This window comes from Mirounga angustirostris, unplaced genomic scaffold (assembly GCF_029215605.1).
Source record: "Mirounga angustirostris isolate CCGP_5_RB_7025 unplaced genomic scaffold, mMirAng1.0.hap1 SCAF_2, whole genome shotgun sequence".
Classification (NCBI taxonomy): Eukaryota; Metazoa; Chordata; class Mammalia; order Carnivora; family Phocidae; genus Mirounga; species Mirounga angustirostris.
In genome coordinates, this window is record NW_026991710.1 from 20,360,266 (window position 1) to 20,426,006 (window position 65,741).

General features: G+C 39.6%; 1 protein-coding gene across 7 annotated transcripts; it reads left to right on the top strand.

Moving 5' to 3' along the window:
* Positions 1 to 26,410: 26,410 nt before the first annotated feature.
* Positions 26,411 to 59,202, top strand: PI4K2B (phosphatidylinositol 4-kinase type 2 beta). Of its 7 annotated transcripts, none has more exons than XR_010409324.1 (11): positions 26,411 to 26,915; positions 34,392 to 34,528; positions 36,160 to 36,360; positions 36,975 to 37,106; positions 38,734 to 38,887; positions 40,431 to 40,492; positions 42,061 to 42,160; positions 45,927 to 46,060; positions 46,627 to 46,686; positions 49,929 to 51,487; positions 53,139 to 53,275. XR_010409324.1 is itself a non-coding variant. In XM_054508981.2 (10 exons), the coding sequence occupies exons 1-10, from the start codon at positions 26,606 to 26,608 to the stop codon at positions 53,310 to 53,312; spliced, it is 1,449 nt and encodes a 482-aa protein (XP_054364956.1). In that variant the 5' UTR covers positions 26,411 to 26,605; the 3' UTR covers positions 53,313 to 55,568. The 7 variants fall into 7 exon arrangements, 4 of the variants coding, with proteins under 4 accessions (XP_054364956.1, XP_045737332.1, XP_045737333.1 ...); XR_006791849.3 differs by lacking the exon at positions 49,929 to 51,487 and adding an exon at positions 55,734 to 59,202 and having other exon boundaries at positions 26,412 to 26,915; positions 53,139 to 53,418; XR_010409323.1 differs by lacking the exon at positions 49,929 to 51,487 and adding an exon at positions 54,651 to 55,568 and having other exon boundaries at positions 26,412 to 26,915; positions 53,139 to 53,418.
* The last annotated feature ends 6,539 nt before the right edge of the window (positions 59,203 to 65,741 follow it).

The following is a 65,741-nucleotide window of genomic DNA, read 5'->3' on the forward strand; positions in this document are numbered from 1 at the left end:
TGGGAGGTAGACATGTATAAAAAAGGCGAGGCTTTGAGGAAGTCAAATTAAGGTGGTGGCTTACTTCCTTCCTTTGGTTAATCTCCCTGAATTCTCCTCCCCCGTATATTATCTAGGAAGAAAATTCTTTTTAGTCCCCATATTTCTAGGATGGAACAGATCCTAGGAAGCGTAGACTTGGGCTAATTCTAAAGTGCACCTTGCTTGCTTTCAATGCAGAATCTACTTTAAAACTGCTTTGGCTGTTGGTGGAAATATAAAGATGCAGCTGCTATGGAAAACAGTATGGTGGGTCCTCAAAAAATCAAGCATGGAATTATTATATGATGCAGCAATTCTACTTCTATGTATATATACCAAAGACCCAAAAGCGGGGTCTCAAAGAGGTGTCTGAATACCCACACTCATTAGCAACATTCTTCACAACAGTCAAAAGGTGGAAATAACCCAGGTGTCCACTGATGGATGAATGGATAAACAAATGTGCTACATACACATGACGGGAAATTATTCAGCTTTAAAAGGGAAGGAGATTCGGGCGCCTGGGTGGCTCAGTTGGTTAAGCGACTGCCTTCGGCTCAGGTCATGATCCTGGAGTCCCGGGATCGAGTCCCATATCGGGCTCCTTGCTCAGCAGGGGGTCTGCTTCTCCCTCTGACACTCCCCCCTCTCATGTGCTCTCTCATAACTCTCAAATAAATAAATAAAATCTTTAAAAAAAATAAATAAATAAAAGGGAAGGAGATTCTGACACATGCTACAACACGGATGAGCCTTAAGGCATTATGCTAAGTGAAATAAGCCAGTCACAAAAAGACAAATACCACTTAATTCCACTTATATGAGGTAGGTAGAGTATCAGATTAATAGAAACAGAGAGTAAAATGGTGGTTGCCAGAGGCCAGGGTGAGGGGTATATCGGGAATATGTTTAACACTACTGAACTGAACACTTAAAAGTGGTTAAAATGGCAAATTTTATGGGGCGCCTGGGTGGCTCCGTCAGTTAAGCATCCAACTCTTGACTTCAGCTCAGGTCATGATCTCAGGGTCATGAGATGGAGCCCCACATTGGGCTCTGCATTGAGTGTGGAGCCTGCTTGGGATTCTCTCTCTCTCCCTCCCTCTACCCCTCCCCCCAACATGCGTGTGCTCTCTCTCTCTCAAAAGAAAAAAAGCAAATTTTATGATATGTGTATTTTCCCACAATTAAAAAAAAAAAAAACCTGCTCCAGATTTTTTCCTGGGTGGAGGTTGGAGGCTCTGGATCTTGGAAAAACAGCTACTCTGCTGGTAATGCTAAATTCTCAGCGCTCCCAAAGATCAATTGTCTTCATTGTACAAAGAACTTAAAGGGGACTTGTTATTTATGGAACATTGTTCAGAAATTATACATTTTTACCTCCCAAGATTTAAAGAACGGACACTAGTAGGAAGCTTTTTTGTAATTTAAAGCTGATCTGTATATATGCTTATGTTTCAAAAAAGTGTTTATGTTATAGTACTAATTTCTAGTAGCTAATATTGAGCATGGCCCTGTGCCATGCTTCATCCGTTAGAATGGGTTAGGTTACACTCTGACTACAACCAATCCCAAAATAAGTGCAATTTTATTTAAAATTAATTAGAGTTTATTCCTCACTCATGGTACACAGGTTGGCCCAAGGACTGTGTTCCAGCATATCATCTTTATCCTAAGAGCCGGGCTGATAGAGCTGCCAACATCTGGAACATTGCCAGTGCCCTATCAAAAGAAAAAAAACAAAAGCATATACCCAGAGTTAACCAAACTGAAAAATTGGAGGGCACAGTCCCCAAGATTATCCTCACTTCTGATACCAACTGCAAGTTCAGAGGTTCCCCCAAATACCTTTAGGTTCAATAATTCACTACAAGGACACAGAGAACTCACTGAAAGCTTTTATGCTCACAGTTACAGTTTTCTATGGGGAGAGGATACTAATCAAAATCAGCTCAGGGAAGAGACACATAGGAGAGAACCTGAGAAGTTACCAGACACAAAGCTATGCAGTCTTCAGGATGCATTACCCTCCCAGCATCGATGTTCGATGATACACTCAGAATATTACCGACCAAGGCAGCTCATCCGAGATTCTGTGTCCAGAGTTGTTATTGAGGTTAGAGAGGTGTGATTAATTGAATGATTTAAGGATTGATTGAATCATTGACTCATAACATGTAACCCAAAGTCCCCATCCTAAATCACATGGTTGGTCTCTCTGGTATGGCCAAGCCCCGCCCTCACCAAAGACACTTCTATCAAGTAGGACATTGAGCACCTGCTTGAAGCTGAGGGCAAAGGCCAGTCCTTTCTTTGGGCAAGGCCAAATTCTGTGCTACACAGCATATGTCAAAACACACACTAGCCTTTAAAGCTTCCACTCAGAAGGAACATGTGTCACTTCCTCTCATATTTTTTTTTGCTAAATCAAGTCACAAGGCCAAGCCCCACAACTTCAAAGGAGATTGGGGAGATACATTCTTCCCCTAGATGATTAAGATATAGGTGATTAGAGATCCAGTCTATCAGGTAAGTATTTTTATGTGCATTATTCACTTAATTCTCTCAACAATTCCTATTATTATCTCCATTTTTCAAATAAAGAAACTGAGCCATAGTGAGGTTAAGTGACATGCCCCAAGTCACACAGCCAGTAATGCCAGGGCTAGAAATGCCTGGTTTTAAGCCCAGGCACTTCAGTTCCATAGCTCGTGCTCTTTAAGAAAACTACAGAGGGAAGGAGAAAGGTTCCTATTTAAGAAATCAGAATAAACCAGGGCACCTGGATGGCTCAGTCGGTTAAGCATCTGCCTTCAGCTCAGATCAAGATCCTGGAGTCCTGGGATCGAGTCCCGAGTCAGACTCCCTACTCAGTGGGGAGCCGGCTTCTCCCCTCTCCTCTCCGGCTCGTGCTATCTCTCACTATCTCTGTTGCTCCCTCTGTCTCTCTCAAATAGATAAATAAAATATTTAAAAATAAAAAAATTAAGGGGCGCCTGGGTGGCTCAGTTGGTTAAGCGACTGCCTTCGGCTCAGGTCATGATCCTGGAGTCCCAGGATCAAGTCCCGCATCGGGCTCCCTGCTCGGCAGGGAGCCTGCTTCTCCCTCTGCCCCTCCCCCCTCTCATGTGCTCTCTCTCTCTCATTCTCTCTGTCTCAAAAAAAAAAAAAAAAAATCTTAAAAATAAAAAAATTAAGAAATGAGAATAAACCTGAAGAAGGCAAATGCAGCTCACAGAGGATGAGACCAATTTCCTAGGCACCAACTGCAAGCGAAATTATCATCATGTCTATGCATACTCACAGCCTGCAATTTTTAGAAAAGCATGAATAGCGACAGAAGGAGGAATTGGCCACCAGGAGCATGGAGAGATACCAGCATACTGAGTATCTTATCTCTCTACTAAAAAAATTTAGTACTAGAAAGCTGAAGTGAAGTCTCATATCCTTAAAATTCATTACAGCCATAAAAAGCACCACCATATTTTCATGAGCTATTAAAACAAACAGTTAAAAATAAAGCCCAAAAAGAAAAAAAAAATAAAACCCATTTGGTATCCAATAGCCTTCACGTGATCATATTTTTTCATGTATTTGTGAAGCAACAAAATTTGGCTAACTGCACTACATCTCCTTGTAACTGATTTAGCTTTCCACATTCTCTTTTGCATCCTAAAATAATAAGCTACAATTTCCCTAGCCATATAATTTCTAAATTACATAGACTTATATCACCACATGAAATGCATCCCCTGCCTTTCTCCTCTTCACTTTTCTCAACCGATCTTTCGTTTTAACAGTTCTTTTTGAAATCCCCCACAAACATCGAGTGACATGGGCATAGGCATAAGAACAGCCTAAAGGGAGAGTATTAACATTTATTTGGCGCCTATTATTTGCCCATCACATCGCATGTTCTTTTATTTCACTTAATACTGGTCCGGACTTTAGAGCAGGTGTTACTGCCCCCATTTTTCTGATGGGCAAGCCTCAAAGACTGCAAGTCATTGACCCAAGTTTGAACAGATGTAAAATAGCTATAGCAGACATTGTTATTGCTCACCAACAGCTAGTTCCCTTTTTTTTTGCACGTTGAACATGCTTCTCGTTTAAAAAGTTGAAACTTCTGAATACACTTTATTTCAGAGTTCTTTCCTGCTAGGGCATGAATATATGACAATCTAGCCAATAGGGCCTGAAGGAGAGTCTGCTGGGGGTTTAGAGGAAAGTTTTCTCCCTTATTAAAGAATAAAATTCACAGGGGCGCCTGGGTGGTTCGGTCGGTTAGGCATCTGCCTTTAGCTCAGGCCATGATATCAGGGTCCTGGGATCAAGCCCCATGTTGGGCTCCCTGCTCAGCGGGGAGTCTGCTTCTCCCTCTGCCCCTACCCGCTCCCCTCCCCCCCCGCCCCGCTCATACTCTCTCTCTCAAATAAGTAAATAAAATCTTAAAAAATAAAATAAAATTCACAAAAATAAAAAATAATAAATAAAATTCATACACACAAGAAGCACCCTTCTTCTCCCTACTTGTTTGTGGATGAGATCTTGTAATGATGTGATACTGGAGCTGCAGCAGCCTTCTTGAGACTGAGGGTATAAACCCGTTGTTGAATACTCTAAAACCCTCTAAGGTGGTGAAAAGGAAGAGTGGTTTTTAATGACATCTTTGAAGCTCTTATTTAACTAACCCTGGCACCCCTCTACCTTAGGATTTAGAACAGTGCCTGATGCTGATTAGGCACTTAACAAAGCTCTATTGAATGAATAAATGAATGGTTTTAACTTTTCAAAATTTGTCTTCAAAGAAGATAAAAGAAATATCCACTCAAACTAAATCTTCATCTACTCTGTGACTCAGCAATTCTAGGTATGTATCCAAAAGAAATAAGTGTTATGTGTCTATAATAGACATGTGGAAAAGGGTTCATAACATCTTCACACTGGAAACAATTCAAATGTCCATCCACAGGAGAATGGATAAGTAAATGTTGGAATATTCATGCTTTGGGATACTATACAACAATATAAAAGAACAAACTATTAATACAATAGCATGGATGACTCTCACAGACATAATATTGAGCAAAAACCACTGTACACATGAGAGTACATATTACATGACTCAACTAAATAAAGTTGAAGAGCAGGAAAAACGAATCCATGGTGATAGAAGTCAGTGGTTACCTCTGGGAGGTGGGGATGGTTATTGAGGGGTACAGAGCATGAGAGAATCGCCTATGGTGATAAAAATGTTCTACATTTTGATCTGAATTGTGATTAGGTAGGTTTATACACACATAAAACATTGTCAAGCTATTTCACAGGTGTGCCCCTTACTGTATATGTTATGCCTCAATTTTTCCTAAGGCCAAAAAAAGTTTTGTTTTTCTTTTAAAGGAGGTACAGGAAACATTTTTTTAAAAGATTTTTTCTTAATTTATTCTTTTGAGAGACAGACAGACAGAGAGAGCACAAGCAGGGGGAGAGGCAGAAGCAGAACCCCCCCAATCTGGCTGAGCCGGGAGCCTGACGCAGAGCTCGATCCCAGGACCAAGAGATCACGACCCGAGCTGAAGGCAGACCCCCAACTGGCTGAGCCACCCAGGTGCCCCGAAACACTTTTTTACTCAGTATTTATTTAGGGAAGCTATTAAAGTGCCTTACAAAATAACCTCTAGTAACACTATCGAGTAGGCATTGCTATCTACATACTACAGATGCAGATATGAGACTCAGAGAGATTAAGTTACTTTCCAAGGTCACACAGCTAATCAATGTCAAAAATGGTATTTGAATACAAGTGTATCTGATCCCAAAGCCCATGATGCTTTCTCTGTGTTACTACAAAATGTACTCTCCCAGAATGTGGATTTTTCTATAGAAATTGCCTAAGTAGAACAGAAAAGTCTTTATGTACAAAGAGAGTCATTGCAGAATTTATAATAGTGAAAAACTGGAAACAACCTAATTATCCAACAGCATATAATTAAGCAAACGATAATACATATATTCAGTAGAATATTAGGCAGCCATTAGAAATTATACTCAAGAAAGCTTATGATGTAATTTTCAATGGGCTGAAATGGAATGAAATTGAATTTGGTTTAAGAATACTACCATGAGGGTGCCTGGGTGGCTCAGCTGGTTAAGCGACTGCCTTCGGCTCAGGTCATGATCCTGGAGTTCCAGGATCGAGTCCCGCATTGGGCTCCCTCCTCAGCGGGGAGTCTGCGTCTCCCTCTGACCCTCCTCCCTCTCATGTGCTCTCTCTCTCTCTCTCTCATTCTCTCTCTCAAATAAATAAATAAAATCTTAAAAAAAAAAAAGAATACAACCATGAAAAGCAAAAATTTTTTAACTTAGGCCTATAGAAAGAAAAAGCCTGAAAGTGTTTGCATTTAAAGAACATTAGCAATGTCTGCCTCTAAAGAATGTGATTTGGCGGGAGAGATGAACCATGAGAGACTATGGACTCTGAGAAACAAACAGGGTTTTAGAGGGGAGGGGGTGGGGGGATAGGTTAGCCCGGTGATGGGTATTAAGGAGGGCACGTACTGCATGGGGCACTGGATGTTATACGAAAACAATGGATCGTGGATCACTACATCAAAAACTAATGATGTATTGTATGGTGACTAACATAACATAATAAAATTAAAAAAAAAAAGAATGTGATTTGGCAAGGTGGTTGTTGGAGTTGGGTGGTTGGGGGTTAGGGGAGGACAGGGACTTTGTTTTTTTTTTTGCTTTATAAACCCTGCATTTGACTTTTCACAATGAATATGCATAATTTTATGATAAGATTGTAACTCATTAGAAAGAGCTGGCAGGAAATTTGTAAAATATTAACAATGGTTGTCTTTGGATAATGGGACCGGAGAGATTTTTAATGCCTTTTTTTTTTTCACTTTTCTATACTTTGTAAAATTCCTCTGATGAGCATATGTTTCCTTGTATCTGAAAAAAAAAATAAATTTATTTCAATGAGATGATGCATTTGAAAGCACTCTGTAATGTGTGAAGCAATTCAATTATGGGTGATTTTAGAACTACTGTAAAGCGTATGAAATGCTGGCGATGCCGTTTGTAAGAGCAGAGGGCAGGTCCCCTGTCCTACCGCCCAAGCACTCAAGCGTTGCCATAGCTGCCCCCTTCGAAGGTGCAGGGAGGCTGAGCAAACCAGCACCCGCCCCCGAGGCACAATTGTAATGTGCAAAACAACAGGCAGAAGTGAATGCAGAAGAACATCTCCTGGGGCTGTGCTTCCCGGCCCAGGCTGCGCAGTAGAACCACCTGGAAGTGATTTTTAACTGTTTTAAACATCCTATCCCCAGGGGCTGCAATGCAATTGCTTGGGGTGAGAAACCCAGGTACAGGTATTTTTAAGATGTATTCCAATTAATATTAATAAGCAGAGTGGAGAGTGATGCCTTCCAGAAATGCTGTGGATACGTTTTTCTCCTCAGGTGAAGGAAAGAGTTCCAAAACTCCTCTGGGAATGTTTAACGCTCTAACCAAAAAACCAGAAAAAACGTTGCTTTCTTCAAACCAACCTGAGTTTGATTTTTTTTAAGATTCTTAATCCCCACTACTACATTGACAGTTTATAAAGGGCATTCAAAGAATTAATCTCGTTTGATGATCTGATAACATATGTAAACTGCTAACAGGTGTAAGTAACTGCCTCAACAATCCTGGGAGGTGAGAGCGGCTGAAGCCATTATCTACCTTTTGCCCAGGAGGGAACTGAGTGGAAAGAGCTCAGAAGTTTCCCAAGATCTGGGTGCCTGGGTGGCTCGGTTGGTTGAGCGACTGCCTTTGGCTCAGGTCATGATCCTGGAGTCCCGGGATCGAGTCCCGCATCGGGCTCCCTGCTCAGTGGAGAGTCTGCTTCTCCCTCTGACCCTCCCCCCTCTCATGTGCTTGCTCTCTCTCATTCTCTCTCTCTCAAATAAATAAATAAAAATCTTTAAAAAAAAAAAAAAAGAAGTTTCCCAAGATCTAATAACAGACTTGGACCCAAGTACTCTTTCCTCCAACTACAACATGCTGGTTTTGAACCGCAGCACCATTTTACAGAGAAGGTAACTTGAGACTCCAAGAGGAACAGTAACATGCCTGAGGTAGCAGGACTTGTAAGAGACGGACATGGAAGAAAAGAGAACTAAGGACAGCCAACCTTGTGCTTTTTTTTTTTTTTTTTTAAGATTTTATTTATTTATTTGTCAGAGAGAGATCACAAGCAGGCTCCCCTCTGGAGCAGAGAGCCCAATGCGGGACTCAATCCCAGGACACTGGGATCATGACCTCTACCGAAGGCAGATGTTTAACCGACTGAGCCACACAGGCGTCCCCCAACCTTGTACTTTTACCCACTATACTCAATCACCAACTGGTTGTAGTTTTTAAACACCAAGCCCTAAAGATCACAGCTTTAAAGATAATTTAATGGCAACTCTACTCCAGATATTATACACAGATATTATAATAGGAGGAATATTAAATAGGAGTTGGCAGCAGTGATTTGCTATTATACTGTTTTATTGAAAACAATTTATTTTACTTAAGATTTACTTCCAGAATCCTTAGTCTGACTAATGACAATCTTCTGAAATGATTAAAAAAAAAATTTTTGCTTCCCGAAAAATTCACGTAATATAATATGTGACAGATCACCAGAGTCCGTATATTTATATCCACAATTACTAGATACAAATAAAAGAGAGCTGGAGAAAGGATTTCATATATGCTTTTAATCAGGAAAGAAAAGACCTTTCTAATCAACGTCTTGCAAACCCATTAGTCAAAATCCTAAACGGAAGCTCAAATAATTGAAAAATGAAATGATCCATCTACTCAGGACAAGGAGATTGAAGTCTTATAAAAAAAAAAGTTGAATGCATATATGGCTGAAAAGGACTGACACTGCCATTTGGTAATTGGCTAAATAACAGTCATAAACAAAGGGAAGAAATAACTAAGTTGAGAGCAGAAGTCAGAATTTTCCCGATCATTGTCAAGAGGCCACAACACATTCATCCAGAATTTTGATGCGGAATAAAATTGACAAGGCATTATAATTCATCCATCCATTGTCTATCTGTCCGTCCATTGAATCATCCATCCAATAGGTTTAACCACATTGAGTTGCCATTATTTGATCCTTTTTTTTTACTTAAAAAAGAGACAACTTTATGTGGTTCAATATAAAATATTCAATTAACACTTGTTGTATATAGTGTATATACTGTAATATAGTAATACTATTATTCAATGCACTACGCAAGGTTTGGGGAGTAACGGTTGAATGAGAAATACACTCCATCTCTGCAAAACCTCAGTGGGAGAAATACACACCAACTACTCTTTATAAGAGAGTTATGAATGTACAAAGTACTATGAGATTATACTGATATATATGCATAGGAAGAATATATAGCAAATTGTCAGTAGGAACATGGTTGGTGCGAGTTTATAAAATTATTTTTCCATTTTTTTATTTCTATTTTAAAACCTTTTATTCAATGAACATGCATTATTTTGTTCATTAAAAGTTCTTGAAAATGTACGATGAAGGTTGCAGAATTGATGGCTACTAATAAATATGTAAAAACTAAAGGATTTAAAAGTTAAAACAGATGAAGCACCCTAAGTAAAACAAATGGATGAGAGACTGAATATACAAACAGACAATGTCCAGACCATATATAAAAACAGACTCTGACCCACAATTTGCAGCAACCAGCCTGGGAAACCAACCTATTATCTATAGTAACTAGCCCAGGAAGCCAACCTTCTATCTATAAGTCAGATGACTATTTCTGTCAACCAGCCATTAGGCTAGACAACAGTCTCTGTAACAATTGACCCAAAACAGCCAGGACTTGATTAGTAAGTGAACTTCCCTATTTTTTAACTTTGGACTAGCCAAAGACAGCCCAATACATAGAATGCCCCCTTCTAGTTAGCCTACCTCCAGCTTCCCCATGCCAACAGCCTCCAATCAGGACATACCTGAAGCCTTCCCTTTGTTTCACTATGAAACTTTCCTGCTCCTCTGCCTGCCTTTCAGTCTCTGCCAAAGCGCAAATGGTGGTGGCTGACTCCTTTGCTATAGCAAGCTCTAAATAAAGACACCTTGCCTGTTCTCATTTGGTTTGTCTTCATTTATTCTGCAGAAGAGAAAGAAAAATAAACTCAGGAGAGAGCTTAGCACAGAATGCAAATAACAAAGGTGACAAAAGCATACATTTATGAGAAATGAGCATGATAGCAACTCTCCATACCCCACTGACCACAGAGACTAGCTGGGTTCTGATTAAGCCCCAAGAAGATGGAGTTATTTTACTTCTTTGTATTTCCTTCTTCACACCCTCTTTCAACATGGTTTACCCCCAACCCCTTAACCTGGAAAGGAAAACCCAAAGCCATGAAATGCTTCTGCTGTTGTTTGATCTTTGAAGGCTGAATCAGAATCAGAAAGACCTAGGAACCAAATTGAATCACTAAAATATCAACTCCATGAGGGAAGGGAGCATGTCTGTTCAGTTCAGTTGAATGATTGAAATAAACACATGGATGCATCCAGAGCATAAGCACCACATGGAACCTGCAAGAAGACAACTCACATGACTAGATCTTATCAAAAACCTATCTTACTTCCCTGAAGTCTCCAAACCAAGGCATAGTCAGAGAAAACCGATGATCCAACACACCAAATGTGGCCCAGACAGACCAGCCACACAGGAGCCAAAGATTGGGGTCATCACTCCCTAGTAATTTGCCCTATGATGCTCAGTGCTTTGTTGGATACAACTGCATTTCTAAACTCTTATTTTTCTCCCATGCTCACTGGATAGTAAACATGAATCGCTATTAATAATAATTTTCCACTGCACGTCCAGAATAATCCATCCAGAGAAAATTGGAACTTCTTCTTTGCTGAGGTCCAGTCCCATCAATCTGATGCTCATTTTATAGAAAGGCCATTGAGAAAAATTAATGTACCCAAACAAATAGAGTTTGTCCTTGTAACTGATTCAGAGTATGACAGGAAATAAAAGGCCTGCCTTAATGGCCTCCTCTGGGAAATTTATTTTCAGAACATTGAGTTATTTTCTTCTACTCTACCAGATTACATTAAAATCTTTATAAAAAAAAGAAAGGAAGAAAAATAAAATGTCATTGTCTGTTTTCATAGAAATCACTTTGAGATCTAGCTTCATTTAAATTCACTTGTTATTGTCCAAGTCAAATAATGTTATAATCTCAGGATTATTTTACTTCTTTCCATTTTCCATTTTTTCCCCATTTTCTTCACACTACCCCCAGCATGTTTTACTCCCAGCCTCTTAACCTGAAAAGGAAAATCTAAAGCCACCATGTGCCAGAAATGAGGCACCTGAGCCTCTTTAAAATACTACCATACCTTGCCATGAGATAATACTTTGGACCATTATCCGAAAATTCTGGCCATCTCTTTTCTGCTGTATTTGAAAGGTCAGTGAAGGTACCTGCCTCACTCTCGGTCACTGGAAAAGAAAAAAAAAATGCCCCCTTGCAGTCTCCAGAATGTTCTATGCCACGTGATATGCCTGCCTCCAGACCACCTCCACCACAACTGACTGGACCTAAAAGCAGCCCATTCATGGGCTAAACTTTGAAGTGATGAGGCATGAAAAACTCTATCCAAACAGGAAAGATAGTAACAAAGAAGCCAACCAGAGTGCCCTGTTGGAAATTAGATTTAGAAAACACAAAGAGAGAGTCAATTGGGTGGCAGGAAGAGACTCTGGAAACTTGTAAGGAGAAGGCATGAGTGAGCCCATAGTACTCATTTGCAGGGGCCACAAGGTCAGGAAAGCACGACCAGATGAGGAGTCGGCAGGTAGCAGGAAAAGAACAGATGAGATTGGACATCGCTGAATCAGCAGGATGGCAGGAATTGGTGACCCCTTGGTGCTGGGGGGCAGAGAGAGAAGCTACTTCCTAGCCAGGATTCCCTCAAGTTCAGCTAGACTGTAGTTTCTGTCACATGAGCTTCCTATCATCATGTATACACTTAAAAAACAAACAAATAAACAAACAAACAAACCCACAAAGCCCTATTGCAGGAACCTGAGTGTGAATCCCCTTTTTAATACAAAAGAACTAGACACACACACTCCTTTAAAAACTAAACCTTGTCACATCTGGTGGACCTTAACCTCCCTGCACAAATAGGAGGAGCAAAGGGGAAAGGAACCTGAAGTTATAGCCATGAGGTCTAATCAAGCTCGGCTACTGATTTTTTTTTTTTAAGATTTTATTTATTTATTTGAGAGAGAGAATGAGAGACAGCACAAGAGGGAAGAGGGTCAGAGGGAGAAGCAGACCCCCCCGCTGAGCAGGGAGCCCGATGCGGGACTCGATCCTGGGACTCCAGGATCATGACCTGAGCCGAAGGCAGTCGCTTAACCAACTGAGCCACCCAGGCACCCGCTCTGCTACTGATTTGTGGGGTAATCACGAGTAAGGTGTTTTTCATCTCAAAACCTGTTACTTTACCATAAAATGGTGTTGCACCGGATGTGTTCCCTTGGTAGCTATTTATTGAGCACCTGCTATGTGGCAAGTTCTGTACTAGCTGATGGGGGTAGGACAGAGAACTAAGCACAGTTTTTGCCCTTTAGGCTTATGTTCTAGTTGGTAATCAGACAAACAGCTTATTACAATATTGGATGATGTTAGTGCTAGTTAGAGAGTTTATTTGGATTGGGGAAGGAGGCCTGCAAAGAAGTCTTCCCTAGGAAATTGAGACCTGGAAGAGGGAGTGGGCATGTTCTGGCTAGACAGGAGGAGAAGAATGGTCAAGTGATGGTTACTTTTATGTGTCAACCTGGTTAAACTGCAGTGCCCAGTTATTTAATCAAATACTAGTCTAGGTGTGGCTATGAAGGTTTTTTGGAGATATGGGTCACATCTATAATCAATTCATTTTAAGTGAAAGAGATTACTCTCCATTATGTGGGTGGGTCTCATCCAATCAGTTGAAAGGCCTGAGAGCAAATGCTGAAGTTTCCCAGAAAGGAAATTCAAGACTACAGCATCAACTCCTATCTGAGTTTCTAGCCTGCCGGCCTGACCTACAAATTTTGAACTTGCCACCCCCACAATCACATGAGCCAGTTCTTCAAAATAAATATTTTCTATCCCTTTGGTTCTGTTTCTTTGGAGAACCCTGACTGATACAGTCCATGTGCAGGTACAGATGCAAGCCCTGAGAGAGGAAACCAGAAGGATGGGCTACAGGAAGTGGAGAGGGAAGTGTCCAGAGCTTGCAAAGCTTTGTCAACCCAAATAAGGTTTTTGGATTACATTCTTTTTTTTTTTTTTTTAAAGATTTTTTATTTATTTATTTGAGAGAGAGAATAAGAGAGAGAGCATGAGAGGGGGGAGGGTCAGAGGGAGAAGCAGACTCCCCGCTGAGCAGGGAGCCTGATGCGGGACTCGATCCCAGGACTCCAGGATCATGACCTGAGCCGAAGGCAGTCGCTTAACCAACTGAGCCACTCAGGCGCCCTTGGATTACATTCTAAGTATCAGGTGAAGCCACTGAAGCTTTAGGCAGAGGGGGAACATAATTACAAATGCAAATTGAGAAGAGAGACATGGAATGGAAGGTCTGGCTGACACTTCCTGTGGCTGGTATCTTTTCCTTCCTTACCTCTTACCTTTGCTCTGGTGTCCATCTCTTCAAGGTGACTCAGGAAAGTGGGGTCATATTCCCAACTTCAAGGATAAATTATGATTGTCCAAGTCAGTACCATGGTCTCATTCTCCTTGTCAGAGACTGGTTCCACTGTAGGCATGTGAACCAGTTCTTGGCAATGAGCTTTGAGGGGAGGTCAATCATGGGAGACTTACAGGAAAGGTATTTTCACTTGTAGGAATGCACTAGGGGACAGTCTCTTCCTGCTTCTGGATATGGCCATGTCTGGGTTTGAAGCTGCTTACAACAGCTGCATAGCCATTTTCACCCATAAGGGTGGCAAGCTGAGAGTAAAGCCAACAAACTAAGCATGAGCTAAAATGGTAAAGAACCCAGGTCTCTGGTGACAGTGATAAGTCCCTGAGTCAACCAGCTCCCAAACTTGCCCACTTGGTGGCCTTCCTCCTTTGCAAGATAATGAATTTCTTTTAAACCAGTTTGCTTTGGGATTTCTGTTTTTGCTTTCTATGACATCTTAACTATTTGGGGGGCTAGAGTAGAAGTAAGAGTCTAGTTAAGAAACTATTAGAGTGGTCAAGACAGAGATGATGATGGTTTGGACGGGGCTGGGAGTGATGAAGGGAAAGAGAAGTTGATGACTTAGGAGATATTTCAGGAGTAGAATCAACAGGGTGAAGGGTGGGTGGATGGAGGGATGGATAGATTAAATCATTAGGAAAGTGCCGTCCATGTTGACAATGACTGTCCTAGTCCATTTGGGCTGCTGTAACAGAAATATATGCTGGGTGGCTTATAAACAATAGAAATTGGGCACCTGGGTGGCTCAGTTGGTTGGGCGACTGCCTTCGGCTCAGGTCATGATCTTGGAGTCCCGGGATCGAGTCCCGCATCAGGCTCCCTGCTCGGCGGGGAGCCTGCTTCTCCCTCTGACCCTAACCCCTCTCATGTGCTCTCTCTCATTCTCTCTCTCTCAAATAAATAAATAAAAATCTTTAAAAAAAAAAAACAATAGAAATTTATTTCTCACACTTCAGGAGGCTGGGAAGTCCAATTAGTGGATTTGGCATGTGGTGAAAGCCCACTTCCTAATTCATAGGTGGCCATCTTTTTGTTTTGTCCTTATGTGGTGAAAGGGGCAATAGGCGGCCATCTTTTGTTGTGTCCTCATGTGGTGAAAGGGGATACCGGAGCTCTCAGGGATATTTTTTTTGTAAGAATACTAAATCCTTTCATGAGAGCTTCACCTTATGACCTAATTACCTCTCAAAGGCCGCACCTCCAAATCCCATCACATTAGGGTTTAGATACCACCATATGAATTTTGGCAGAACATATTTAGCCTATGCTAATTTCTTTTTTTTTTTTTAAGATTTTATTTATTCATTTGCGAGAGAGACAGAGAGAGAACAAGCAGGGGGAGAGGCAGAGGGAGAGGGAGAAGCAGACTCCCTGCTGAGCAAGGAGCCCAATGCGGGGCTCTATCCCAGGACCCTGGGATCATGACCTGAGCCAAAGGCAGACGCTTAACCATCTGAGCCACCCAGGCGCCCAGCCTATGCTAATTTCTTAATAGCTTAATATATCATTTGAAAATTTCTTGCGGGACACAAATGATTGCATTGTACTTCTGAGCTTCTTTTGCATCTAATTCAATGGCCAACAATACCAACTCTAAGGTCAAAGTTAAAAATAGTATCAGCACGTAATTTTCTTTGTTAATCGAAGTCAGTGTCCAGAAGAAGTCTAACTGGGAGCAGAAATGACTACGCAGCCACTCTCAAGGGTTTCCTCAGAGCTGAGAGTGACCATTTCCAAATGGCCAGAGCTTTCTCAAACAAATAAACTTGTCCTTTATTCTGAGGCCAGCTTAATGAGAAAGCCTAGCAGAGGAGCAGCTTCTAGAAGAGGGTGGCTGGAGGTCATTTAGCATAGGTGGGACATCTTCATGGATGGCTTGGACAGGTTTGGATATGTTTATGAGCATATGCATCCTGTTCCCTCCTTAGCCTTTGATTGCACCTGGATCCCAGCAGGTGGGCCTGTCACACACTCAGTGAGGGGGGTACTGTGTGAGGAAGCTCGGAGAGCATTCGAGATGTCCCAACAAATGAATGGAACCACATTCAGCTCGTAGTGTTTCGTAGGCAAATTTTCTGGCAGGTTTCCTTCAACAAAGAGCTTTCATTGTGAAGTTTAGAATCATGGTCTTTGCATCCAAGGAAAAAAACATAAATCTGGTCACATGCCGGAAGCAGTTTTGCTTTTGCTCGTTCTGTCTTGTGACTACTTTTTAGATTGGTTAATGTTTTCCTTTTTTGTAAAGCTGTACTAATACACATACCAAGGTTTGATGGGGGAAACTTCCATCCGATAACAGGTGCAAGTTACTGTGATGGCAGTTTATAGTGGATTCCATAGCTCCCCTCGACCCTCCCATCCCCAAAATTCATGTCCACTCAAAACCTCAGAATGTGACCTTATTTGGAAATAGGGTCTTTGCGGATATAATTAGTTAAGATAAGGTCATACTGGATTAGGCAAGGCCCTCAATCAAATGACTGGTATTCTTATAAGAAGAGGAGAAGACACACAAAGATACACAGAGAGAAGGCTGTGTGACTTTGGAGCAGAGATTGGAGTGATGGGTCTACAGGCCAAGGATGGTGGGAGCTCCTGGAAGATGCAAGAAGCAAGGAAGAGCCTTTGGAGGGAGCATGGCCCTACTGACACCTTGATTTCCAAGTTATGGCCCCCACTGTTGGAGAATAAATTTCTGTTGTTTAAACCACCCAGTTTGGGATAATTTGTAAGGACAGCCCCAGGAAATGAATACAGGCTTCAAAGGCTGAGCTGCAGACTCTCTGGAGGCCCGAACCTGTCACCTGTTTCTTTCTCTCTGTTCGGGACTTAAGGATTTGACCTATTTTCCTTTTCTTTCAGCACCTGTTGTCACCCACTCATCTGCTCTCCCCCAAGCCCAGCAGTGGGTGGTACCCAGTTTCCCCAGCTCCCCATTTTCCTGCTGACAAGTTCATAGCCCTCTCCTTGTTTTCAGTGGCTTTTTGTTGTTGTTGTTCTTTACCACAGACAAACAGGCAACAACAGAAATAAGGATCCTGGGGAAATGAGAAAGTTTATAAAACTTGTTAAACCATAGTGCAGCTCTCTGGCTCCTGGATTTATCTAGCGCCTGCAATTAAACTGGCACTTGGGGATTTTAGTTTTTTCTCTGCTGAAATGAAAAAACAAAATTTGAGTTGTCTACATCTATACGGTTATAAAATATTTTAAATTTTTCTTAATATAAGTTGCACAAACAGGAAGTACCAGTGCATTTTAATGAAGTACATGCATTTTTAACAACCACCACAGCTATGCATCCCATGAACCAATCCCCATCCCTATCCCAAACCAGGATTTTGGAAAAGCAAATCTGACAACTCTTTTCTTAACTCCCTTCTGAGTTTGTCCCTGAGGAACTAGGCTTGTGTCCTTTTTGTTCATTCGGGAGCTCGGGGCTGACCAACCCCCTCCCTCTTTTCTTGCTGAGCTGTATCCTTCCCTGCAGGAGCTCCTCTTCTCATTTGGTAGTTGTGATCATCTCTGAAAAGGTCATGATCGCCCTTAACTGACATCTGAGAACTTGGATTTTGGGAGAGTTCCAACCATTCCTGGTAAGAGTGATTCACTGTACCCAAACTGCTTGCGGAAACAATATGGTTTATGCTGAACACTTGCTTTGCTTCTAGGGATCTGGAGTTTTGATAGATGCTAGGCAGAGGGTGCCTATATGACCAGGCCCAATAAAAACCCTGGGTACTGAGTCTCTAATGAGGTTCCCTCAGAGACGATATTTCACAAATGTTGTCATGACTTATAGTTTGGAGGAGGTATGAGAGTCCTGTGTGATACCACAAGGAGAGAGCTCTTGGAAATGAGTGCCTGCTTTCCTCGGCACTTCATCCCATGTATCTTTTTCCTTTCTTGATTCTGCTTTGTATCCTTTCACTATAATAAGTCATGATGAGTATGATTATATACTGAGCCCTGTGAGTCCTCCTAGTGAATCATCAAACCTGGGGGTGCTCCTGGGAACCTCCAACACAAATTGTCTTGGTGATATTTGGAGAGCGGCTATCAATGCCACCAAAGAGGAGTTGGGGGTGATGGCTTCTACTACAAAATTCATTTACAGAATTCATTTAAATATAATTTTACTCATTCATTCATTTGTTTATTAATTTCCAAAACTTTTGTCAAGCACACACTATGTTCTAGTCACTCTCCTACTGGAAACTAGAGGAAGAGAGAGAACTATGGAGAAGAGAACAACGTATCTCTCTTTTCAAGGGGCTCATATCTTCATGGCACCTTTGAATAGGGAAATAATCCAACTTCAGTGGGAGAGGGCTCCATCAGAGGTCAGACCGAGGATTTGGGGAGAATACAAGGCAGAGACATGATGATCTCTGTTTAGGAAACTGGGGACAGTATTCCAAAGGAATTGACATTCAACTAGGATTTAGATGCCAGGTAGATGTGGATCAAGTGAAGAAGAGGGTAAGGATATCCTAACAGCAAGGATAGACACAGAGACATGAAATAACTGATTCTAGAAAGAGGGAGAAGTTCAGGATGGCTGTAGCTGGGATGAGGTAAAACATAAAGCTTATGTCAGAGATTAGAGAGAGCCCAGTCTTTGGGAGGAATTACATACCATAGTACATTGTTAGTTTGTTTTTGTGTTTGTGTTTTGACAAGCAACAGGATAGCATTAGAAATTAGTGACAGTGATCAGAATTATGATTTTGAAGGAACTTTCCACTGGCATCCTAAGTGAAGAGAGGCGGCATAATAGAGTGGCTTAAGAAGATGAAGCCAGACCCCTGTATTTGGTGTTAATTCTGTCACTTATGTCTGGGTGATCTGGGACAGATTACTTAAACTTTTTATGCCTTAGTTTTTCCACAGGTAGAGTGGGGATAATAAGAACCCCTGCCTCTATAAGTTGCTGTGAGGGTGCATATGCTAAAAATTAGAAGTACATGGAACAGTAGCTGATTTTCAATAAACTGTAGCCTTCATTAAAACTGTACTAAAGCAGCATTTGATTTGTACATAAGTTTTTGAGAACAGATCCTGCTTAAAGCAAGATCTAATATTAGTATAAGATAAACTTTGGAAATGACAGGAAACTGGGAGTTAAGTTTTTCTTAAATATATCTGTATTCAAATCACAACATACACATGTAAATATTGAAGTGAAGCAGAATACAGATTGAAGGGCTCATCTAGAAGATCTCTGTGTTTTCTCAACGTAATAATAGATTCCCTATGAAGCAAAAGTTCACTGCAGCTAGATCAACAAAGCCAAAACCAGATTATCAATCTAGTGGCTATTATCAGATTTACTTAAACAGTAGTGTTCTCTGTTTTCTGTACTTACTGATTGCACAGCAGTTGAACCACGACCTTTAAAATCACATCTAATTAAAACTTTCACCTCAGTCAAATAGGTCTTGTTTTTTTTCCCCCATTGCTATAAAAACTTTGTAATGCACTAAAATCATTTTGAATGTAATTTTTTTGGTTAAAAAAATTCAAATAGTGTGAAAAGGTATACAAAAGTAGAAGCTCCAGAATTTTTTCCTTTTTTTTTTTTTCTCAGAATTTTCATATAGAAAGAATTTAGTGTATTTGGAACATTCTCCCAGCTAACCTAATAGCTATCACTATCACACTCAATTCCATCAAGATTCTCCTGGAGTGCTTGACTACTGTACTTGTTTATTGTGGCTGTTGGCATTCCTTGGCTTCCCTGGCTTGTGGCCACATCACTCCAATCTGTGCCTCATCTTCACATCTGCTCCCATGTGTCTTCTCTCTCAAACCTCCCTCTGCCTTTCTTTTATAATACATTTGTCATTAGATTTAAAGCCAACCAAGATCATCTCACCCCAAGATTCTTAACTTAATCACATTTGTTGTGATGATCTCATCCTAAGATTCTTAACTTAATCACATTTGCAAAAACCCTTTTCCCAAATAAAATAATATTCACAGGTTCCAGGGATTTGATGTGGACATATCTTTTGGGGGAACCACCATTAAACCCACTACAACTACCTTATGTAAGATAGCACCTACCCATTCATACCACCATCATTCTGCATTCCCTTTCCTGCATTGTCCTTTTTCATAGCATGTGTTATCATTTCATATGCTAAATCCTCTTCGTTATTTGTTATTGTTTATCTCACCCATGAGAATGGGAGCTTCTTGAGACCAGAGATGGGTTCACTCCTCCCACTCTAGCACTAGAATAGCACCTGTCACACAGTAGGGGAATAAGTTTTTGCTGAATGAATGAATGGAGGAACTAGGATGTTTTGAATCTGCGTTTGCTTAGTAAGTATGGTTTTCTACTTAGATTGGGGTGCCTTGGAGTAAAGAAGGTTACTGATGGAGCCCAACCAGTAGCAACAAGCCCCCCATGGTCCTGTCACGTGTATAGAGAGAAAAGCAGATCTTCTGCCCGCCCCAAACTGTAATCTCACATTCCCTTTCCAGAGGCAACCATGGTTATCACTCTTCTGTGTATATTTCCAAAAACATTCAATGCATGTATATGTACTTAAGATTAATCTTCAACAGTATTTTAGAATTATGTGTTCTGTTCACTTATTAGAAAAATCAAACTTTTGTTTAAAATCCTTTAAGCTATACTTAAAATACCTTTAAGCAAAAGTTGTTATCCTTTTTGAGAGGGCTATGGACTCACTGGATTTCCAATTCAATCCAAGCTCTATTCAGACCCACAAAGCCCAGCTTCATAAATGCCCTAAGTCTCTAATCTCATCTTTTGTTATTCTCCACCTTGGGCTCTAGCCAGAGAGCGGAGGGGTGGTTAGGACCTTCAGCAAAAGGGTGAAAATGTTGGCATGAGACTTGTATTGAAAGGCAACACAATGAAGCCCTAGACTACCTTCTGAACCCAGTGTCATGCTTCTCTCTCTCACGACCACCACTCCTCCACTCTGTTCTCTTTTTTGGTGCCTAATGCACAACAGGCACTCCTCAGGGCCTTTGCTCAAGCTGCCTCTTATGCCAGGATTGCTCTTTCCCCCATTCTTTTCACAAACAGCTGTTTTTCAGCCCCCAAGTCTCCTTCTAAATGTCATCCGCCCTTGGGGCACCTGGGTGGCTCAATCGATTGGGCATCTGCCTTCAGCTCAGGTCATGAGCCCAGGGTCCTGGTATCGAGTCCCATATAGAGCTCAGTGGAGAGTCTGCTCCTCCCTCTGCCCCTCTCCCCCACTCATGCTCTCTCTCTCAAATAAATAAATAAAATCTTAAAAAAAAACCCAACAAAACTAAATATCATCTGCCCTGAGGGCTTCCCCTGTCATCTATTTGCCCAGCAAAAGGCAACAGTTGGATTGCTGAAAGAAATGTCAACAATTTCAGGTGGGATTTTACTCCAGCCAAGTCTCTCCACTACTCCTGGATTCTCTTTCTTAACCACCTTTCCTGATCTTTGGCCCTCTTACATGACTTCATAGTAGCCTCCACATGGCACTTAGCATACTATATTGTAACTGCCTGTTTCGTTGTAAGTTCCATGTCTTCATAATCTCCATGAGGGGAAGAACCTTGAGCCCTTTGCAGAGTTCTGTGTATTGTTCTACAAATTATAGAATCTGGGAGAGTCATAGGATCCCCCAAATTTGTAGACAGTTGGTCATAAATGCCTGAAATGTGGCTGGCATCTGAAGTGAGGGCAGTTTTGTGGGGGACTGACCCCTTATCTTGTGGAATCTGTGCTAACTGTGGATGGTTAGTGCCAGAATTGAACTGTGGTATACCAGTTGGTGTAGGAATGTCTATCCTGAATCATCCAAAGCCTCCTTGCTTCAGGGTATAAAAAACCTGAGGCTCCCAACAAAGATTAGATTTAAAATACAGGTTTTGGAAAAGCCTCCTTAAACAAAGGCCCCATAAGGTAGCAGCAATGCTTCCTGCATTTTCTTATTAAAGAAGCATCATTTTAAAGGTGATGGCAACATTAGACATGGTGCATTTAGGCCTGTGTTAGGATGTTCTGAATACATAGATATTGTAGAATGAGATTGTGGGAGTGGTGACAAATTTCATTTAAAGATCTTGCTTCTTCTAGACCTTATACTATCAAAAAATGCACCCCCCTAAGGGAATATGCCATGGAAACAAAGTAAATATCTGTGAGAAACACTGAAGGTAACAGAGTCTTCAAAACTGAGATATTGACACAGGGACATATTTTACCATATTCATGTGAATGAAAGTGGTGAAAGAAAGATCAAAGATTTGAGTGACATAGTTATTATAAAATGTTTCCCATATTCATCTATTAATTTGAACAGATTTTCTCAGCATTTATGTCTATAAAAACTAAAACTACAAATAGAACTGATGCTGAATCCTGCCTTATCAAGCAATAAGTAATAGTCCAGTACTAACATGTAAACTACTGACAAAAATATAGTACCATTTATTTCATTAAAGGATACATTTCCAATAAAATATGTCAAAGGAGGTTATATCAGACTAACCCCTTTATGGATAAAAATGCTAAACTTTGGGGAAAATAAAAAAACAATTATTTGAAGATACTGGAAAGCAGTCAAAATCAGGCAGGCAGTAATTGAAAGGATGGCCACTCTTCAAAGAATTGAAATACAACAAGTATGATTTATGCTTATACATCTTTTCATGTGGGGAGATTACTCAGTCTGTACTGTGGAAGGTACATGGAAGCCAATCAGAAAGCCACAGTCTTAATAGCTTAAGGATGGAGTCTGGCTATCAGAACAGCTAGAAACTGAAAAGGGAAATCCTGAAAAGGAAGGAGTAACTGAGGGAAAGAGCTCCAAAATCTACACATACACCCTACCCAAATTCTTGGTTGACTCCTGAACTCTGCATGAAGGAGACTCCAAGGAGCCCAGCAAAAGGGAACATCAGGATTGCTGAAAGAAATCATCAAAAATTTCAGGTGGAATTTGACTCTAGACTACTTAACTACATACTAGAATATATTAACACTCATCAGAGGAAAATTGAATCTAGAGGCTCTACAATATATCATCCACAAAATCCAATATACAATTTAAAAAATAACAAATATGTAAAGAAATGGGAAAATTTGACCCATAGTCAAGAAAAAAAATAATCAATAGAAATTGACTCTAAGATAACTCAGATGCAAGAATTAGCAAAGATTTTCAAACACTTTACATATATTCAAGGGCTTAAAACTATATACAGTCATAATAAATTAACAGATGGAAAATGTTAACAGATATATAGAAACTCTTAAAGAAGAGTCAAATGGAAATTCTAGTACTGAAAAGTACAAAATTTGAAATACACCCACCGGATGGGTTTAACAGTCAATTAGAAATGGCTGAAGGAGGGCGCCTGTGTGGCTCAGTCATTAAGCATCTGCCTTCGGTTTGGGTCATGATCCTAGGGTCCTGGGATCAAGCTCCACACTGGGTTCCCTGCTCAGTGGGAAGCCTGCTTCTCCCTTTCCCACTCCCCCTGCTTGTGTTCCTGCTCTTGCTATCTCTGTCTCTGTCAAATAAATAAATAAAATCTTAAAAAAAAAAAAAAAGAAATGGCTGAAGGGTTGGCAAATTTAAAACAGATTAAGAGAAATTATATAATCTGAAAAACAGAGATAAACCTATTGAAAAAAATTAACAGAGTCCTATTTACCTTTAGGACAATATTAAAAAGTCTAACATATATATAATAGGAATCCCAGAATGGGACAGGAAAAAGTTTGAAAAAATAATGGCTGAAATGTTTCCACATTTGTTGGAATACATACATTTACAGATCCAAGAAACCCAAGCAAAACTCAAGCAGGATATATATAAAGAAATTTATATCAAGAGCATCATGCTCAAGCTATTGAAAAAGCAAGGATAAAGAAAAAAATCTTAAAGGGAACTAGAGAAAATGACAGTGCAAACTGGGTGGGTGGGTGGAGGGACAGAATTCAGAAATAATGAAGGGTAGAGGACAATGAAATTACATGTTTAGACTTGAACTTGGAGGGGGAGCAGGGGGACAACATAATCCAGAATTCTATATCTAGAGAAAGTATATTTTTTTAAATGATGGTGAAATAAAGATAATTTCAGATAAATGAAAACTTAGAATTTATCACCAGCAGATCTCTATTACAAAAAATGCTTTAAAAAAATTCTTCAGAGGGAAGGGAAATTATACTAGTTGGAAACTCAGATCTTCGGAAAAGAATGAAGAGCGCTGGATGAAAAAAAGAGCACTGGAAATGGTAAATATGTGGGTAAATATAAAACACTATACATTGGTTTCTTAATTTCTTTATAAGACATGTAAATGTTTAAGACAAAAAATATTCACTTTATTTAAACATATGTGGACCTAATATATGTGACAATAATAACATAAAGTATGGGGGGTAAATAGAACAAAACTTTTGCAAGGTTCTTATATTTTACATCAGGTACAACAATATAAACTCTATGTACACTGAGATAATTTAAGGTTGTATACAGTAAGTGCTAGAATAAGCACTCAAAATTAATGTAAAGAGATTTAGCAGAAGGTCAATAGAGGATTTAAGATGAAATACGAAGAAATATTCATTAACCCAAAAGAAAACAAGAAAGGAGGAACAGAAGAACAAAAAAAGAATGAAACAAATATAAAATACGATTGCAAATGACAGTAAATCTAAATCCAACCACATTAGTATTACATTAAATGTAAGTAGACTAAAAACTCTAATTGAAAGGCAGAAATTATCAGACTAAATGTAAATAATAAAATCAAGAACAACTATAAGCTATTAGAGGAGATACATATTTACAAACATGCACACATAAAGACACAAACTGATTGAAAAGGATGGAAAAAGATTTATCAGGCAAACAGTAAGCCTAAGAAAAGTGGAGTGGTTATATTACTATCAGACTATATAGACTTCAAGGCAGGAGTATTAGGAGAGAGAAGGAGGGACCATTCATTATAAAAGGAAGGAAGGAAGGAAAGAAAGGACAGGGTCAAATCAAATCATCAGGTAGAAATTAAAACCCAACTGAAGACATAAAAATCCTGTGTATGCGCCTAATAACAACTTCAAAAATATATAAAGCAAAACTTTATGAAACTAAAAGAAGAAATAGACAAATCTACAATCATAAAGTGTAACCCTTATCACAGTCAGTGACAGAACAACTAAATGTAAAAATCCATAAGGATAGGGGCGCCTGGGTGGCTCAGTCAGTTAAGCATCTGACTCTTGATTTTGGCTCAGGTCATGATCTCAGAGTTCTGGGATTGAGCCCCACGTGGGGCTTGTGCTCAGCCTGGAGTCTGCCTGTCCCTCTCCCTCTGCTCCTCCCCCTTCTCTCCCTCTGTCTCTCTCAAATAAATAAATAAAATCTTTTTTAAAAAATCCATAAGGATATAGCTGATGGGTATGACACTATCAATACTGAATTGATATTTATAGAAACAATTGATAGTTATAGAACGACTCAGCCACAGAATACACATTCTTTTTAAAGAGCACATAGAATGTTCACTAATGTAGGTAATATGCTAGGTTATGAAATGTCTCAATAAATTTCGAAAAAAGTTTAAATCTTGGTGTATCTTCTCTGGTCACAACATAATTAAATTAGAAATAAATACTAATTTCTAGAATAGCCCGTAAATATTTGGAAATTACACACGCACTTCAAAGAAGTGAGTCTAAGAAGAAATCATAAGGGAAATAAAAAAGTATTTTGAAATGATGAAAACGAAAACACAATAGCAAAAATTGTGAATGCAGATAAAGCAGTGCTTAGAGGGCAAGGCATAGCCTTTTTTTTTTTTTTAAGATTTTATTTATTAATTTGATGGATAGAGACATGGCGAGAAAAGGAACACAAGCAGGGGGAGTGGGAGAGGGAGAAGCAGGCTTCCTGATGAGCAGGGAGCCCGATGTGGGGCTCAATCCCAGGACCCTGTGACCCCGACCTGAGCCAAAGGCAGACGCTTAATGACTGAGCCACCCAGGCAACCCAGCATAGCTTTAAATAGTTACATTTTTTAAAAATAGAAAGGTCCAAAATCAATAGTACACTCTTCTACTCTAAGCAGCTAGCAAAAGAAGAGGAAATCAAATAGAAATTAAGTAGCAAGAAGGAAATAATAAAACTCAAAAGTCAATGAACTAGAAAACAAAATCATTGGAACCAAAAGACAGCTTTTTGAAAAAAAAATTTTTAAATGATAAACTTCTCGCTAAATTAGTCGGGGGAAAAAAGAGTATACAACCAACCAATGTCCAGGATGTCTGAACAAAAGACAAGGTCTCTACTCTCGTGGGCTTATAGTGGGGGTAACAAATGTTAGTCACAGAAATAAATGTGTAGGTATGAATTGTGGTAAACTCCATGAAGGAATTCTGCGGTGGAGGGGAAACTGATTTAGATTGGACGGCGGCTCCTGGGCTGAGGTAAATTAACGCTAACGCAGGCGCTCCTCCTGGCCATCCACCCCGCCGCGCGTCTTCCCGCTCCCGCCGCCGCAGGTGACGGCCCCGCCCCGCGCCCCGCCCACCACCGCCCCCGCCCTTCCGCGCAGGCGCAGGGTTGGCGCGAGGTGGGGCGCGACTGGCGGCTGCGCGGGGACAACCGCCCGGCTGGCGCGGAGCGGGGTGGTACGCCTGTGAGGTGTCCTCGACCTGCCCCAGCGGCTGCGGTCCCCCGCGATGCCGAGGCCACAGGCGGGCAGCTCGCCTCTCTGAGCCGGTCTCAACGCCGAGGGCACAGAGGGAGGCAGGCCATGGCGGAGTCCTCCGAGCCCGGGCGGCTGGCGTCGGCGGACGGCGGCGGGAGCCTGGAAGAGGAGGACGACGAGGAGCGGGAACCGCTGCTGCCTCGGATCGCCTGGGCCCAGCCACCTAAGGGCGCCCCGGGGAGCGCCGTCAGGCTCGTGGAGGCTGCGGGCGAGGAGAGCGCGGCCTCCCCTCGCGAGGCTGGAGACAAGGAACTGCTGCTCCCGTCCTGGGACGCGCCCAGCGGGCCCTCCGGGAGCGTGAGTGGCCTCCGGAGCTCGCCCACCCGCCCGAAACGGAAACGCCCCCGAGGTGCAGGTGCGACCCGGCCCTTACCACCACCCCGCAGTCCAGCCCCTCCGGGGTCCCATCTCTGTCCCGCACCAGCACTTGCCTGGGAGGAAAGGCAGCCAGCCGGGCAACCCTCCCCTCCAGAGCACCGGCCAGGGGGCGCGTCGCCGGTCGAACCTCGGAGCCCTTGCCTTTCTCTCTGCTCCCCGGTTTCCTCGCACCTTTTCCAGGGGGCACTGGCCACGTCACCCAAGGCCTGTGGTTGTCACGGAACTGATCCTTGGGGCCTCCCCTAAGAGTAAGCCTAAACTGTTGAAATCAGACCCTGAGGAAAACTTAGCACGATAAAATGACGTCAGTTGTTTGCTCAAGTTTGGACTTGAGGTTTGGATTAAGAACCCTGAACTATCAGGAAAGTTCCCCGGGTTGTGAATTTGCAAGGCAGGTGGGTGACAGCAGAGAGATGCCCAGCAAGAGTATCTAGGTGCCATTGGGACGCGTTTTCAAAACTTTCTCTGGTTAGTGTTATTGTGACGTTAGCCAGAGGGGGCAGAGGCAGTTGAATTTCTCTAGCTGCCAACTGTTGCGAAGTTTTCTTTCTTGAGACATTTCTATTCTTATACTGTAAGAGGTGGACTGGTAGCCTCAGGTGGAAAAGAGGGTAACTGATACGATATGATGTTGAAAACTAGTAAAAGTGTAGGCATGCTCTTGCAAGCGTGGGTATTTGTTGATAAAGTAAGTTTTTTGGCAAGTTGAGTCGAGGTAGGCTACTTTGATAGTAAAATAGGGTGGAATTGTATGAATCCTAGCTGGAGATGAGACGGGCTAGTCTGTAAACTTAGGATAACATCTGTTTGTTGGCGGTTGGGATGGTTTAAGGGAGATGGTGTGTGCGCTGTGCCTGTAGTAGAAGTCCAAATGTGATGGCTTAAAGAAAAGCCACAGACAGTGTCACTTTAATTAATGCTGCTTAGTTTTCCTGGAGTTTTTAGATTGTACATGTCCTGCTACCAGTACAGTAATGGAGCTCCTACAATTTAAGGAATTTGGGATAGAATAGATTATTCAAGTCGTAGTTGAACTTACATTCAAACATCCTCTCAGGCAGGTAAATCGAAGAGGCCCCAGAGAACCAAACTTTCCCCTTCAAGTGTTTCATGAATAAAGCTTTAGCAGACTGGTCTGCCATGCATTATGCCATTATGTTAGCTAACAGGTGCATGGACAGTACAACATTGAACAGAACAAACATGAGGATCGCAAATGGACCCACATTCACCTAGCTGCGTAATTTGTTTCTGTACTACCTAGAATCGCTTCTGTAAAGTAACGAAGATCTGTGTGGCTAGCTTGCTTTTTTCTACCCTCAAGTTACCTGTGTAGCTAGATTTTAAAAGACCCTAAAACCTTGAGTGTGTTTATTCTGTGAAAGTGAGGTTTTGTTAAAAAAAAAAAAAAGTATTAAGGCTAGAAAAAGTAACAGTGGAATAGAATATAGTGCTCAGAATACAAATGGGTTACTAAAGAGCATTCCTCCCTTTTTAAGTGGTAATAATTTATTTGTATCACAGTTTACAGTTTGCTAAGATCTCTTTTTGTATAGTTCATTAATTCTCACAGCAACACAACAGGTTGTTACTCACCCTCATCCATGTTGTGAGGATTGAAAATGAATAAAACTGTAATGACTAGTCGGTCATAGAACTTCTGCGGTGAGCCAAAGTCAAGTATACAGGAAGTGATAAAGCCAGAACTGAGCCTAGTTCTTCTTTTTATGTCCTGTACTTTTCCATTTTGCTGTAGATCCCAAGTATTATAAAATAACTGTTACTTGTTACTAATGGATTTAAAATGGATTTTTAATGGATTTAAAAATAGTTTTTGAATTGTAAAAAGTATTTTAAAAATTTCAAGCCAGTCTCCAAAAAGTTAGTTTTTGAATAATATAACTAGATTTTTAAGTTATTTTTTAATGAGTCCATTAACTTTCTTTGCCCTTTACCACCCAATTTCCATGAAGCCACCTCTCTAGTTCTAAGAAATTCCTACCTTTAGATTGATATTAACATCATTTATCTTATGCTTAATGCAAATGCATTTATGCTTAACTATTTTGTTTATGTAAATAGGAGCTTTATGTACTCTACCAGTGGAAGAATGTGTGTAACCTTCACTTGAGCAAGACACTGACAAAGTCTAGACCCAGCATAAACATAGTGGTGTTGGGTCATTATCAAAGTAGAAAGATTAGTGGCATTCCTTGTTCTAGTTGTCATTTTAATCAGTGAGCTGGAAAGTAATAAAGATGATAATAGTTAATACCCTACGTAGCAATATGTGTAGGGCATAGTTCTATGAGCTTCACTTATATTGATTCATAACTAACCCCATGAAGTGACTACTATTTGTTATTCTCATTTTAAGGAAGCACAGAGAAATGAAGTGACTTCTCAAGGTCCCAGTTAATACAAACCAGGAGCACTTAACAGTTTTGTTGGAGAACCTACAATTAGAGAATGGTGTTAGAATACACAAAGAACTACCAAAGTAAAAGGAAGTGTGTATTTATAAGCCTTTTAATGATTCATGGTGCCTTATAAATGTATGAACAAAATAACATCACTTAAAAGTAAGGAAGAGAGAGGTGAGTGGGAAATAAGGTGATGAAATAAATAAGATGGAGGTTGGAATAAGAGTACACAAAATGCACATTAGACGCTTGATGCAGGCAGCCCAAAAATCTGTTCTTTGAAGTTCCTGAGGAGGCAACTTGAGAGAAGCACAATCAATGTGCCCATAAAGTTAAACTAATGATTTGAATCAAAACAGACAAAGGAAAACCTGTCATATATCTTTTGGAGAAGAGACTATATGATGAATAGTATTTTTGTAATAAAAGTGATGAGTTTCATAGGAACATTTCTTGTAACTTCCCTGAAGCCCATTTTAATAGAAGAAAATTCTAACGGGTGGTGCTATCAGTATTGCTGGATCCGTATTCTAGACACTGATAAGCTGGCTGAATTTAGAGGAAGACATGAGAAGAGTAGATGCCCTGTGTGTCTTGACAGTTCTCCATAGCTGAGCTTTTGAAAGATAGTGAGTGAGCAGCCACTTCTCCCTGTCAAGAGGTCATTCTTCAGCCAGTAATGAGAAGATACCTACTCTTTGTTTTCCATTTATTGCCGAGATACATCATTCTCAAATGCTTGAGTGCCTGCTGGGTGCCCGTGGAAATTGAGGCCTTGGGGAAACAGTAGTGACCAGGTATCAGATGCATGTTCAGTCACTAGCCTTGTCCCCACATAGCTTTATAGCCTAATGGTGGAAATGGTCAATTAAAACCGTTCCAACAGCCGGTATATTTGGATGGGGAAAACTGAGGGTTCCATTGAACTGTGCCCTGGATTTAGGGACCAAGGAACACTTAGCAGAGGAAATAGTATCCAATTTGATACCTGAAAAATGGCTGGCCCTGGAACTCGCAAGGGCAGGGTTCCGATCACCAAACTAGTGAGCTAACCACTTTTCTTTTTAGAGAATATTCCGGTCAGTGGGTAAGTGAGTAGGGGCTCATTTTGGCTTATTTATTAAAATGAGAACTTGATAATTATCACACATACCTATATAAAAGGTTTATAAAATGGATTCTCTTATTCCGTTTTTAAGTCTGGTTACTAAAGGACCAGTGATAACCCTTACGTGTGGTCCAGGGGATAGTTTGTTAATAAATAATTGTCAGATTTATCGAGGGCCCACTAGGTACCAGGCACTGTTTTTAAGCACTTGGAGTATACCAGAGAGCAAAACAAAGATCTGTGCCCTTCTGGAACTTAGATCTTTTTTTTTTTTTTTAGTGTTACAAGTGAGGAGATGGAGTTCAAGGATCAATAAGTATTAGCCCTGGGGAGGAAGCTTGGAATATACATGGGGAATAGCATAGGCAAATCCTCTGTTGAGAGGATGTGCTGGATATCTTAGGAAAAGTGAGGAGCTCATATAGGACTGGAACTTGAGTAGAAGATCATCACATTTTAGAGGAGACCAAAAGGGAGTACATAAACAATACTGCATTTATTCAATTAAATATATATTAAGTACCCACTAAATGCTGATCCCTCATCCAGGTGCCAGGGATATACAGTGAATAAAGAAAGATAAAGTTCCTCCATTCTTAATTACTTTCATGGGGTAAATGAGAATGATTAGGAATTAGCATATCAATTGTATTGACATAACTACAATACTTGGATTATTTATTCTTCTTTTAAGTAAGTTAAATATGCCCAATTGCCCTTTTTGTAGTATTTTTCTTAGCACATACTTTTTTTAAAAAAATATTTTATTTATTGAATTGACAGACACAGCGAGAGAGGGAACACAAGCAGGGGTAGTGGGAGAGGGAGAAGCAGGCTTCTCACCAAGCAGGGAGCCTGACGCGGGGCTCGATCCCAGACCCAAGCTGAAGGCAGACCTTCAAGACTGAGCCACCCAGGTGCCCCATTAGCACATACTTTTAAAAATAAATAACCGTTTTATTTCTGCCTAAATTAAGGCAAATTTTAAATTAAGGTAAATTTATGTTTTGAATTTTCATAATGTTGAATGCATGTAATAGCCTTTAAATACCTTCCAAAGTATGAATAATTTTTGCCTTGTCTGTCACTTTAAATGATTAATTGTTAATTCATTCTGCAAGTGTGTATTGAGTGCCTCTTATGTTCCAAGAACTATAAAAGTTCTGGGCATACAGCAGTGAAAGAAATCCTTGTCTTCTTATAACTCACAAAGTAAATTATGTATTAGGTGATAAGTGCTAAACAGGAAAATAAAGTGGAAGTTGGGGAGGATTGTATAGGGCCTTGGGGCCATTATAAGGCCTGGACTTTTAATGAGATGGGAAACCATTGGGCTGTTTTATACAAAAGAGTGACACGATCTGACATTGGGGTTTTTTTAAAAGATTTTATTTATTTGAGAGAGTGAGCATGAGCCAGGGGATGGGGGTGGGGGAACAAAGGGAGAGGGAGAAGCAGACTCCCCGCTGAGCAGGGAGCCCAACTGGGTCTCAATGCCAGGACCCTGAGATCATGACCTGAGCGGAGGCAGGCGCTTAACCAACTGAGCCACCCAGGCACCCCAGATCTGACAAGTTTTAAAAGGATTACTGCTATAGCTTCTCTGTCGAGTATAGAGAAGGCATGGGTGAAAGACGGAGAGTGGTTAAACTTATAATTATCCAGGTGAGAGTTGATGGTCACTTGAATCACATTAGAAGAATGGAGATGGTTGGTTTCTGGGTGTTTATGTAAGGTAGAGCCAGGCAACCTGCTGATGGCTTGGATGTTGGAGGTGAGAGTATAAGATCATGGATGATTCCAAGGTTTTTGGCCTGAGCAGCTAAAAGATTTGGAGTTGCCAACAACTGAAATAGGGAAACCTGGGAGGGAAGCAGTCAGGAGGGGTGACGAAGATAAGAATTGAATTTTGGGGAGTAAAGTTTGAGCTGTCCATTAAACGTCCAAGTAGAGATGTTGAGTATAGTAGTTTGGAGTTCAGGGCAGAAGTCCAGGCTTGAAATATAAATTTGGGAGTCATCAGTGTTGATGAAGAAGAGAAGAGGACCATGAACTGAATCTGAGGCGTTGCAAAGTCAGCCTGTCAGGGAGATAAAAATGAGCCAGCAAAGAGACTGAAAAAGAGGAGCCAATGAAGTGGGAAAACCTGGAGAAGGGGGATCCTGGAAGCCAAGTGAAGGAGGAGGGAGTGACCAACAGGGTCATATGTTGGAGTTGGGCAAGAAAGGTAAGTTCTAAGGTTAGATTTAGCAATATGGACGACTACATACCCCAACAAAAGTTTTATCAATTGAATGGTTGGGACAGAAGCCTGATTTAAATGGGTTTAAGAGAAAATCAGGGAAGAAATTTGGAGATGGTAAATATAAATATCTATAGAGGCCTTCTGCTATACAGAGGGTCAAAGAAAGTGAGGAAACATCTAGGAGTATTGTGGGAGTTAGATTTAGGATGAGAAGAATTCAGCATGGTTTGTATGGTGATGGAAATGATCCAATAAAGAAGGAAATATTGATGTAGGGAAGGACTGCTGAAGAAATGCCCAGGAGTCGTCAGGAAGAGATAGGGTCTGGTACACAAAGTGAATGAGCTAATCTTGGAGCTTAGGTGGTTCATCTATAGTACTAGGTGGAAGGCAGAGGATGTCATGGGCAGATGTGGTGCAGAGGGCTGATGATAGTTTTTTCTGATTGCATATCATAAGGCTCATCTGAGAGAGAGGAGGTGTTGGAAATTTGAGAAGAGGGGAGGGTGTGAGAGTTGCCCGGAACAGTGGGAGAGACTATGTACCGGGAGTTGTGCTAGTTCAGACTGCTAGAACAAAATATCATAGACGAAGTGGTTTAAACAACTTATTTCTAACAGTTCCAGAGACTGAGAAGTCCAAGATGAGAGTGCTGGCATGATCAGGGCTGGCTTCCTGGCTTGCAGATGGCCACCTTCTCGCTGTATCCTCATGTGACACAGGGCGAGAGAGAGCATGCCCTTGGCACTAATCCTGTCGTGGGGGCCCTACCCTCATGACCTCATCTAAACATAATTACCTCCCAAAGACTCCGTCTCCCAATGCAATTCCATTGGGAATTAGGGCTTCAACATATTTTGGGAGGACAGTCTGTCCATAACAGGAATGTGGTATGCTTCCCAGGCACCATGAAGGGCCCACCTGAGATTTCTGGTGATGAATTTAAATTAAAGTGAGCCATCGGGCATTGTGTTTGTGTATGTTTGTCTAGTCGAGTTTAGCTCTCCGGGCCTAGGCATACTTAGCAGACAGTTGAGTTTAACCAGGACTGATATTTTTCCAGGTGACCATGATGAGGGGAGGGAGGAAAGGAAGAGTGATTATGTGATGACTGACCATAATTTAAGCTGGCCAAGGAGGGACATAAGGACACAAAGATCAGTTGACAACATGGTAGCTCAGTGCTTTGTAAGCCCTAGGCGGGGTGGAAGAATTTTTGGATTCAGGGTACCAGAGGGAATGAACTAGGAGGTAGAAGGTGCTTGAAATTGAAAGGTATGGAGAGGTTGCAGGTATTAGTAATGACAGATCTGAGGTATGACTGTGCAGTTGGAAGTTGAGATAGGCTGGAGAACAAAATCACTGGAAGAGAGGAATTCAGAGTAATGTGAGATATTCATTAGTGTAATTATTTCAACAAATAGGGATTTTGTTTTTCATGTGTCATTACTTGAAGTTTAAAGGGAAGTAGGGTTAGGGGAAAAAAAGGAAGGATCCAAGCAACCCATACAATGCTTGATTACATTTTTTTTCTGTACCTTAATATCCTAATGCTAATAACCTAACCCAGTATTACAGGTCCCTCTCATGAGCATTCTCATAGCTGGCCTTTCTTTTTTCTTCATGTTCTATATTAACATTGATTTTTTTTTAATGCAATAATTGTTGATTCTTCAGCATTGAATACATTCTTGGATGATCCTGAATTTGCTGATATTGTGTTGAAAGCAGAGCAAGCAATAGAATTTGGAGTTTTTCCAGAAAGAATCTCTCAAGGTTCAAGTGGAAGTTACTTTGTGAAGGATCCTAAGAGGGTGAGAATTTCACAGATCTGTAGTGTACATAATAGAAATTTTGGAAAACACTAATTTGAATGTGAAATCACTGTAAGGTTCTGAAGATGTTTTTCTAATAAATCTGATTGCACCCTTTTCAAAAATAAAGATCAGGTTTTTGTTATTTTTAACTAAAGCACTCTACTATTTAGAAATAAAGCTCTTCATTTTAAGTCATAGTTTGCTGTCCTACTATTTTAATACTTGGTTTCAAGCATTTATGGAATACTCATATTCAGCAAAGGATTTGTTGAGTTTATATTCATAAGTCCTTACTTTACAGTAACTATATTAGCCAACCAAAGTAGAAATTTAAACTTTCAAAACGTATTTAATGTCTTTTCCAGATCTTTTTCAAAGGCTTATTTTGCCCTAGGAGTATTTTTTCATGCATTATGCCAGAGCAGCCTGGGCAGTCTGAAGATTGAAGGCACTGGAATGTGACATAGTGAAATGAACCAAAGTATAATTCTAGGGCGGAAGAGAGAAGTTGATATGGGACTTTGTTCCACTTAGTCTAGAATTTTTCAGAAATCTGTATTATTATCTCTGAAAGCTTTCTGAATGTTACATAGCCAGCAGTTCTTTTTTCAGGAGGAAAAAGATTATGATTTCATCCTAATATTTTTTGCAAATATCAAAGATATATTTTAAAAAACAAAGTCTTTTTTGAGTTTTAAATGTATATGTAGGTAATGTCAATCTATCAGCCTAATTCCAAGTATGATTTTGTAATTTGTTCTTGTTGACTTTTTTACTAGTGACTTAGACTTTATTACATTATATAGCAATTATATACTTAAAATTTTAAATCTTGTCTAAGGATACTTCACCCTCTAAATTTAATATGAATATATTTTATCAGACCAGTAATAAAGATTATAGACTTTAGACATCCATGAGCAATTTTTTTAAGAGGAGAGAATTTATTTAAAATTGATTCATAAAAAAAATGGAGAACGATTAGGGTAGGAGAGTCTCACAGCATAGATGTTCACATATAGCTATCATTACCTTTGTATTTTAGAGACTACTTTTTATCATTGGATTTATTAAATCATTTGACAAATGCTTGAACTCCTACTGTGTACCAGGCACTGTTCTGAATACTTGGGATACAGCCCTAACAAGGAAAGTCTCTGTCCTTTAGAATGTACATCTAATGAGAAAGTAGATGATAAACAAATAAACATATAATTTTGATATTTAATAAATAATAATAACATCATTTGACCTAGAGCAGTGGGTTTTCAAACATTGTAAATCAGTGTAACCCTTTTATAACTTGGAAGTCCAGTAACAAAACAGATGAAGTCAGAGTTGATCTAGTTAAGTGGCATGGGGTCTTAGAGCCCTCTCTCATCTCCACTCTCACCTTCCCTAGTGTTTCTCAGAGCACAGTTTGAAAACTACTAGCCCAAAGGATTATTGATTTTAGATTGTTGGATGAGAATGAATATAAAAATATAATTAAAACTGAACCTCTTAATATATAAGGGTAATGCCCAAATCTGGTGGGAAGAAATACAAAAAGATTTCTCAGAATGCATTTTATGGATTATTGTCTCTCTATATTAAAAATCTAACAAAATTTCTACTTTTTTATATAGAAAATTATTGGTGTGTTTAAACCCAAATCAGAAGAGCCTTATGGCCAACTGAATCCGAAATGGACCAAATATGTTCATAAGGTCTGCTGCCCTTGCTGCTTTGGTAGAGGCTGCCTGCTTCCTAATCAGGGATACCTTTCTGAAGCTGGAGCCTCCCTTGTGGATGAAAAGCTTCATCTGGGCATTGTACCTAAAACAAAGGTAAAGGAGAAATTGTTTTTAATTATGTACTTCTAATTTGTAGTCTACTTCTCTGTGAACACTTTAGTAATATTTCTAACGACAGAGCCTAAAGTTGAGCCCTTGTTTTGGTAATCCAGAGTCATGAGTAACTAATAAATTGATTCTAGTGGAGATCCACAAAGTGTCCAAGGGGAATAATATCCCTTGCTCATACAAGCTTCGATGGTGCTGACAAGAGGGAAAAAAACTAACATTTAGAGAGCAGAAAAATATCGAGGTTCTAGATACTCTCTTGAAGGTAGAGATAACTAATGCGCCAAAAGACTATTTTTTTTCTTTTTAGCCTTTATAAATTTTTACTTGAAGACTTCCTCAGAATATTCGTTCCTAATTCTACATCTCTGGACGATTACTTCTTGCTTCCAGTTTTAGACTGTCCCTTCGAGAAATATATGCCATTTAACTGAGTTTGCAAAATCCTTAAGCCTTTCTGTTTTAGATTCTCTGAGACATTTAGTATAGGGTTAAACTCTGCTAATTTACAGTTTTAGAGTACATTTCATGTAGTATATGAGTAGAAATACTATAATGCAAATTCTGATAACCATTTTTCTAAAACTGTATGTTTCCAGGTGGTTTGGCTTGTCAGTGAGACATTTAACTACAGTGCAATTGACCGTGCAAAATCTAGAGGCAAAAAGTATGCTTTAGAGAAAGTGCCAAAAGTAGGTAGAAAATTCCATCGGATAGGACTCCCTCCTAAGGTAAATTACTGTGCTAAGTTTTATTTTGGGGGGCAATTCAGCATGTATTACCTGAGCAGTGTGTGCTGTAGGCGCAGATATAATAGTAAATAAAATGGGTTTTTCATACTCAAAGAGCTTATAGTGAATAAGCCATCTCAGTGCAATATGATAAAGCTGTTAGGATGGTTAAATGCAGGAAGGTCGGAGATTTGGGGTTGTCTCACTCGGTTTGGATGGCTAAGGAGTGTTTCCAAGAGGAGTTTGCACCTATGGCTTTTTAAAGTAAAGGCTAAATGCACAGGGCAAGAACCAGACCTGGGTTTCCCTCCCAGCCTCTCTACCAGTTAGCTCTGAGACCTTGAGCAAGTCCCCTACTCTCTAAGCCCTAGGCTCTATAAAACAGGGGTGAGAAAAACTACCTCCTGGGGCTGTGAGATTAAATGAAGAAATTCATGTCAAGTCCTTGGTATGGTACCCGGCACACAGTGTAGTAAGTGGTAGTAATTATGTTACTGGCTACATACTAGATTTTATTCTTTCTTACCACTTTTAAATAAACCTCAGGAATGATTAGCAGCTAGCTAAGCAAGAGTGGGGAGGATTAATGGGAAAGCATTCTAGAAAAACTTTAGGCTTTTTTTTTTTTTTTAATATATTTGTGATTTTCTTTTGTGGTTGCAATGCATTTGTCTAGATAAAAGAATTTGAATAAAAATTCATGCCTAACATAAATTGTTTTTAAAATTGTACTCCAGGTAAGCAGGAAGTTTGAAAATTTTTACAAGGCCTGTTATTCCTTGGATATGCTGAAATTAAGTGTGACTAAAGAAGGATATTATTATTTGCATATTTATGACTACTAGGACTTAATTATAAGTGCTTTAAAGAAAACCTTTTAGAAATAGTTAAAATCTCATGCCAACAACAAGAACATAGTATTAAGATAAGAAATAGATTTTCTTTGTGGTAGTTTGTATTTATGAGACCAACTAGGTGACCTGTATGTCCTGTGCTGTACATACATGCATGTAGTAATTTTAGTGACAGAAATGCATTTTAAAATGGACATATTTTCAAGGAAAGGATTTTCTTAAAAACCACTCTAGAGTTTATGATTGATTAGTTATTTAAAATTTATGACAGGATCTGTAATCTGCAAAGGCAAAGAATGCATTCTTTTTTAAAATAAGGCTATATTCTGTATTTTATGTTGTAAAGAAAAAATCCTGAAGTATTTCTTCAGTAAGAAAAAATTGCACTGTTATTAAAATGACCAGGAGAGGTGTACTATTTGGTTTCCATAATTAAAGTCATTTTAATGAATATTTTTAGAAAACAGCTTTCTGAGTTGAGATTATCACCTTGAGAGGCATTTTCCTTTTTAATTATCCTAAAATAGTCTCTATGCTCCTCAAAAGCCTAGGGTTGAACATTTTTAATTTGCTATGTATTCTTTGTGTGATTATTTAAAATTAGTGTATAAAAATGGTTTTGATAAATGTGGCTTATCTAAATTAGTGTTAACTCTTTTGTTTTTCTTACCATGTTTATATAGCATATTTTATGATGATACTACTGAGAAATTGAAAAAGTAATCCCTTTTTTCTTGTACTTTCTTTTCTAACTATAGTTCTTAAAATTATAGATTGGTTCCTTTCAGTTATTTGTTGAAGGTTACAAGGAGGCTGAATATTGGCTTAGGAAATTTGAAGCTGACCCTTTGCCTGAGAATATTAGAAAAGAATTTCAGTCACAATTTGAAAGATTAGTTATTTTGGATTACATCATCAGAAATACAGGTATTGAAGTTCTCTTATTCGTTCACTCAAATCTTGTTGGCTTGCAAACTGTATTCAACTCTGTTTTTTTTAATTTATTTGAGAGAGAGAAAGAGCAAAGCAGGGGAAAGGGCAGAGGGAGAGGGAGAAGCACACTCTCCCCCGCTGAGCAGGGAGCCTGATTCTGGGCCGGATCCCAGGACACTTGAAATCATGACCTGAGCTGAAGGCAGCCGCCCAACTGACTAAGCCAGCCAGATGTCCCCGTATTCAACTCTTGATGCAGAAGTCTTGAGGCTACTTTTTCTCTACCTGCCTTGGAAAACAGAGATGTAGTACTAACTCCCCTGGGCAAAAAGTTAATCCTGTACTGGAGATCCTAACTCCTAGCAGGCTCCTGCCCCCGTGATAGAGGTCAGTTCCTGTCCCTACCGGGGGATTTCTGGGCAGTAGGACAAAGCCAGAAACGTTATCTGTGTAATATGAATAATTAAAACTTGATTGTGTAAATTACTTTAGATGCTTATTTTGATGTTAGGGAACTGTTGGCATAGTCTATAAATACATTATACTCTTAATTTTTTCTGTTCTAGAAGGGAGCAATGATGTAGATAATCTGAAACAGTGGTTCCCAAATGTGGTTCCCTGGACCGACTGGGTCAGCATTATATGGGGACTTGTTACATTTACATCTTCTCAGAGGAGTGCACCCCAGCCCTACTAAAGCAGAAACTCTGCAAAGGGCGGCCACCGGTCTGTTTTAACATGTCCTCCAGATAATTCTGATGCACTCTGAAGTTTGAGAACCCCTGGCTCAAAATGCTTGCTCATTTATATTGGTTTCTGAAAAAGCATTATTATACTTTTCCAGAGTTACCTTTTTAATTAATATGGTCCTGGATTAATGTTAAAATTGATGTAGAGACTAGAGAACTTCTATATAGACATTAGGTGAGAATCTACCCAGAAATTTGCCTGGCAATAGAGGTAGATGTTTTTTCTTCCTAAGATGAAGAGAAGTTATCCTTGATTTTAACAAACTTGATTTAATAGTTCTTTTTTTTTTTTTTTTTTAAGATTTATTTATTTATTTGAGAGGGAGAGAGAGCAGGCCCTGAGCAGGGGAGAGGAGCAGAGGGAGAGGGAGAAGCAGATTCTCCACTGAGCTGAGAGCCCGATGTGGGGCTCATCCCAGGGCCCTGAGATCATGACCTGAGCAGAAGGCAGACACTTAACCGACTGAGCCACCCAGGCACCCTGATTTGATAGTTCTTGATAATAATTATACATACCTCACAAAGTGGTTGTAAGGATTAAATGAATTAGTACATGTTAAGTACTTACAACAATGCCTGGCACAGAGTAAACTCTCAAAAAGTGCTAGCTAACATTTGTAAGTATTTTTTAGTTTGTATGTGTTAAATTAGAGCTTTTAATATGTAAACATAGGCCACAGATAACCAGTCATGGTCTTAAAAATCAAAAGGCGACTAGATTATTCCTTTTTCTATTAAGCTCTGATACCCATAAAAAATGAAGTAACAGATTTGTTTTGTCTTGAAAGACAGGGGAAATGATAATTGGTTAATCAAATATGAAAAGCAGAAACAGGGAAAGGAAATTAAGGTAAGGAAATTTCAAAATTATACACATACACACACAATCAATTTCTGTAAAAGATTCCTTAAATTTTATGTTATTCTTCATTTCCTTCACTTAGATCCTTGATTTTATCTCCTTTTTCCGTTTTTCTCATCTTCTTTTCTTCCTCTGTTTACATTGCATTTTTTAAATTCTATTTTTCTAAATCTCTATGTAGCTTTTATGTTGTATTTTTTTAAAACTTTTTTTTAGAACTTGTGAACTTTGTTGTAGAACCACTAGATTTATTTTGCCTTTATGTAATAAAAATAAAGGCTTCTGGTATTTTTGGTCAGCATGTTTATATTTTAGTAATTCGTTTCTTTCTGAGTCTTAAGACTACTCAATAATGCAGATGAATCTCAAAATCCTGCTGAGTGAAAGAAGCTACACACAAAGGGAACACACTGTCTGATTCCACTTATATAAAAATCTAGAAACTGCAAACTAATCCCTGGTGACAGAAAGCAGACCATGGTTGCCTGCAGGTGGGGCAGAGGGAGGGAGGGACTGCAAAGGACACCAGGAAACTTTCGGTGAATGTTTCACATCTGCAAATGCTTATCAAATTGAATACTTTAATATGTGAAGTTTATTGTGTGTAAATTATACCTCAGTGACATTGTAAATAGAAAAAAAAGAAATGGCAATTGTAGCAGAAATGGGTTTAAAATACACACATAAATATACACATTCAAAATAGTTTCTAAATATATTTTATTGGTATATCTTAAGCAATTAGATTTTACTGAAAACTTCATTCTTTTAAGTATTTTGTGCATTTTCATTGAGGTCAGATATTTGAAATAAACTAAAAGAAACAAACCAGACATATATCAAACAGACCTTCATGCTAATACTTTTAATTTTATCTTTTTCACCTTTTGTTTTTATGTTGGCCACTTAATATGTTGGCAGCCATCTATCTTTACATACCCCTTAACATGAAAACCCTCTTGCTCTCAAGGTCTTTGTTTCAGCTATGGAAAAATGTAGAAGTTAGGAATGGCCTACATTCTGTCATGAATAGCATCTTGAGATTCCTTCTACTGGACCTTATTATATTTGGTCTTTGGGTAATTTTATTTAGAAACATTTTGTATTTGGACTAATTAATCCTAGGGGATCCTAGGAAAGACTAAATTTTTAATAAATTAGCTTTGTTCTCTTAAAAATATCAGTATTTTGCAAATGTCATACATTTAAGCAGTGCATATAGCAATAAATTACCTGGAACAACATACTGTTAAGTCTTAGCATTTCCAGGTCCTCTTCCCCAAAGAGGAAAAAAAATGAAACCATTACTATCTAAATTTATAATAACAAATTAAAAAAATAAACAGTGATTATGAAATTCTTACTGATTCATAAGACAGTTTCTTCCTTTTGAGGGTAAAAATTTATATTTTCTGGCAACCTATTTTTTATTTTTATAGACTCTTCAAATAAAATGTCTTTAAACCTTAGTAATTTTTAAAAATTTATTTAATACTTGATCTTTTGGAAATATTCATACAAATTTTTTATCGGCAGACCATTTTTTTCTTCTTTAGGAAACGCAATGGATTGATAATAAAGAATCACTTATTAAAATAGCTGCAATTGATAATGGTCTGGCATTTCCTTTTAAGCATCCTGATGAATGGAGAACATGTGAGTATTTAGAACCACCTATAGATTCTGTAATTACCCTTTTCCAGAATAAGAAGGGAACAAAAATTACAGATATCAAAAAAGGAGAAGAAAACCTGGGTGAAGGATAACCATTGATTAGGGCTCTGGTCTAGAGTCTGGGGATGCAGAAATGTGTATTGCGTGGGCCTTGCCATGTATTGTTTGCTTAGCTTTGAATGACTGGGTCTGGTTTTGGGTTTTTGGCTTGTGTTAGTCTTCTAGAATAAGTTTTTAAATATTAACAAATTGGGAATCATCTATTTTAATATTTGGGTAGAATTTAACTTTAATGTGTTGGGTAGTATTCACTTACAAAACAGTTTAGACTTACCTACCCCCTTCCAAGTGAGTAGTGTTTTATCTACCTTTTCAGTCTCCTGTGGTTACTGGTCTGGTTTGCTACATCTTCTTGAGCTAATTTTTGACATTTTTACTTTGCTTAAAATTGTTCATGACATCTTGAGATCTAGATTTATGGGTACAAAGTTTTTTATAGAATTGTCTTATAATTAAAAAAAAAAATCCCCTGTATGTATATTAAGTATTTAGGTGTGAAAGGAAATGGTATCTAATTTGCCTTAAAATATTTAGGGGGAGGGAAAACAGGGATAGGTGAAACACATTCTGTAAAAATTTGGGAATAGTTAGATTATTCAAAATATAAGAGTTCATTGTACTAGTTTTTAAATTTTTTTATATTTCTGTAATATATGTTTAAAATAATCTCTTTTATCGAGGCACCTGGGTGGCTCAGTTGATTTAAGCATTCAACTCTTGACCTGAGCTCAGGTTTTGATCTCAGGGTCGTGAGTTTGAGTCCTGCATTGGGCTCCACGCTGGGTGTGGAGCTTACTTTAAAAAATAAGTAAAAAATAAATAATCTCTGTATGTATGACTGTGCCTTTTTAAATTCCTACTGTTTATTAGTGGGCTTTTTTTTTTTTATCATTAGGCTTGCCACAGACTTGTAAAGCATTGGCCTTTTTACACTTATTTATTTTCTACTTTTTTTTTTTTTAAGATAATTGGCCTTTTTTTTTTTTTAATTTTATCATGTTAGTCACCATACAATACATCATTAGTTTTTGATGTAGTGATCCACGATTCATTGTTTTCGTATAATTGGCCTTGTATTGATCAGGTTTTCATTTTGTTTGCTTTTTCTCTTTCATTGATTTGTGTTTTCCATCATTACTCTTTTCTTCTGTTGTGTTCATCCTATTTTGCTTGCCTATATATTTTTCTGTAGGTATCCTTTTGGCTGAGCCATAGATTAGATAGGGGCTGCTCTGTTGTTCTACTCTGCATATTCATACTGTGAGACTTACCCTTTGGTGGGAGTAACTTAGGAAGATTTTGTTTGGTTTTAGATTTTCTATGTCAATTAATTAAAAAAAAAAGAATCGCCATTTTCATTTTCAAGTTTTATTGCTTTGTGATCTGTGAATGCAGCTGCGTGAATTCTCTTTGAAATTTGTTAATAATTCCTTTATAATCTTGAAGATGGCCAGTTTGAAGGCACTTGAAAAGAATGTGTTTGAACACAAAGTTCTGCATCTGTCTATTAATTAAAGTTTGTGAGTTGTTAGTCAAATCATAATTTTTTTTGATCTGTTAATTTTTGAAGAGTTGAAGTTCACTGTGATTGACTCTGGCAATTTCTTATTGCATTTCTATACGTTTTTTGCTGTGTATTCACATACATAAAGGCTCAGCATTTTATCTTGCTGGTGGCTTGTTCTTTTATTAGTGTGAAATATATCCCACTTTATCCCTCAGTGTTTTTTACTTTTCTTATTTTATCTGTTGTTACATTGCTACACCTCATTTCTTTTTATTAGCATTTACCTGGTATTATTCTATACTTTTATTTTTTACTTCCATCATTTTGTTTTAAGTATATGACTTATAAACAACACCTAACTGGATATTTTTTTTACCCAATCTGAGATTCTTTTAATAGGTATACTCAACTCTAGTTAAAGTCTCAATAAATTACTGATGTGTTTGAACTTTTCCTGCCATCTTGGTTTTTTCTATCGACCATAAATTCCAGTTGTTTTTTTTTTCCCTTTCCTATCTTTTGTTGAACTGACTTAAGATGTCTTTGTTTCATTGTTTTTTTTCCTCTGATAGTTTGGAATTTATATGCAAATCGTATTTTAAAAGTGTTAAGTTTACGGTGCCTACAATACATCTGGGAAATTTTGCCAAGTATGCAGATGAGAATTAAGGATCTGGAACTTAAATAAGGAATTGATATTGAGGATATAGTTTTTAAATTGTCACCGTGGTAGTGGAAGCTGTGGTAGTGGTTACTGCCCAGGGAGGTCATGGTGAACAAATACCATCACTAGGACAATATGAGATACACAAATACTCAGTAAATGTTTCATGAATGCTTAGCAAATGAAGGAGAGAAAGGGGGAATGGTGGCATTGAAGACGAGAGGAAAAGCCAGCAAACAAGAGAAGTGGCTTAAAAGATAGAAGGTACACTTTGAGAGAGTAGTATTTCCAAAGCCACACAGAGAATTTTACAGAGGGAGATGATCAAGAACAGTACTACTTGATAAGTAGCATGAGAACAAATGGGCCTTTGGAGAGACTCTTATGAAATGACTGGTGGTCTTAGGGGAGAGAGGTTTTTTGTTTGTTTTGTTTTTTATTTAAGGAAAGAGTGCACTTGAGCAGGGGAGGGGCAGAGGGAAAGGGAAAGCCGACTCTGCGCTGAGTGCAGAGCCTGATGCATGGCTTAATCCCACAACCCTGAGGTCATGACCTGCGCTGAAATCGCAAGTCAGATGCTCAACCAACTAAGCCACCCAGGTGCCCCTAAATGAGAGAATTTGAATGGTGACAATAGAAATTGAGGGATAGGGATTGGAAGTAAAAGCAGGCTTGGAAAAGGGCTTTTATGTGATTGGTCAGGGAAAAGGAAATTGGATATAGCTTCAGGGAGATGTGGGCCAGAGGAATGGACAGTGTACTTCCCACAGTGTACAAGGATATAGTAAAAGAGAAGTAAGAAGGAATGACTGTAGATATAGATTTTTTTCCTTAGGGCTTTCTAAGTGGTAGGAGCCATCAAAGCTGGAGGTTGTCATCATATGAACCCACAGTGGTTTTGTGGTTGATCATATTGTTACAAGCCTTACACTTTCTTGCAGGAATCTGAATATGCACCCTCTCTAGAGGATTCTACTGCTTTACAAATCTTTCTAATCCTAGTACTGCATATATTTAACGGTCTTCTTAGGAGAAAACTAGAATTAGCCTGGAGTAATGGATCTTTGATCCCTTAAAGCCACTTACCTATTTACCTAGTAATGACTTAAAATTTTGGAACATCATATGTTTACGTGCGTATGCAAGTGGTCAATTCCTGATGATTTGTGAGTAAGAGGGCAGGGAAACGTCAGCCATGGTATTTGATCTGGGGCTGTGAATAAATTATAGGTGTCCCATAATTTCCAAACTCAGGAACCAGAGATTCAGATATATTTTTGATGTAGGGCTGTTTGAGATAGACTCATTATTGAAATTCTTACCCTTTACTATTTAAAACTCAGGAACCTAATTAATTAGTTCCAGTAATACCTCCCTGTGCTTTACCATCCACACTTGATCTTAGCCAAAAGACTAAGAAGTGATTGTGCTTTACCGTCTAAATTAACCAACCAAACTTGGAATCGGGATGATCATTCTCTGATAACTTCTTTCTCTCTCTCTCTCTCTTTTGTTAGATCCATTTCACTGGGCTTGGCTTCCTCAAGCAAAAGTTCCTTTTTCTGAAGAAATAAGAAACTTAATTCTACCATATATTTCTGACATGAACTTTGTGCAAGATTTATGTGAAGATCTTCATGAACTTTTTAAGGTAAATTTTTAGTTAATTGCGGAAAATGAAATAAATCTTAGAGGAGATTTTCTTAATAGAGCTAATTTGCAATTTACTGCTTCTGGTATCACTACTTGCAGTAGAACCTGACTTAAAAAGGAATTAACAGTTTTACCTTACAGGAGCATAAATTTGTGAAGTTACACTGATTATGAGTGTTCTCTGACGTGAGGTTGTATTAAAACTTCACAAGTTGTTTTCTTCAAAAGTTGATTTTTTACAGAAGTACCCTATAATTTATAATAAATGCTTGGTGAGCTGCTAAGATTGAATCCTCTCAAAAAAGCCTAAACCCATTGGCTGGAAGGTCATTTTAAATCCTTTTGGAACCAGTTGGAGTATAAATAAACTATTCTTGTCATTCTAGAGGCATCCAAAAATAAATCAAGGAAAAATACTCTTTAAACATTATTTTATCTATTAGGAAGGCTTCAAAATGGCCTTACGTGCTAAGTTGAAGAGTACATTTCTTTTGAAATATTTGTTTCAAAGATCTTGATTTTTGGAATTATAATAATGTGGGGGTTTTTTCTGTCCCATGAAAGACTGACAGAAGATTTAACAAAGCCACTTTTGAAAGTCAGATGTCTGTGATGAGGGGTCAGGTAAGTTAACCTTTTTATGATCTTGTTCATTAAGAAAAAAATCTCTTTGAAACAGTTGTTAACTTTTTTCTCCATGGTGACCCAAAGAGGCAGTTCTTTTATGCTGAACCAAAATAGCTCATGTGATTAAAAATGAAGTGGATTTCAGTAGCGGCTTTCCTTGTGTTCTAAATTAGATATTTTTTTACCTTTTTGTTTATTGTTTGTTAGCCAGTTTCCCCTCCTGTGAATTCTTTGTCCTCATTTTGATAACTGTTTTCCCGAGTGTTACTATATTTTTTTTTCCTCCTCAAATCTACTTGCTTGGATGTTTCAATACCAAGTTCCGTTGCCTGTTGATTGTCTTTCTCATAGAACGTGTTTGGCCTTTCCTGGAGCAGTCAGTGAATCATCACATCACCAAGGTTGAGCACTGATTGAGGCATAAAAGTACTGATTGTAACTCAGTCCTGTCCCTCCTTACCTCCTTTACTTAGGGATATAAGGTGTTAGGTCTGCTGGTGTGGACCTGTAGGCTGGCTGACCTACCGATAATGTCTGGTCCTTCCACTCTATTAGTAGTATTTAGATTCCAAAAGGAAGACTTGACATGAAAATAAATTAATGTAAATAATTTTGTAAATATTGTAAACAAATAAATTACTGTAAACATTGTCTTTTAGTGACTTACTAATTAACTTTTTCTTCCTAAAGTACACATTTAATTTAAGGTAGCTGTTTGCTGCATGCATACCTGGGGCAAAGAAGTCTAGTTTTTGTACTAATACATTATATAATTTTAACAAATATATATAATTAAATTAGAAAATCATTCATTCACCAAACATTCATTGACAGAACTAGTGGCAGAAAGTGTTCTAGTGATTGAAATAAAACCATGAGCAAAACCCAGTTCCTTCTTTCCTGGAGCATGTGCTGTGATGACAAGGCCAGGAGTCAGGGAAAAGAGATGGATTATTACTTCATACACCTCTCTGTGCTCCATTGTATGTATGCAGTCCTTTGCTGGAATCATAAGTTTTAAATAGTAAGCGAAATGGCTGGAGAAGTAGGCTATAGCCAGATCTTGGAGGCCGTAAGTGCCAGAATACAGATTCCATGTGGAAGGGATTAGAGCCGTGAGAGACTACCATTCAGAAATGTTGTGTGATGAGACAATATTTCTAGAGAGGACACCTCCTGGATTGCTTTTGTGAACTCCCTGAACTTCTGCTAAATTCTGTTTATATGTGCATTTTAGGGTGGGGGACAGGCAATAGGATTTTTATGTCAGCAAAAGGAGTCTGTAACCCAAAGATTAAGGATCACTGCAGAAGGTGAGGCTGGACAGTGAGGTGTAGATTTGCTCAGCAGAAGAGGCGGCTGAAGCCAGGGAGCCTTGCAGGGAGGTGAGTGAGGTAATTCAGGCAGGTATGAAGGGCTCAAGTGATCGGTGGTTATAATTATGTTGAAGAGTGTTACCATCCCAAACTATAGTTGAGCTAAGTTTTCTGGCATAGATAATTATCCCCTAAGTTGACCCTTTCGCTTGAAACAAAATTGATTTATCAGTATGCTCCATCTTCAAGAATTCTCTTATCCCTAAAGATATATCTTAGGAATTCTTTTTAAGGAAAAGCTGTAAATAATTGTGTCAGCTTTAATTATAGATTAAAGCCAGTACCTGAGGAATTTAAATATAAATTTTAAAATGCTTGTCTGACAAGATATGGGGGCATTCCAGTTCTGAGGTCTGTCGCAAAGCTAGACCAGAGGCTACCTGCTATTTTAAGTTTATTTATTCATGTCCTGTCTCATTCACAAATGAGTTAAGGTATTACACAAATGTGTATAATATGTAAAAATGACAAGCTCAAGATCTGGGGAAAGAAAAAGATAAAATGATACCTTGGCTATATGTTTTAATTTGATTTTGTTTTGGTTTTTTAAAATTTTAATTTGGTTTTGTCTTTCTGATAGCCAAAAAGAATAAGGTACCCTGACCATGTACATGATTATATGTATATAGCTTTTTGGTTTTAACTGTTTTTTAAAAAAAGTTTGTTTGAAAAGTTAGATAGTATTTTATGTCCTAAAGTAAATCAGTGTTTTGAAACAGAAGCCTAACAGACAAAAACAAATAACAGCAACCTATGTTCCCAGCAACAAAATCATTATTCAGCTGGTTCCTTAAATAAGTCAAAATACTTATTTTATTTCTATTGTTTATAATTTTCTTTAAACCTCTTTGCCCTCCAGTTTTCCACTTAACTTCAGATTTGTGCTTTGGTACAACCAAATCTTTTGCCCTATAAACTAGGACTAAGTTTTTAGTTTTGCACACATAATCAGTGACATGTTCTAATTCTTCTCATAAAGATGTGGACTGGAACTAAGAACTTATATGAAGGCTTTTTTTTTTTTTTTTTTTTAAGTCTGGGACTGGTAATGTTTATTAAAGTTAAAGATTTTGAATGTTACTTTAAATACAGTAGGTCATGGAGCCACCTGGGTGGTTCAGTCGGTTAAGCCGCTGCCTTCGGCTCGGGTCATGGTCCCAGGGTCCTGGGATCGAGCCCCGCACCGGGCTCCCTGCTCGGCGGGGAGCCTGCTTCTCCCTCTCCCTCTGCCTGCCTCTCTGCCTACTTGTTCTCTCTCTCTCTCTCTGTCAAATAAATAAATAAAATCTTTAAGAAAAAAAAATACAGTAGGTCATGATCAGGGTCAGTAAGATCGTTCATTTTGTTTTATTATTTTTTATGTTTCAAGTTTTTATTTAAATTCTAGTTAGTTAATATGTAGTGCAATATTAGTTTCAGAAATAGAGTGTGGTGATTCATCACTGACAGACAACACCCAGTGCTCGTCACAAGTGTGCACCTTCATACCCATCACCCATCTAGCCCATTCCCCACCCACATCCCTCCATCAACCCTCAGTTGGTTCTCTGTCGTTAAGAGTCTAAGGTCATTCATTTTGTGTTCTATCTCTGCCGGGCGTATTACTATTACTGTGCCTGTTGGGAACACTGGACTTCGGGACATATTTATGTGAAATGTATTTTACATGTGGTCTGAAAAAATGGCAGAAATAATAAATAAAACTGCCCTAGGAATACACAGTGAACACCTATTCAGTGACTTTTAAACCAGAAGCTCACTTGCAGATTCAGTAATAATTGATGTTGAAGAAAAGAAAACGAACACTTGAGTAGCTCCTGAGTACTTTACCCCTGTGATGTTTGGTATCACTTATCCTTACAGCAGCTCTCCATAGTTCTCTGCGTTTTATGTGGAGGAAACTTGGCTCAACGGGGTTAAGTAACATGTTAAGTCTGTAAAATAAGGAGCTCTTCGTCTGGCACATCAGCTGCATTTAGGCATTGCCTCTGCCTGCGACCCTTCCCATCTCTTCTCTGGATTTAATGATCTTGTAAGTGGTATCCTGACCTCTTCTCCTGTCTTTCACAGTAGTCCAGAACCATCTCTCTAAAAGCACATCTGATCACTCCCTGACTCCTGGGTGTGCATTGGTTCCAGTGCCGACTTAGAGCACAGGCCACGGGACCTTTGCCACTCCTCCTGCATCCATCCCATGCACCTGCCTTATCTCTGGGCAGTGGTGGCTTCCCCTAAGCCTGGCCACTCCTAGCCATCCTTCCCTCCCGTTTCCCATTTCCCAGTGGCGCCCTCATGTGCCTTCTTACCACTCCTCAGTTGCCTTTTCTTCTTCCTCTGGAGGATGGTTTTCCTTCAAGCTCCAGCCCTGTCTTCCTAGGCTCAGAGTTATGTTTTCTGCAGCACTCCCTGGAAATACACTGGTGTCAGCCTTGACTCAAAAATCCGATGTTAAAACAGCATGTTGGGCATATTACTATTGCTTACTATCACTTAAAATCAACCAGAAAATAGGTGTGGTTTTACATAGTGCAGTAATTCTTATACCCACTAAAATTTGAGGACCAGTGAACCAGTCTAAAGGAGAGCAAAGTCTGTATGTGGAAGTCTGTGAGTTTATATCATCTGCCTTTGGCCTAACCATCGCATCCCTACCCAGTTCTCAAATGTGGCATCGATGGAGACTAGAGTGTTTCTCCTTGCCTGCAGTGCTTAGTCTATTTCTAAAAATAGTCTTCTCTGATTTAAATATATAATAATATATTTGTTCTTTCAGAAATGAAAAAAATGGGTGATATCTAGGAGAGGGGGTCAGATTTTAAGTCAGGGCATAGGTCCACTGTTGTTAAAGTGTTCATTGCTTTTTATTCTAGTTATTTGTTCGTATGGCTGTTTGTTTCTAGAATGTGTGTACTTTAAGGGCTCATATGGGTTTTTTTCTCCTGTTCAGTCTTCTCTCTGCCCCAACACAGTGCATGCACCATAGATGTTTCTTTAATAAGTAAATCCAAGATCATCAAGTGTCTTCTCAACTTTCAAAGAAACATTAATATTTAGGATAGTTTTAGGATTGAGTAATTTTTGCTATTATATATTTAAAAATTGTTAAGCTTGTAGAATGACTTTCATTTTCTTTATACAATTCTATTTTCCAGATTCTCTACAACAGTCATGTCTTTAGAGTCAGGAAAATATTAGATATTACTTAAATTAGTGTGTTTAGACTAACATTTTTAGAATAGAATTTTTAAAACCAGAAGAAGAAACTAACCAGAAGAAGAAACTAATAAATGTGCCCACATTTATTTTCATGATAAAAACAATGCTTATAAATGTGAATTTCATGAATTCTTTGTGTCTTGTTATCCAAGTATAGCCAGCCTAGAAGATTTTAAGGGAAGAACTTAAAAGGGATCCTAAATACAGTGAGTAAAACTACTGTAGCTAGTAAAGATTTATTTCCCTGAGGTGTTAAATACTTCAGATTTTCTAGGATCTAAACTGTCCACTTTTATACTATCCACAGTATTTGAATTTTATTTATTAGTATGGCTTTATGTTGAAACCTTTATGCTATCACTATTAAATAATCTTTACAAGAACCATTAAAATATATATTATCTGTATATTAAATATTTTCAAATACCTGAAGGAGACATCTTTGTTTCTAAAGTACATAACAAAGGGAGTTTTTTACCTGATATGCAGGAAAAAAAGAAAATGAATTATTAAAATTTTATTTTATCTGAACAGAGTAGAGTAAGCTATGCATTGAGTTTCATAACCTTATTTATGTGGTCAAGTAGCAATTCTGAGAGTATGTTTAAACATGGAATGTAATATATTTTATTCTTCTTAGTTTTATCTTTTCTATTTAAGAGTAAACTCTTAAATGAAACTTTATTTTAAATGGCTACCTTCCCTAAATCTTTAACCCCCTGGCCTTGCCTCATGCTTTCCCATCACACTTTTACCCTGTAATATACTTGGTATAATTTACTGATTCATGCTTCGTGACTCCTCCCCCTGCTAAAATGTAAGCCTCATGGAAGCAGGGGTTTTGTTTGGTTTTTTCCTGTTGTAGCCCCAGCACTTAGAGCCTAGCACGTAGTAGGCATGCAATAATTTTTTTGTTGGATGAGTGGATAAGGCAAGTATGTAGTTAAAAGCAGACTTTTTTTTTTTAAGTTTTTATTAAATTCCAGCTAACATACAGTGTAATATTTGTTTCAGGTATACGATTGAGTGATTCAACACTTCCATACAACACTTGGTGCTCATCACAAGTGCCCTCTTTAATCCCATCCCCTATTTCCCTCGTCCCCCCACCCACTTCCCCTCTGGTAACTATCAGTTCTCTATAGTTAAGAGTCTGTTTCTTGGTTTGCCTCTCTCTTTTTTTCCCCTATGATTGTTTTGTTTCATGAATTCCACATATGAGTGAAATCATATGGTATTTATCTTTCTCTGACTTATTTTGCTTAGTGTAATACTCTCTAGCTCCATCCACATCATTGAAAATGGCAAATTTCATTTTTTCTTGTGGCTGAGTAATAATCCATTGTATATTTTATATATATATATATATATATATATATATATATATATATATATATATTCCACATCTTCTTTACCCATTCATCAGTGGTGGCCATTTGGGCTCCTTCCGTACACTGCTGGTGGGAATGCAAGCTGGTGCAGCCACTCTGGAAAACAGTACGGAGGTTCCTCAAAAAGTTAAAAATAGGACTACCCTACGACCCAGCAATTGCACTAATAGGAATTTACACAAAGAATACAAAAATACTGATTTGAAGAGTTACATGCCCCCTGATGCTTATAGCAGCACTATCAACAATAGCCAAATTATGGAACAAGCAGACAACTTAGACCAGTCTTCGTTTAGCTTCTATGTCAAATGGAGAGTGTGGAGCCATTTACTTTACTCGGTCTGTTGGGCATAAATGGATGAAATAAAAATTGTAGTTACGAATAAATGGTTAAAATCATGTCAGTGAACTGAGGGAAGGTTTTTTATCTTACTTGAACTAGTGAAAATATCTCTTCTTCGCACAGATCTTAAATCTTACCCAGGCACTGAAAGACGGGAAGAGTCCTGTGCAGCTGGTGCAGATGCCGTGTGTGCTCGTGGAGCGCAGTCAGGGTGGAAGTCAGGGTCGGATCGTCCATCTGAGCAGTGCGTTCACCCAGACTGTCCACTGCAGGAAGCCATTCTTTTCCTCCTGGTAGCAGATGTAAGAGTAAAAGAAACAAACCGTTTGGCACAATGTCGTTAAAACAATACAGTAATGCAAATCTGCTGTTCAGAGCTCCCATTGCCAAAACCTCAAATAATGTAAGTCTTTTTAAAAGGTTATCTTTTGAATGTAATCAAAAGTTTACAGTTTTTTTTGGTCCAAATATTAAATTTCTATTTCAGGGAAGCAGTGATAAATCTTCTATATTGTATTTTTGTAGAAAAATTGTATTTTATGTTGTTGATGTTAGTTTAAAAGGTAATTTCATAGTTTATACGTTCTGAAATGACTGTAACTACTTTGGAATTCCAAGTAGAAAAATAAGGCATTTGTTGACTTTGAATAACTTTTAATATTCTTTTTAAACATTGAGAAGGATGTTCATGTTCACTCTTCTTACATTATAAAAGGCCTTCGAGGGTGAAACTGCTCTTACAGACTTTAATAAGTGGTTAATAGAAAAACAGGTAAGAATAGAGCAATGTTGCCTTAATTGAAAAAGCTGCTGTTTTAGAACTTGAATAAGTCCCTAAAGTGACCATTGTTAGGGACCAGAAAGTTATATTTTGGTTGAGTAAAAAGTGACCATTTTATTTTCTGTACTTCAGAATATTTTTGCTCAATTATTTTGTTATAGTAAGGAAACAAATCTAAAGATATTCCCCCTTCTTTAAAAAAAAAAAAAATGGAAACACTCAACTGAGACTGGAGGGGACTAACATGAAATTAAGGCAGATCTCCAATATTTTGAAATTCCAAAATAGCATTAAAAGTTCCTTTTGTTTCTTGCATGGGATCAGTTACTTAATGAGTTAGTACTTTAGAGTACTGATCTTACTCACTTTAGTAGTTCAGTTGGTATTAACTTCACTGAAAAGTAAACCATACCTCAAAGTGTATATTGGATTGCATTTTGGGGTTCTAGGGCGTAAGTCCTTAAAAATAAGTCATATTGTAGGGTACTTGAAATTACCAGTGTTAGTTTAATTAACAGTCAACTTTAAAATATCAGCCCTAACTAACGGGGAACATGACAAAGATAACCGTAAAGTCATTTATAATTTGATTTTGAAAATCAGTATACCAGACATCCTAGGACTTTGTAACAGCACCTTTAACTTACCAAGTGATTTAAATTGAGACGAGCCCAGTCCAAAGATTTGATTACAAGGAACCAGAAGCTTCATTCTTTTCTTCAGGCCCCAAACAAGTAACATTACCACTCAAACTAAACTGGCAGTTTGAGTTCTGGGCCTTTTGGTTTTTTAGCTTTCTGTCTTGTGATTTTTTTTTTAATTAAATATTTTCATGTAAAAAATATTTCATGAAGGTTAAATTAGGACAGAAGACAGGTCTGCAGATCCCCCTTCCTTCACCTCTTTCTCCTGGTCTCTGTGGATATGGCGAATAAGAACACTGCTGTCTCAGTACACGCCCCCTAGACACCGTGGTCCCCTGCCTCTCCCGACCTCCTGCCGTCTTTATGCTGAGAGCATGGGAAACTGACTGGAAATTCAAAACTCAACTACCATCTTCAGATAAATACTAGTGATTAAAATGTGCCTTTTGAAGATGTGTTCTTAAAGAAATAAGTTGTTACGATGTGAGTACTGCTTTCATAAAATGGTTTTTTTAGTATTTTGAGAATTGCTATATTAATTTTTATAATGGAAAACTTAGTAAATTCCTACTGTTTTATATCCTGAAGTTAAAAATAGTGTGGAACTATTTTTTAAATGGCCTCATCAGGCTAGAAGAGTAAAGTTGAAATATTTAAGATATGATCATAAGTCAGAGTACATTGGTTATATTTTGTAAATTTTCATGAACTTGATTCTTATTTAAATATTGTGTTAATTTTTTTCAATGAGTATATTTATAGTGTCAAACTTGGTAGACTAATCATTGCTTAAGGTCACGGTTCTCCTGAAGTACATATATTGAATATTTAGAATATTTGTGAACACATTTATGTTTATGAATGATGCCAAACCACCATTTCCCTCGTATGTTAGTGGTATAGTTTAATTCTTTAAAATTCTAAAAGCCGTATGTAACTGGAACCTTTATAATTGGAGACATTTTACTTTTGTTTAATTATATGCTTTCTTATTCTCCTCCGAATTTGTCAGCAGTTGGAGGCTGTGGAAAACCTGTGGAAGGTTTTTTGCAGACTTGAAAACAGTTTGAGTCACAATTTTTTTATTTAAAGTTCTGTACTGATGGAATTAAAGCCTTATTAAAAACAGATAGCGAGTGTTCTTTAATCACATTACATCCGAAACCCTCTTACAGACGCATGAAGAGCTAGGCAGGGTCTTACGTTTGATAGTCCGTCTTTTCTCCCAGGTGCTTGGGCAACGGTACAGGGTTGTGGCAAAGACTGACAAAGTGTTGCTCTACCTCTGCCCAGCCTCTGTTGCAGTTCGTCCAGGGCCAATGACACGGGACGAGTGATTGACGTGACTTCTGGATCTGGCAGTAAAACTCACTGCCTTCACCTGCAGTGGCCATGATTGACCACCTCTTCTCTTCCTGTTGGCATATATACAAAGAATTCACGGAATGCACGCGGCCGGGGCCTGTCGGCCACGGCTTAGGGAACCACCAGGAGAGCGTGCCGACTGACGTGAGCAAGAAACAAGTGCTTGTGTTGAGTCACGGAAGTCTGGAATTTATGTGTTGCTGTAGCATAGTCTGCCCTATTCTGGGCATTATAATAGAAAAATACAAATCATTTAAAAATAAAAAATCACTTTTAGGAGGCGCCATGGTAGCAACAGCAGGTGGTTTTATAATCTCCCCAAACCCCCAGGTGCTATGTTATAGCAAAAGAAGAAAACACCGTGACACCATCTTCACTAAAATTAGGTGGTAAGTAACCCTGTGAATCCCAGAATTGAGCAGTTTGGGCTAAAACCATCAATAGCAGTAAGATCACAGGGGAACAGAGGTTTTAGAGAAGTGAGCAGAAGCAAAGTAAGGGGACTAGTGGTGGGGAAACGGACAGGTCTGTTGAGCATTCGGCTGGCAGCTGGGAATAGGAGCCCGCAGAAAGGTACGAGAGTGCTAGGGCGACCTGGTCTGCAGAGTTCTCAGAAGTAGCCCCGGGGAGCACGTGGGCCTGGCCTGAGGGAAATGATGGGTGTGGAGCACACATTGGCAAAGGAAGGACTGCGCGGGAACAGGTAAAGGAGAGAAGGTTCGGACACGGGTGGAAGAGGGGACCCAAGGAGACCGAATATGGAAAGTACTAACGCGATACACAGAAAACCATGTTCTCCAACCCTGCGTAGTAACTGCAGCAGAGAGAAGCCTCGAACCACAAAATTAGGAAACTATTCTGGCCCACCTCACCTCCTACACAGGAATCTTCTAAAAAGACAGGGAAATTCTTCTCACTTAAACACAACCCACATCTTACACTGTGCTCTAAGAGAAGGATAACGACCTGTATAACATACCCACAGAAAGCAAAGATACCCAAAAACATTTGCAAAGCAGAGGAAATCTGTGATCTAATATTTTTAAAAATTATGAAGAAATTCAAGGAATGATAGAAGCTTAAGAAAGAAGGCTGTAACATCAATATTGGAAAAGCTCAGATTAGATAGCAAGCAACAGGAGGAAATAAAATGAGAGCTGACAGGGCTCAGAGCAAATATGAGAGTTAAAAATACACTTCAGAAATAAACTGGAAGGAATACAAGAGCAAACAGACAACAAATCCACAAAAACCCTATGGCAAACATCATACTGTTGGAAAGTCTCAAGGATCTGTGTTAGTTTTCTATTGCTGCTGTAATAAATGGCCAGAAACTTTAGTTTACAGATTTAGTTACAGATCCGTTATGTTAAAAGTTCTGCAGGTTTGAAGTCTGATGCAGGTTTCACGGGGCTAGAATCACGGGGTGAGCAGGACCGCATTCCTTTCTGGAGGCTCTAGGGCAGAGTCTGTTTTCCTACCATTGCCGGTTTCTAGAGGCCTCACACATTCCTTGACTTGAAGCCCTCTTCCATCTACAAAGCCAGCGACAAGAGGTTGAATGCTTTTCCCATCACATAGCTCTGACACTGACTTCTGCATCCATCCTGCATTTTTAAGGACCCTTGTGATTACATTGGGTCCACCCAGATGACCTAGGTTTTCTCCCTATTTTTTTTTTAATTTTTATTTATTTTTTGACAGAGACAGCGAGAGAGGCAACACAAGCAGGGGGAGTGGGAGAGGGAGAAGCAGGCTTCCCGCTGAGCAGGGAGCCCGATGCGGGACTTGAACCCAGGACCCTGGGATCATGACCTGAGCCGAAGGCAGACGCTAAATGGTTGAGCCACCCAGGTGCCCCGGTTTTCTCCCTATTTTAAGGCCTGCTGATACACAACCTTAATTCCATCAGCAACGTTAACCTCCCTTGGCCATACAACATGTTCACAAGTTCTGGAGAGCAGGACATGGGCATTTCGGGGGCGCTATTATTCTGCCTTCTGTACTTTCCCTCAGAGATGGGTTACGTGGTAAGGATGCCTGCTTTCGTTGCTCTTGCTCAATATTGTACTGGAGAGCCTATAACCAGCGCAGTCAAGGCAGGAAAGAGGCAAAAGGCAGGAGGATCAGAAATTAAGAAATGAAACAAGGAAACAGATTTCCTTGAGTTGGGATCCAATCAAGTTTTACTCATTGCATTTGTTTGTTCCATCTTCTAATCTAGAACAGTTCTTTCACTTTCCCCACAACAGTAACTTTTGGAACATCCTCCCTTCTGAATTTGTGTAATTATTTCCTCTTACTGTTTAGCTTGATCTTCTATTCCCTACATTTTCTATAAACTGGAGGTGAGATCTGAAAGCTTGACTCAGTTCAGGTTAAACATTTTTGACAAGAATATTTCATAGATGACTCTGCACATTTCATACTGCATTTACATCAAGAGTTAGATAAAAGAGATCTCATTTTTATTGAAGAATTCATCATGGTAGGGGAGGAAGTCCCAAAGGAGCCAGAGAGCTATGGCGGTAGGAATTCTGGTCACAAATCAAATCATCTTGTCTGTGTAGAGGGTGGTTAGATTCCCCCCGCCCATTTCTTTGAAAACTTAATTTTTGTCCCATCTTCTTTATCAATGACTTTTTCTAAGTTAGCTCTCTTTTGATAAAGAGATGATAAAGATGAGTTGGTTTTCATCAAGCAAATGTACTAATCTGTCACAATATCAAAAGAATATTGTCATGATTGATATTCATTAAGCCTAAAATCTCAAGAATAAAATTCATAACTTACAACAAAGCTGTATTTCACTTCTGTGAGCTTTCATTCCTTGCTGTGAGCTATTTTGCTATTTACTCGGTGCTTTTCATAGGAAGATCCCTAAATATTAAGTGGGCTCATGGACTGAACAGTGTAAGTACATAACAAAAATGAATTTATCTAAGCAAACTGCATTATTAATCAGAATCATTTTATTCAGTAAGTTTTTAGCCTGTTTCAAAATCCATGTAGAGAGTTTTTTGAGAAAGTAAATCCTAACCTTTAGAGTTTTTATTCTAACACCAAGTAATGCAATAGATTTGACTTTTGTCATTTCAAAATACTGTAAACTTACTTATGTTCTAATGTTGCGTATCTTCAATAAATGGAAAGTCTGCCACGATTCTCTTTTGACTAAGAATTTTAAATTGGAATAGACCTGTATTTAAGTCCTGGTTCTGCCCCTTATTAGCTCTGTGTCCTTGGACAGAACTTGCAAATCTCCCAAACCAGCTTTCTCGCCACATGTAAAATACACAAGCTAATGGTAACTTCAGAGGTTTGTAACAAGGACATTTAAGACACATTTTGTGAAAAGTGTGAAAAATTCTGGTAGTTAGCGGCGCCTGGGTGGCTCAGTTGGTTAAGCAGCTGCCTTCAGCTCAGGTCATGATCTCTGGGTCCTGGGATCGAGCCCCACGTCGGGCTCCCTGCTCAGCTTGGATCCTGCTTCTCCCTCTCCCTCTGCCTCTCCTCTGCTTGTGTGCTTTCTCTCTCTGTGTGTCAAATAAATACATAAAATCTTAAAAAAAATTCTGATAGTTATGGATTGGGTTTCTATCCAAGCATCTGCCTGTATGCATTAATGGCATTTTTGGATTTTCGGCTTTAGATGATGAAATAAGGCTATTTCTGTGTTTATGGGTTTGGATTATTGCATAAAGAGCGTATGTGCATGTGCAAATATATGGATTTGAAAAACATCTTTCCTGGAGCATTGGCCACAGATTTGGAATCAAAAGGCTATCTTCAAGCTCTCCGTGGTGTGTGAGAGGGAAAGGCACCCGAGGTCACTGGATAAAAGTAAGCGATTTCTCCAAACCTGATCCTCTGAGAAACTAAATGACATCTCAAAAGGTATTTGTTTCAAATCCTGACGCCAAGTTCCAGCCAGTGAAATGCTCACGTGGCCGTCGATGGCTGTACTTCTGCCTGTGGGTTTTTTAGACCTAAAAATTGAAAGCATGTGAAATCAAAAAGAAGAGGCGAGTCTACTCTGTATACAAAGAGGTGTTCATTTTTCCTTTGACTCCGAGAAGCCTGGCTGCTCCTCGGCTCTGTTACACAGTTCCCACCTGACAGTTCAGGCTTCTGAAACTACGGAGGCTTGCGGAAAGAGTGGGAAAAGCAGATAGCCCTGCCTTTCCCAAGAGTCAGACAGTCGTCCACACATTCAAGGCTGATCCCTTGGCTGCCAGGGAACTGGTTTAACCGGATTCAGAGATGCTCATGCCTGAATGCCTGTCAGGACAAATACGACGGCCTTTTATCTCAGTGGGGCTTTGGGACCAATCCAGAAAGCTATTCTATCCTTCAAGTGCTTGTTTTAAATTGCACTACTTAAAGGTAATCAGGAACTGTATTTAAACCAAGGTACTGGTTTAAACCAAGGTCACCACTGCCCTAGCATAGGTTGTTTTTTGTTTTTTGTTTTAAGATGTTTATTTATCAGAGAGAGAGAGAGCGAGCATAAGCAGGGGGAGGGGCAGAGGGAGAGGGAGAAGCAGGCTCCTGGCTGAGCAGGGAGCGCAATGCTGAGCTGATCCCAGGACCCTGAGATCATGACCTGAGCTAAAGGCAGACGCTTAACCGACTGAGCCCCCTAGGCGCCCCCCAGCATAGTTTCTAAGCGAGTTAACATCTATAGCTACACTTGCTATCCGTGCTGTGCGAGAGGAGTTGGAAATGCCGAATTCCCGGAATCACTAGCTAAAATGCTGCTCGTTTTTCTGGATGGCATCCCCCTTGATATGTTTCAAGGGTAAATATTATGAAGTTTCAAACATCTGTGGTTCAGAGAGGGCAAGTTTCATCGTTGATACAGAAATTTAGCATCATCTGTAGAAGAATGCAGTTAAAAAAAAAGAAAAAGCCTTTTGACTCGGACTTGGAAACGTGTTTCATATGTAAATGCTTAGCATGACCTCATTGTTACATTATAACAAAGTAGTCAGATGCACATGCTTTCTTATAATGAGTACACTTAGATTTAAGATAAGTAAGGTTGCAAGGTAGCAGAATAGGCCACTCCCAAATATGTCACTTTGGCATAAGGATGATCTTGAGCTGAAGGCAATTGAGAGGATGCAGATCTAAGAAGAGCCCTCTGCCTTCCCCCTATATTTGCCTAAAAGCAGGACATATGTAAAGATGCCACCCCCCCTCCCCCCCACACACCTACAAGGACAGAACTTAATCAATGCAGACAATTCTAGACCCTTACCATTGTTTCCCCATATCCTTGCTTCCCCCCAGTTTGGGAAGCTCTAAGTCCTTTTCCTTTGTTTTGTCATGTCTCTAAAAATACACTGTTCTTTTGTGAAGGCGCTAAGCCCCATTTCTAACCAGCCCTTTGAGATACTCATCTCTAAGCTCCCCTGTGTATGCTAGACACACCTGCTAATGAACTTCCGCTTGCTTTTTCTCTTGTTAATCTGTCTTTTGTTAGTCTAATGTATGGGGCCTCAGCCAGAGAACCCAAGATGGGTAGAAGAAAAAGATTTTTTTCCTTCCCCTCCAAGGTCAACTAGATTCTAGTGGAGGTTCTATTCATAATTCGGAGTGGTATTTGAGTTTCCCATGCATGTATGTATGTGTGTACGTGTGAGGGTTTATCTAACAGCGCTACCACTTATAAAGTCCTTACTTTGCCATGGGCTGTGTGGAATGTTTTTCATGCTGGACATCTTCTAATTGCCCATCCAGGTCAGCTTTCCACTTTTCCCCTCCTGCTCTGTGCTCTGGCGGGCTGACCTCCACGGACGCCGTCAACAGGCACCCCCACATCTCATCTCTGTTGGGTTTTGCCAGTAGGAACCACTGACAGATGAAAGCTCTGGGGTCCGAAGGGGGAGAGTGAGGCTGGAGAATTTACCCCCAAGCTTCTTCCCTGTGGGCTTGTCATGGTTGACCGAGGTCCTGTGCTGAAGGTCATGGCTCTTGTAGGCCTGCCCCTTCTATGTCTCGCCTTGGCCCTGGAGACCCAGGGTGGGAACGGCAGTCTGCTGCTAATAGCCCTAAGAGAATGCACAGTCCCTGGGGAGCTGAACAGAACTTAGCCCCTAAGCTGGTGAACAGCTCCCTTATAAAACACCCCTCCACTTCCCCAGTGGAGCATGTCCTCTGTTTCCTGCCAGGATCCCGAATGTCCCACACATGATCTCATTCCATTCTTCTGGCAAGCAGGAAGATTTGTATTGTTACCCCATAGTATGCCGGCGAAAGTCTCGGAGATGTTAAACAGCCTGTCGGAACTTACATAATTCATTTGTAGGTGACGGGGCAGGATTCGAAGGAAGGTCTGTGTGACTCAGTCGTGCTGCCTGCCCCTCACCCAGCTGCACGATATTGCATTACCGCTATGGTCCCAACCTTTTGCCTTTGTCCTCTTTCTGTAAAGAACGCTTTGTAGGGCGCCTGGGTGGCTCAGTCGTTAAGCGTCTGCCTTCGGCTCAGGTCATGGTCCCAGGGTCCTGGGATGGAGCCCCGCATCGGGCTCCCTGCTCAGTGGAGAGCCTGCTTCTCCCTCTCCCACTCCCCCTGCTTGTGTTCCCTCTCTCGCTGTGTCTCTCTCTGTCAAATAAATAAAATCTTAAAAAAAAAAAAAAAAAAAAGAACGCTTTGTAGACCCCCTTGATTGTCGTAAAATGAAGTCATACGTAACAGATCTACCTCAAGGCCTAATTTTAAATAAAATACATAAAATTTTTTTCTTTCGTTCTTTTCTTTTTTTAAGTAGGCTCCACACCCAGTGCAGAGTCCAACATGGGACTTGAATTCACAACCCTGAGATCGAGACCTGAGCTGAAATCAAGAGTCGGACGCCTAACCAACTGAGCCACTGAGGCACCCCTGTAAAATATTTTAAAATAAGAGGACAGTTACTCTTATTTTAAACACATATGAAAACATGTGTTTCATATGTAAATGCTTAGCATGACCTCATTGTTACATTGTAACAAAGTTAGATGCACATGCTTTCTTATAATGAGTACACTTAGATTTAAGATAAGTAAGACAAAACTGAACTTTTTACTTAGGACATTTTTTTTAAGACTTTATTTATGTGAGACAGAGTGTGTGAGAGAAAGAGAGCATGAGTGGAGGGTGGGGGTGGGGGTAGGGGCAGAGGGAGAGGAAGAAGCAGGCTCTCCACTGTGCAGGGACCCCGATGCGGGACTCAATCCCAGAACCCTGGGATCAGGGCCCAAGCCGAAGGCAGGCGCCCAACCGACTGAGCCACCCAGGTGCCCCTATATAGGACATTTTAAAATCAGAGCTAAATTAGGAGATTCGTGTAGGATCACTCCTAAGCTGGACTCAATTTTTTTGCTCAAAAATATTCACTCTATTCCTCCACCTCCAAGGCAGGAGAATACTTTTATTTTTCCAACCCTTGATTTTTGGGCTTGCCAATGTGGCCTGCTTTGACCAAGTGGCATAATAGCAGGCAAGACTGGAATAAGGCTTGAAAGGTGCTGTGCAGTGGGACTTGCCCTCTTGTACCTCTGCCCTGATCATGAGAGGAGCTCCTCCCAGCTATCTGCTGGCCCTGCAGCCTGGGCCCATGGTGAGACACGTGGGGCAGACCTGAGCCCGACCCAAGTGCGGAACCAAGTGCAGCAGACTGAGTCTGAAGCAGAACCGCCCAGCTGAGCCCAGCCTAGATCGGCCAACCCCCAGCCAACCCAAGATGCATGGGGGAGAATGACTGCTCTTTTTAGCCACTTTGCTTTGGACTGGCTTGTTCCCCAGAAGTTGCTGACAGATATAATATGGTGACTGTAACAGCTATAAAGGCAGGTACAGAGGGATTGTTTGGGGGGCACTCAGATAACATGAGCCATGTGGCTATCATTCATGCGAGTTTTCCACAAGGGTGAACGATTCTTTTTTTCTATCTGGACAAAAGCAAAGTATAATTTCCCCCTTGATATGCACAGCAGTTGCATTCCTGGCATATTCAGGTATGTTAAAATGGTACAAAAATATTTTGTGTTTGTGTAAATCAAAGTTAGATTCTAGGTTCAAGTAAGTAGCAATATATTATTTGCCTACATACATGTCTTTCCAGATTCTAAAAAAAAGTTGTGCAAGACTTAGTGGCATGGGACTGTCCCAACTGTTACAAATCATTTGGCACCTAACCCCTAACCTTCCAAATTCCAGTAGGGCCCCCCCAAACCCTGTGACAACCAAAAACACCTCTGCACATTTCCAAAATGCTCCCTGGGAGGTGGCATGGCCCTTGTTGGAATCACTAGATGAAGAGACTCAGTGGTCCCTTCTGAGTCTGATTTTAGTTGTCATTTAATCAGTAAATATGTATTAAATGTCTGTTATGTGTCAGCACCGTGGATAGAATAATATACAACCATTGCTGTCAAAGGGCTTACAGCGTAGAGGGAAACACAAGCCAGCAATCAGACAATTTTAATGTGGAGTAATAATTAAAACCACTGAGGTACATTCGGGCTGCTGCAGGAGCACCTAGGAGGAGCACCCAACCTAATCTTGGGGGCTCGGGGCTAAATAAAATCCTAAAAAAACCAAAACATGCAAGTAGCTTAAATAGATGAGGGTTTATTCTCACATAAAAGAATTGTAGTGAAACCAGTTCCTCCTAACTTTTTGCCTTCTTTCTCTCGGTTACCTCAAGGTCCCAGATGGCTGCTGGAGCTTCAGTCATCACAACTGCATTCCACCAGAAGGAAGGCAAAGGGGCAAAGAATAAGGAGATAAATCTCCCAGTGGAGTCAGTTCCTTTAAGGGTCTTACAGGGGACGTCTTCGTAGTCTGGGGCTGGGATTGACTGATGGTGGGGTACAGTCGGGCTCCCCTGAAAGCAGGCAACGCCATGGGGCTGGTCACACACCAGAGCTCCCTGTGCATCAGGCTGAGGATCGACTCTGGCTGCAACGACATCTCTGCCTCGGCTCTACCCTTGCCCTTTCCAGCTCCCCTCACTTCTTTACAGGGTTTTCCCTTCCAAAGGCCACTTGCAAAAGAATTTACATCCCAGGGTCTGCGTGCAGGAACTCCATGTTCATTTTTAGCCTAAATGTGCCTTCTTATAATCTCACCTGGGATCTGGAATACATGGAATTCTCTTCCTTATAGTGGCTCCCTCAAACATTTGAGCACAGCCATAAAACAATAGTGTAATAACTAACGTGTACATATCACTGGGCTGTTGACAGAGTGCTCCGTGTTCTTCTTGTCATGTCCTCCAATGCGCCCAGGCCTTGATGGTAGTCATGGTTACTTCTACAGGCGAGGACACTGACGTTCAGATAGCGACCTCCCCAAGGTCACTTGGAAGATAAACGGCAGAGCTGGGCTCTCTGGGAGGAGGACTTAAAGCACCCGACGAGGTATATTACTTTGCTAGGGCTACTGTCCCAAAGTGCCACAAACTGGGGGGCTTTAAGCAACAGAAATGTATTCTCTCAAAGCTCTAGGGCTGTCAGCCATGCCATGCTCCCTCCCAAGGCTCGGGGGGACGATCCTTCCCTGCCTCTTCCTAGATTCTAGCCACCCCAGGCATCACCTGGCTGGTGGCCCCAGGACTCCCATCTGTGCCTCCCCCTGTCTTCATGTGGCTTTCTCTGCGTGTCCCTCTGTGTCCTTTCTGCTCCTCAAAAGGTCACTCTTGTCAGATTTAGGGCTCACCGGAATCCAGTAGGATCTCATCTCTATCCTTAACCCATTACATCTGCAAAGACCCTATTTCAAGGTCACATTCTGAGGTTCTGGGTGGGTACAAATCTTTGGGGGAACACTACTTAACCCACCACCCATGGAGCTTTGCTTTTCATAGATTTATTTATTTTTAAGTTTCATTTCTTTTCTTTTCTTTTTTTTTAAGATTTTATTTATTTGAGAGAGAGAGAGGGT

Coding starts and splice junctions, on each gene's coding strand:
- PI4K2B (XM_045881376.2), top strand. CDS start 26,606: ATGGCGGAGTCCTCCGAGCCCGGGCGGCTGGCGTCGGCGGACGGCGGC. Junction 34,529..36,159: donor TTGTGAAGGATCCTAAGAGG/GTGAGAATTTCA, acceptor TTTTTTATATAG/AAAATTATTGGTGTGTTTAA. Junction 46,687..53,138: donor TGTCTGTGATGAGGGGTCAG/GTAAGTTAACCT, acceptor TTCTTCGCACAG/ATCTTAAATCTTACCCAGGC.